The sequence below is a fragment of the Peromyscus maniculatus genome, chromosome 8 (genome assembly GCF_049852395.1).
Source record: "Peromyscus maniculatus bairdii isolate BWxNUB_F1_BW_parent chromosome 8, HU_Pman_BW_mat_3.1, whole genome shotgun sequence".
NCBI classification, from domain to species: Eukaryota; Metazoa; Chordata; class Mammalia; order Rodentia; family Cricetidae; genus Peromyscus; species Peromyscus maniculatus.
The window spans coordinates 16,827,414-16,898,208 of NC_134859.1; the positions used below are offsets into that span (position 1 = coordinate 16,827,414).

General features: G+C 51.0%; 2 protein-coding genes across 2 annotated transcripts; one reads left to right on the forward strand and one right to left on the reverse strand.

Annotated features, from left to right (window-relative positions):
• Nucleotides 1–19,913: 19,913 nt before the first annotated feature.
• On the reverse strand, nucleotides 19,914–36,556 carry Bod1 (biorientation of chromosomes in cell division 1). The gene is made up of 4 exons (XM_076578080.1): nucleotides 36,143–36,556; nucleotides 34,153–34,277; nucleotides 21,437–21,633; nucleotides 19,914–20,602 (listed from the first exon to the last, which is right to left on the reverse strand). The coding sequence occupies exons 1-3, from the start codon at nucleotides 36,539–36,541 to the stop codon at nucleotides 21,438–21,440; spliced, it is 720 nt and encodes a 239-aa protein (XP_076434195.1). The 5' UTR covers nucleotides 36,542–36,556; the 3' UTR covers nucleotides 19,914–20,602; nucleotide 21,437.
• Nucleotides 24,244–32,233, forward strand: LOC143274505 (uncharacterized). The gene is made up of 2 exons (XM_076577787.1): nucleotides 24,244–26,623; nucleotides 30,509–32,233. Exons 1-2 carry the CDS (start codon nucleotides 24,244–24,246, stop codon nucleotides 30,874–30,876), a joined length of 2,748 nt encoding a protein of 915 aa, XP_076433902.1. The 3' UTR covers nucleotides 30,877–32,233.
• Nucleotides 36,557–70,795: the final 34,239 nt, after the last annotated feature.

Here is a 70,795-nt window from a genome sequence, read left to right on the forward strand (position 1 = left end):
CAGCCCTGCTAGTGTCCAACTTTTAGCCACTGGAACAGACAGATTTATCTTTTATAATTTCTGCAGCAGGAACTCGGGAACTGGCAGCCTCCCGCTCCAGGTCTTTCTTGAGGTACATACAGTCAGACCGGAAGCCAGGGCAGCCTCATCCAAAGAATGGGTCGGGATGGAGAGAAGTCAGCGCTTGCTGTGATGAAGCCTTGTCTCTCTCCACGGGAATCTCTGTGTAGGGCTGTTTGAACTTCCTCACAATGTATGAAGAACTGCTGGGAGTCAGGCTGCCCTCCGACTTAGCCCAGGATGCCCCTCACGTTAGGGCAGCCCCATGTCGCACAGTCAGCTCCAACTCTGAGTGAGAGCAGAGTGCACAGAGCATGCGTACCTAGAGGACCTCTGGCCACAGCTGCCTCCTGCAGTTAAATAGAAAAACGGATATACTGTCAAAAGCTGTATAGTAACTACCACTGCTATCTGGATGTCTCCAAAAGGCCCATGTGTCCATGGCATGGTCCCAAGCTTGGGGCATTAGAAACCTTAGAAGGGGAGGTTTACTAGGAGGTTTACGGTAACTGGGGGTCTGTCACATGCCCCCCCCCCAAGATACGCTGCCTCACTCAGGCCCCTAAGCAGAATGGCCAGGCTGGTGAGATGACTCAAGGTGTCTGTTGACAACCCTGATGACCTGAGTTTGAACCCCAGCACTCACATGGAGAGAACTGACTTCTGCAGGTTGACCTCTGACCTCCACATGTGCATAGTTGTAATGTGATCGTGGGTACCCCCTTCAGTAAAGGGGGGCTGGGTAACTGCCACTTTTCAACATCCTAGGGATGCACCTCTAAGAGACCCCACAGTGCCTCGGAAGGTCCCTGGTGAAACAGTCACTGGCTGAAACATCTCACGGCTGTACATGTTAGTACCAGAATAATCCCTGTTAGTTGTAGACATTCAGGAGAAATCTGGGTTAGCACAGAAGAGAGTGGAAACATCCCCCGGTGCCTGCAGGACTCATGAAAATCCACTGTCAAAATTTGGGGGTGTATCTTGTCAGCCTGAACCTATTAAAATTTTTACAAAAACTAAATACTGAGAAAAAAGTCTGCTCACTATTCTTTTTATTTTATTTTATTTTATTTTATTTTATTTTATTTTATTTTATTTTATTTTATTTTATTTTACAATACCATTCAGTTCTACATATCAGCCACGGGTTCCCCTATTCTCACCCCTCCCACCCCCTCCCCTTACCCCCAGCCCACCCCCCATTCCCACCTCCTCCAGGGCAAATCCTCCCCCGAGGACTGCGATCAACCTGGTAGACTCAGTCCAGGCAGGTCCAGTCCCTTCCTCCCAGGCTGAGCCAAGTGTCCCTGCATAAGCTCCAGGTTTCAAACAGCCAACTCATGCAATGCTCACTATTCTTTCACTTAATAGAAGTTATAAAACACACATCTAATTGCACCCTTTTACAGTTTTAAAATTCACACTTATTAATTATTAATTAATTAATTTATTTATGTGTGTGTGTCCACATGAATGTGTGTGTGTGTCCATGTGGATATGGAGGCAATCGTGTGTGTGTGTGTGTGTGTGTGTGTGTGTGCGTGTGCGTGTGTCGTGGATATGGAGGCAATCGTGTGTGTGTGTGTGTGTGTGTGTATGTGTGTGTGTGTATGTGTGTGTATGTGTGTGTGTGCGCGCGCGCGTGCGTGTGCGTGTGTCGTGGATATGGAGGCAATCCTGTGTGTGTGTGTGTGTGTGTGTGTGTGTGTGTGTGTGTGTGTGTGTGTATGTGTGTGTATGTGTGTCCATGCGGGTACCGAGGCTCTCATGTAGAACAACTTGTAGGAGGAGCAGGTTCTCTCCTTCCACTGTTCGGGCTCTGGGAATCGAACTCAAGTGGTCAGGCTTGGTAGCAAGGGCCTTTCCCATTGAGCCACCTTACTGGCCCAGCACATTCCTTTTTAGTGGCAACACTGTTTTCCCATAAGTAAGACGTGACCGACTCAGCCAGCCCCTCATCCTGGGGACTTGCAGATTCTCAGCAGAGCAGGAACAAGCATCCTCTCCTCTCACTTGCCCATATCTGCCCAGGCATGCCCATGTCCACACACATTCTGTAAGATAAGAGCACTGTCTCCTTAGACTGCCCTGGTCACTATCATCAAAGGAATGGAACTGACAAAGGCCTGCTATCCCATAATATTAGAGCACATACAATCAAGATGATAAACACCCTCCTGGGAAAAGAGTACAAAAATAAACAGAGAGTTCACAGAAGTGCAAATGGCCCATAACACACAAAGGGCCGTCTGTGCTCCAAGACTGCAGTATGAAGCCCAGCTGCCTCTCAGGGGGCCGCTGCCATTCCCAGCCAGTGGGCTCCTCGATGCATGCTCTGCAGGGCAGCAGCCACGTTAACACAGAGCTCAGGAGGGAAGCATCTCACTCCCTGACAGCAAAGTGCTGCAGTACTGGTCGGAAGCCAGCCTGCGCCAGGCTGCCTGAGTATCTCCTTCCTTGCCCTTCACAAAGACCTCCATGGACAACGCCCACATCAGCACCAAAAGGAGGTGGCCTATAAATACATAGCGGCTGTTGTTGTGAGAATCATGGTGCAGGAATCACAATGAGGCATCCTTGCCATTTACTTGCTGTGTGAGCTTGGGTAATTCACTTAACATCTCTGTGCTGTGGGCTCTATACCTGAATAATGGACAGAGGATAACAAGAGCTCGTACTCCATGAGGTCACTGTGAAGATGAGGTGAAATCAGCATGGATCATACAACGATCCTCGAATTTTATTCAAATTTGAACAGCAATTTCCAGAAACGTCTATCTATATGGGGCAGGCATTTGGGTAAAGCCCGATCTCCAATACCTCCCCGTCACGCACCCAAAGGTTCTGAGATGATCCACAACACATATTGTTTCCACAGAAAAGACAACTGAAAAGCTGGGGCTGGGGGCTGGGTGGGGATTTCATGTGTAATTCAGAACGGTTGGATTATTTCATTGTTCAATTGAAAAGAAAAGCAAAAAGTCACAACAAATAGTTTAGTCTTTTGTTTTTATGAAGGCACCACATAGGAAAGCTCCTCACAGTGCTAGAATACACATTTGCTGAAAAAAATGAAAAATCTGGTGGTTTCGTTGAAATTCAAGTTCCGGTGTGCATTGTGCTCTGTGGGGACAGGTTCTGGGGTCGGGCTGAGTGAACAGGATCTGGCAAGTGTGGTATGAAGGGGTGGTGGGTCCTGGCCGCAGACCATCCATGGCATGTACTTCCGGAGCAGTGGCAGTCAGACCCTGCCCTGGGACCACGCTCCTCCTGCCTGCCTCCCTGCCCTAGAGGTGTGGGGTGAGGGTAGATTCTAGCAGTTAAAAAGCCCAGACAACACAAATGTGCAGCCACTGTTGAAATCCACTAATCTGGAAAATTCCATTCTGCATGGGTCTGGGAGATGTGCCTGGTACGCCATGCACCTGTGTGTGTCCGTCCCAGGTGTCTTTGACTGGCATGTTCTCAAGTTCACCAGGCTAAACTCCTCCTTCTTAAAGCCTTGTCCAGTGTTTCCCCCAGAATTGTGTGGGACGAGTCATCTTGCTCTGACCTCCTGCTCACACCATGCGCTCCCTCATTCCTGCCCTCCCATGACTGTTTTTTTTCTTTCTGTCCATGTCAACTTAATGATTATCTTTCAGTGACCAGCAGCAACATCTATCAAGTAAGCAGATGTTTCCTGAGGGTCTGCAGTTTCCCAGCAGTGTCTGTGAGAGCCAAAGTTATGTTTTGTTTTAATTACTGTGCCTAAGAGATCCATGAAACAAAACTGCCTCTAACCTTTAAGCCCTTTGCCCAAGGATAGAGATACTTCCTGAAAATGCTGGAGGCTGTTGTTCAAAAAGATATGAGCCACATGTTTTCACACCCCTAAACAGTTTGTTTGACCCAACTGCACTGGGTGTGCTTGATCACATGTGGGCAGGAGACACGTAGGCAGTGAACACGTCAGGATGTATGCTTGTCCCTGATTGGACCTGGTGAAAAACACATAGTCTTATGGGTTTTTATAAGCCTCTGAAAAATGTGACTCCTTGTAGGAGGAGTTTTCTGTCCCACCAGCCGCTTCCCAAATAACCACACAGAGACTTAATATTAATTATAAATGATTGGCTGATAGCTTAAGCTTGTTACTAACTAGCTCTTATGACTTAAATTAACTGCCCTGAGGCTCATTTACCTCATGTATGTACTTCCCATCCTGTTTGCTCTGTATCTCATGGCACCTCCTCCAACTCCCCACTCCTTCCCAGCATTCTCTGCCCCCAAAATCCTGCCTAGCATCAGTCAATCAGCTTTTTATTAACAATGAGAGCAACCTGTCTTCACAGTGTATGAAAGAATTATTCCATAGCAACTCTGCACCATTTTCTGGGGACCTCAGTCAGAATGGACCATCATCCTGGCCAGTATTTAATTAAGGCTTGCTTCAAATTTGCCCAAAATTGTAATAGTGGTCTTATTCACACCTGGTGGAATTAATTGTCTTCCTTGCTGTAAATGATTTCACCCTATAGTTCTAGGGTGGCTGAGGGGTCTTAAGCTAGGAATATCTAGCTGGACCTTTTCCTTTGCCAACTCCTGCTTCGTTTTTTACTTCTCTGGTTCCTCGATCTCACCCCATCCAATCACAAACAATGGAAGAAACAAATCAGGCCTGGAATTGAAGCAATCTCCCTTCATTCCCAAGTCAACATCAGCCTGGAGCCAGATGCTCGTTTTTGGAGGAGAATGGTTCGGTGCCCTCCCCGGATGCTCCTTCAAGCTGCTCAGCTCTTAGTGGCATATGCTCTGCTTCTAAATTAGGGAGTAGTTTTACACTACCGACACACCAACCCCCACAATGCCAATCTGTTAAAAAGAGCATCCTCCTGCCTCCACATGTGCAGACCCCCAGGGCCAAAAGGGCTACCCCGGTAGCCAGAGGGCCTTGCTGACTTCCACACAAGCATCCTGTACAGAAAACCAAGGTCTTCAGAGGGAGTCGGGAGATGGAGGCTCAAGGGATCTTAGTCCCGGAAGGGGGCAGCTGGGTTTGGGCTCATTTGTTCTCTGAGGAGGGGCGGTGCTGGGGGTAGGGTGGAGGGAGGAGGAGCAAAGGAGCCAGAAATGGAAACTCCAGCCCTAGAGATAACCCTGGTGCTCTGGTTCCAAGGACAGAAGAGAATAAAATGAGAGGAGGGGATGTCTTCCTGAAGAAGGACCCGGAAGCAAGTGGAGGGCATAGTCCACTCTCCCTCAACTCCCAGAATCTTTAGGAAGGCAGATCCAGCCAGCTTTGCTGTGTGTGAAATGGAGCCTTGTAGCCAAACTACCTGGGAAGCAGATTTCAAATGTCCAGCTGCACTTTGGTCTTTTACAAGGTGACCTGCGACTGCTGTCTGCCTCTGGATTCTGTAGGGTACCTTCCAGTCCAGAACTCTTGACTACTCAAGTCTTTCCGGCCAGCTGCCCCCTTCCTTCCCTCTTCCTAGGTGACTCTAGGTTGTTTGTGTCGAGTTAACAATAAAAACTATCCAGCAAACAAGGGGTTTTCCCAAGCCCCCAGTGGACAGTGCCAAACCCTGTGCATTTTGTGCTATGCCTCCTGCCCACCGCACACTCAGATTTAACGCTTTCCAAATTAGCAGATGTTTGTCATGTCACTAAGGGAATAGCTGTGATAGTCAGAATTGTAACAGAAAAATTGTCATCTATCGCTTTTTCCTCCATCACAGCAGAAGACTCATTCTTAGCATACATTTTAGCAACCTTGGCATATGAATTTTTCCCTCCCATTTAAGTAAAGAACTTTCACCTTTCAGGTAAAGGAACTCTGTTGCGGCTTCTTTGGGGCATGTGTGAGTCACCAGCATCATTGCCCCTGTGCTTCGAGGCCATTATTAAATAAACTAAGCTTTGAAACATCGTCACAGTCTACTCAGTAACCGAGGTGGCTCCTGGTGACTGCGCAGGGTCGCTCTATGGTGGAGACACTGAACCAAGGAAGAGCCCTGCTCCTCCCACAAGAGCATAAGGATTCATGATCTCGTCGCGTCTCCCAGAACTGTGCATCATTCACAACTGACCAATTGCCCCATCCTGGACTTCAGTTGGGTCCATGTGGAAAGGGAACTTGTGGACTGTCCCCCAACGCCATCATATTGGAAGGTACACCCCAACTGAACACAGTCTTCCAGCCGGCTCCCAGCACCCAAAGTCACCAGACACATACCCTCTAGAGCAGGCCAGCTGCTGCACATTCTCAGCTCATACCACACTGAGAGAAGCCATCTACTAGCCGAGTCCTGCCAAAGCCCTGGCTTTCCAGGCTTCTGGCTGTTTTCTTGTTTCCAAAAGTGATTACAAATAAAAGATGCTCAATCCTGAGATTCTAGGGCATCAGAATGTACAGGGAACCAAACCTCCCGCTGCAGCCTGTGAACAGAGCCGCTTGTCACTCTCCTAGGCCAAGAAAAGGGGGTCCAGGCAATGGCAGTCAGGGTTAAAAGCATCAGGAGTAGATGTACACAGCTCTGGGCTGGAAAGATAGCCCAGCTGTTGAAGGCTATGCCCATAATCAAAATGCCAAAAGTTTGGCTCCCAGCATCCAATTCCAAGCCCATCTCAGTGTAAAGAAGAGCTAAACTGTCTTGAACTTGAAATCCACATTTACTTAGTTCCCACCATATGCAAGTCATAGTGCCCACACTGGGGACAGAGTGAGGCAGGAGGTCACTCACGTGTGTCACGGAACACTGATGGCCTTGGGTAGCACTTGGTAGTACTACCATAACCCGTGCTCAAGTATAACTCACGTGTATACTTGAGATGCTGGTGGCCATTTCCAGGAAGAGCTATTGATGTATTTGCTAACCTTCTCCCCAAACAGCACTCTGAATTGGCCAATAGTTCGTGGCTGTTAAATTAATAGATTATTATTTTTCTAAACTTCCTATATGGGAGAGCCCATTGTCAGCGCGGCCTCTTGCACTGTGGGGTTATTGTTTACCGTGGAAAGAAAGATGGCACTGAGAGCACAGGACTCATTGGGAAACATGCTCACTTAGATCCCTGCTGAGTCATTTGGGATGTTTTACACCAGTATGTGACACGTGAAGAAATGAGGTCCACACAGAACTGAAGTCTAAAGAAGGCTAACAGGGGAGGGGCTGGAGAGACAGCTTGGCAGTTGGGAGCACTGACTATTCTTCCAGAGGACCCAGGTTCAATTCCCAGCACCCACAAGGCAGCTCACTCCTGTCTGTAACTCCAGTTCCAGGGCTTCTGACACCCTCACACAGACATACATGCAGGCAAAACACCAATGAACACAAAATAAAAAATAATTTATATATTTAAAAAAGAAGAAGAAGCTGGGTGGTGGTGATGCACACCTTTAATCCCAGCACTCAGGAGGCAGAGGCAGGCGGATCTCTGTGAGTTCAAGGCCAACCTGGGCTACAGAGTTCTAGGACAGGCTTCAAAGCTACATGGAGAAACTCTGTCTCAAAAAAAAAAACAAAAAAAAAAGAAGAAGGAGGAGAAGAAGAAGGAGGAGGAGGAGGAGAGGAAGAGGAGGAGGAGGAGGAGGAGAGGAAGAGGAAGAGGAAGAGGAAGAGGAAGAGGAAGAGGAAGAGGAAGAGGAAGAAGAAGAAGAAGAAGAAGAAGAAGAAGAAGAAGAAGAAGAAGAAGAAGAAGAAGAAGAAGAAGAAGAAGAAGAAGAAGACTAATGGAGAAAGAGGTTTAAGAATCCACATTGGGCAGGTCAGGTCTCAGCTACCTAGTGAGATATCAAGACCTGCCTGGAGTACACAGGACACACACACACACACACACACACACACACACACACACACACACACACACACACAATGATAAGAACAAGAGAAAAGTTTTACAAAGCCATAACCTGATGAGTCTGGTCTCTAGAATCTAGGGCGGCGGCCGCTGATTTCCGTGCCCCAGGCTGTCTTAACTGAGTCACGAATCCTGATTGAAATGGACCAGAATCTTGAAATAGCATACTGGTGAGTCTCCCAAACAATAACGGAAAAGATTTCACTCTCTCCAAACAGACTGTTAAAAAAAAAAATGTCAGTTACAAAACCAAAAGAAAATAGACTTCCCTGGGAGTGTCCTTACTAGTTCCTTTGAAAGAGTGGCCAGTGATGAGCCATGTGCCTCGGCCCCAGCACCACCTGGTCAGGAGAAACAGGGCCCTTGGGATGTGTGAATGGGTCCCAGCTCTGGGGCAAAGCCACCAGGGATTTTTCCACTGAGTGATGGGAGGAACACTTCTAGGTGGGGCCCCTTAATGAAAGGCAAAGCAATTTGGAAAAAACAAGATCTGGCTACAGAGCACAAAAAGGATTTTTATGGAGAATGCTGGCCATCCACTAAAATGCGGCTGAGGCCAAAGTCTATCTGGACCCTCAAGAAGCCCGACAGGCACTAAAGTGAGAGATCCCCATTACCAAGTGATCCTTGGGTGATGGGGATCTCTCGCTGGGATGTTCGGTGAGAGATGTGCAGGCCTTGCAGTCCCTGCTGATAGAATCGGTGTCCTGTAAGGCGTTGGTTGCCAAGAGGGAGATTGAGGCCTCTGCTTCTTGGAGTCCCATCATCACAGCACATCTGCCCATGACTTTCCTCCTACGCACCAGCACACGAGGCTGCAGGGACATTGCATTCTGGGTTCCTGTGTCCTTAAGCCATTTGATGATGCACAGGACTAAGGGAAAGATGCTTGTTGAGGTCACATGCCCTGTGCACACATTCAAACTAGACAGAAAATGTTCTCTGGTGTCCGAGTGAGATTCCTGCATTTCCAGACCCACACTGAGCACAGATCTCTAGAGAGGTGCTTCTGACAGCTGTTGTCTCCTAAGTGGCCACTATTCGCTGACATGGCATCTTCTTCTTCCTTAGCCGTAGCGGAGGCTCTTCTCAGCATGCTCCATGCAGGCTCCCTCCGCTTCACACACAGACAGACAGACTCAAGAGTGAATGCCACTTCGGGCTTTACAGTCAGCCCCAGCTGCAATTCTAAATCTACCACTGATTTGTATTTGGTTTTGGACGGTTCACTGTAGACTGTGCCCACCAGGCTTCTCTAACTGCAAGCCCAGGTGACATCGTGTGCACAAGATGCTCCCAAAGCAGCTGATTGTGAAATGCATGGAGTCAAGACAAATACGTCTTCTCTTCGGACACAGAGATCACGGGTTTTAAAACGTTAAACTGTTCACATTATTCCTACTGCTTTTTATAACTCCAGTATCTCCAGAGATCACACTGTGGGTAGTGCTCCAATTTCCCATGAATCCAAGCATGGTGATTTACCACCGGGTATCCTTGGGCAGTGAATTTCCCTTGGATTTCACAGTGTAGTGATATGCACCTGTAATCTGAGGGCTCAGGAGACAGAGGCTGGAGGAATGTAAATTCTGCACCAACCTGGACCCTGCCTCAAACAAACAAACAAGAATCAAAAAAAAAAAAAAAAAAAAAAGAAAGAAAGAAAAAGAAACAATTTATTTGGTGAGACAACACTAAAACCTTGTTCATTTCCCATGGAACTCACACCAGTAGCTTGGCATAGGAACCTGGCCATGTCCTCTTCTCCTAACTCATCTCTCAAGTCACCTCTCTCACTCAAACACTGTTATTCTGCTTTTAAATTTCCTAGCCAGCCCAGGAGAGCTTTTGGTAATGTTGTAATTGAGCCATCTGTTTTGTTGCTGTTGCGTCTCTACACGGCCAGGTGGCGATGTTGAACATCAGGTAGCGTACAGCCCTGAAGACATGGTAGCCAGCCACCTTGGCCAGGCTCTCGCTGCCCTGAGCTTGTCCACAGTCTCTTGGAGCCCTGCACTCGAGCTCTGAAGGGCTCCTTTGATTTATGTCCAGTGTCCATAGCTGGCTAGCTTTTAGCCTCAGCTATGTAGCTGAACAGGAATCCTTCATAGATTGACTCCTGTTTGGCTTGGCAAGTGTAATGATTGAAGGTTTGTGTTTCTTTAAAATTCCTATGTTGTGAGCCTAGGCCCCCACATGACCATCTGGAAACAACTTTTATGGAAGGAACTGGAGATGAGGAGGCCACAGGGTAGAGCTTTGATCCATAGGATGAATCATCTGCCAGGAAGACATACCTGTCATCTCCACGGGTACACACTGCTGAGTGTCTGTCTACCTGCCAAGCAGTTTCTCCCCAGAATCTGACCATCTTGGTGTCCTGAACTTGGACTTCTCACGGTTTTCATTTGTCTTAGTTACTTTTCTGTTGCTGAAATAAAAGACCTTGACAAGAGCTTCTTAAGGAAAAAAGGGTTTGGGGACTCACACTTTCAGAGGGACCCCATCTATCACAGCCACGAAGACAGCAGCAGGAAGACAAGGCATGGTGGCTGGAGCCAGAAGCTGGCTGGTCACATTGTATCCACACTCAGGAAGCAGAAAAGCAATGGGGCCCATTATAAAGCCTCAAGACCCTCCCCCAGTGACACCCTTCCTCCATTGAGGCTCCACCTCCTAAAGGTCCCTCAGTTGTCCCAAATAGCACCGTTACCTAGGGCCCAAGAGTTCAAACACATGATATGAGGGCCATGTCATATTAAAACCACATCACAACACTGAAAAATTCAATCATGGTTGTTGAAGCCATGCTGCTTACCGTCACCTGCTATGGCAGCCAGACTAAGTTCTCCGGTGCTCTTGTGTCCAATCCTTCCCTCATTCCTGGACCACCATGGCCCTGCTTGAGCCGGAAATCTGAGGTCCTAAGTGCATCTGAGGAAGGGGCACAGTTGGCTTCATGTGGCCTGACCAGGGTCCTTTTGTCTAGATCTAGTCTGGATTGTCTGAGTTCTGGTTACAGCAAGGCCACCCCCTGTGAGCCCTGAGTGGTGAGTTCATTCTCTCTGTGCCTCTCTGTCCTTCCCTGGAAAATGGGTCTCACCTAGCAGGACTGTTGTGAGCACAGAGTGAATCAAGCCACATAAAGGGCCCAGAATAGTTGGGGATTTAGCTCAGTGGTAGAGCACTTGCCTAGCAAGTGCAAGGCCCTGGATTTGGTCCTCAGCTCTGAAAAAAAAAAAGATTTATTATAGCCTGGCGGTGGTGGCGGCGGCGGCGGCGGCGGCGGCGGCGGCGGCGGCGGCGGCGGCGGCGGCGGCGGCGGCGGCGGCGCACGCCTTTAATCCCAGCATTCAGGAGGCAGAGGCAGGCAGATCTCTGTGAGTTTGAGGCCAGCCTGGGCTACAGAGTGAGTTCTAGGACAGGCTCCAAAGCTACACAGAGAAACCCTGTCTCAAAAAACCAATCAAAGGGCTGGAGAGATGGCTCAGAGGTTAAGAGCACTGGCTGCACTTCCAGAGGTCCTGAGTTCAATTCCCAGCAACCATATGGTGGCTCACAGCCATCTGTAATGAGATCTGGTGCCCTCTTCTGGCCTGGAGGTATACATGCAGGCAGAACACTGTATACATAATAAATAATAAATAATTAAAATCTTTAAAAAAAAAAAAAAAAAAAGGCCAGGCGGCGCATGCCTTTAATCCCAGCACTCGGGAGGCAGTGAGTTCCAGGAAAGGTGCAAAGCTGTAGAGAAACCCTGTCTTGAAAAACCAAAAAAAAAAGTCAGGCATGTGCTCACAATTCAAATGCTGGGGAGGGAGAAGGCAGACGGTCCCTGGAGCTCACTGGCCCATCAAGCTTACTTGTCAAGCTCCAGACCAATGAGAGACACTGTCTTAAAACAAGGTGGTGCCTGAGGAATGACACACAAGGCTGTCATCTGACCTGCCTGTGCACACATGCACACACACACGTATGCACCCCCACATACACACATACACACATACACACACACACATACACATGCACCCCCACACACACATGTATGCACCCCCACATACATACACGTATGCACCCCCACAAACACACATGCACATACACACACATGCATGCACCCCCACATACACCCCCACATACACACATGCACACCAGCATCCCTGTCAGCACTGCCTCTGAAGACTGAGTAGACATATTATTTAACTCCAGTCTCCTTGCCGGCTTTGAGGGTCAAGGGAGCGAACGCTTGAAGAGCGTGTGCTCAGTGTTGCAACCTGCTCCAGCATGGTCTAGGGAACGTCCTGCCTCCAGCTCTCATTTCTACAGCCACAACACCCCAATAAGAACAGCGGACATGTTCTGTTTGGCTCTTTAGACGTGGGTCCTGCATCTTTGGGTTCCACCTACTGTGATAGAAAAGGAAACAGGTGTGCACTGTAGTATGGGCTTCTTCTCACCTCCCTGCCCGCCCGCCCGCGCCCCCCCCCCCCGCCCCCGCCCCCCCCCCCCCGTCCTAAATTTGGCTTGGTAACTGCTCAACAGCCTTTGCTTGGCGTTATCATCAGTTGTATAGACAGAGTTTAAAGTACACTCGAGCTGTAGAGATGGCTCAGAGGTTAAGAGCACTGACTGCTCTTCCAGAGGTCCTGAGTTCAATTCCCAGCAACCACAGCCATCTGTAATGAGATCTGGTGCCCTCTTCTGGCCTGCAGGGACACATGCAAGCAGAACACTGTTTACATAATAAATAAATAAATCTTTAGCCGGGCAGGGTGGCTAATCCCAGAACTCAGAAGGCAGAGCCAAGCAGATCTCTGAGTTTGAGGTCAGCCTGGTCTACAGAGTGAGATCCAGGACAGCCTCCAAAGCTACACAGAGAAACGCTGTCTCAAAGGGGGAAAAAAAGTACACTCGAGGATGAACGTGCCTGGGTTCTCTGCAAAGGCTGCACTGTTTTACAAAGAGACAATTGTCGGTGGGTTTAGTATTGAGGGGGTCCTCACACCTGCGATCCTGATGGATGGCTGTATTTCATGGGGGGGGGGGCTGGAAAGCCAACAAAAGAGTGAGGTAAGCCAGATGTGGTGGCTCAGGCCTGGAATCCCAGGATTCTAAGTTCCTCTGCCTCAAAACCAAAATGAAAACCAAAACCACCACCAAATAACAAAAGTGAGGGTCTCACTGGAGAGATGGGTCAGGGGTCAGAGCACTGGCTGCTCTTCTGGAGGACCCAGGTTCTATTCCCAGCACCCACATGGCTGCTCACAACCATCTGCAATTCCAGTTCTGGGGTATCCAACACTCTTTTCTGGCCTCATCAATTGCCATACACAGGCAGTCAAAACATTCACACACATAAAATAAAAATAAATCTAAAGCATAATAAGCCCACCATGCAGCCCAATGTTACGTGTATTTTTAAAGTGAGGGTAGGTAAGGTGGGGAGGGAGACTCTGGGACTTATTCCAGGCAGTTGGGGTGACTTTCCAGCAGGCTGCAGGAATGAAAGCTGAGGAGACCAGGCTTGGCTTCCAATTCCAGCTGTGCATGCTGCCTCTCTGTGATGGGGACTGACGGTGTCGTCTCTGGAGGGAGGTCTCTTCTCTGGGATACCCCTTGAATTTGCATGGGCATGTGAGATGCCTGGGTATCACAGGGTCAACCCTGCCTGGGGATGAAGTTCTCACCCTGCAGAGGTCAGGGCTACCAGGGAAGAGCTGAGCCCCAGGTAGAATGACAGCTGGCGGGGTCTTGGTAGGAGGCCTGCAAACCCTCTGGCTTCAGTATCCACAGGACTCCCTGCCTGGCTGAGGGTCCTCTGTGGCCACTCTGTCCCTGAGTTCGTTGTTTACTTCAAACCCAATCGGCGCCCTCCGGCTGACCTCTGGCATGGCCATCTCTCCAGGGACCCCAGGGAGTGGCTGATTTTCACTCCCTTGGTCCTGTTTATAGAGGGACGCAGATGACACCGGCTCTCCCCCGGGCCTGGTGGCAGCTCCACAAAGACACCTTTCAAGCCATTCAGCTGGAAAGCTGGGGACACGGTGCAGAATGATGGCAAATGAGGTCAGGGCGAGCCCAGCTCTGCTGAGCACAGGAATAGCCACCCCGTCTCACTGTGGCCCAGACTGTGGGAGCTACGCAGGCATCTGGGTCCCTGCTCCATAAGCAGGAGCAAACAGAGGGGTGCAGACACTCGTCTGAGGCTGCTCGGCTCTGCTAGGGAGCCATGACTTTGAACACTGATCTGAGGTCAAACACTGTGTTCTTGAGTCGGGCTGTCTTGCTTCCCTTAGCAAAATTAACCCCAATAGCTCCTGATTAGTTGGTAACCCTCAAATACACCCACTTTATAGATGAGTTGAAGGTCGGAGAGGACCCATCTTTTCTACGATAGGAATTGGTATACTTGGGACTCATTATCCATTCTTTCAACCTGTGTGTGTGTGTGGGGGGGGGGGTCACGACACGACCTGGCTGTGAGGCTATGAAGCTGCCTGAGGGCACTGGAGCCTCGCTGACAGCTTCTGGCACTGTGTGCTGAGGCCTGGCTCCACCTAGGCTGGGGACTCGGCATTCTCTGCAACTGCCACTGTCTGGATGCTTAGCTGTCATTGAACTGGCATGGCCTCTCCACTTCCTGTAGGCTGAATGTCCACTGTCCATTCCATAAGTCAAGAACAGAGGCTCGGGGAGGAAAAGGGTCACCCGATGGCTGTAAATCCCACCTGGGAGATATGGCGGGAGCGGGGGGTGGGGTGGGGGTGGCAGTCTTCTCCATAGTTCAGTCAGCCTAGCCCTCCTGCGACATTGCCAGTGAAGAGGGCCCCTCATTCCACCGCCTGCATCAGGTAAACCCACCTCTCGGGCAAGCCTGGGTGCTTTGCCCAGCTCTGCTGTCTCTCCTACATCTCCCCTTCCCTTTAGGATTCTGATCTGGCTTCCCGAGGGAGACATGTTTCTTGAGCTAGGCTCCCAGGGCCTCCTGCCACTGTTAGACTGGCTGAGACACTTCGTAAAGTGGGAGCAGTGGCTGTCCTGATCTTTGGGGTGTGGAGATGGTCAGATGAGTCACTGGTGATGCGTGCCCACTGCCCCTCGGTAGCTGTGGGCAACAGTGGAGCTTAAGAAGCTCAATGAAGACCAAACAGCAGTGCGGACCGTGACGGCGGCAGAGGCCTCCTCCTTCAGGGGTGGGAAGTGTCGGTGGTTCTGGGACTCCTGTGGCCTGTGTTCCATCTATGCCTGCTCTGTCCTAGCCCACCCTGTCCCACCCAACCCCATCTGCTGCTGCTGCCTGTGCTCTCTCTGCCTATTCTAGTCTGCTCCACTCAGCCCTGTTCTATCCTAGCCTGCCCACTCACCCCCCAAGCCCACTCAACCCCTGGCCCAGCCCACTCACCCCCCAGCCCACTCACCACCCCGTCCCTTCCCTCCACTAGAGCACCATGCCCCAGTCCATGAGTTCAGGTTGAGTGTTGACTCTGTACCCCATGGCCATGGCTGTCACTACTGCTCACAAGTGGATGGGGCACGAGTCCTGTCAGTGCCCCCAAAACCACCTTCACAACAGCCCGTGGGCATCACAAGCCTCCCCTTCCTAGTTCCGACAGCTCCCTTCAGAAGCTTGGATAGATCTGGTCCTCCCTAGCCGACTCTCCACCTCCTCTGGGTCCCGTCAACACACCCCCACTTTCCTGTAGGAGAGCCCTGGTGGGATGGGTCAGGCCTGGGCTCTAGCCAGGCCCCAAGGCTGGCAATCTCCATTCACAGACCTGGTGCCCTTTCTCTGACACCTCACACGGTTTGAGTGGGGCTAGAGCTGGCTCTGCTGTCAGGGGAGACCCCCCCACACCCACACCCACATTCCCTGCACAGAGAACAGGGTTTGCTCTGCTGCCCTCAGCCTCTATCACATGCCTCCCTCCACTCCTGTGGTGCCCAGCCTGACATGCCACAGCTTAGTGTGGCTGCAGGCTGGGATGGCCATGTGCTCCTCTTCTGCCCGCACTCCCGGGGGGGGGGGGGGGCTTGAGTATCAGTGGAGTGGTGAGTTGGGTTTGGGCACAGAGGAAGCAGACAGCTGGCTTCTGAAGCTGGCTGTGGTTGACGGCCACATGGACCCAGAACTGGCCTGGGCAAACAGCACCCTGTGCGGCACAGCCTGTCTCCTGGAGCTGTCGGGTTCTCTGGATCAAGGGGCATATGACCAGTGTCAACTGTGCACACACCTTCCTGGGGACATGTGGGGAGGCAGGGGCAAAGGACAGAGAAGTGGTTCTGAGTCCTTGGTGTCAAAGAACTCATTTTTACAACAAGCCACGTGTTCCCAGCACAGATTTAACAAGGTGAATCGGGGCGGCATTGCACAATGCTCTCTTCATGGGGATTTCACCCAATAACATTCCCATATTTTTACCGCCCACCCTCACGCATTTATGGAGAGATCTGTGCTTAGAATGGAAAGCAGTAAAACCCTATTAATAACTTACGGGCTATAAATACACTTCTGTTAGCCTCACAGACCATGAGAACAGCTTCATGGACTTTTACCAAGTTTGCTGGGCAAGTTTACAATGGTCTAAGCTGCTGTAGGGAATGAGTCCTGGGCAGGATCAGACATGGGCAGCGGGAAGAAAACACATGGGGTGAGGTAGAGGCTACGAGACAGGACAGGCACATGTAAAACCCGGCAGGCTGGTGTGCCCCCCCCCACCCCCCCCCCCGCTTGCTCTGGCTCGGAGGGAGCTCGGTTCACACCACGTGAGTACCTCAAAGGTTTTCAGCAGATGTTTCACATTGTATATGTGCTGACATGTGTCTTGATTTGTTTTTGTGCTAAAAATTAGCCAGGCTTTTCAAAATGTAATATACACACAGAAGGGAATACTACTCAGCCTTCAAAAAGAAGGGACTATGATAGGAGGGGAAGACAAGCTTCTAGCTTTCAGCCATGCCCTGGTCACCTCTCATGGCAAGCACATGGCCAGTTTACACGTCTTTGTTCCCTTTTGGGCAGATGAGGCCACTGACGTGGTAAATTCAAATCAATTTGATGGGGCCCTGGTTTGGAATGAGTTAACCCCAGAGAACTGACATGCTTGACCGTGCTAACCACGGGTGTAGGGAAGACAAGCTTTGGCTGCACATGCCTGCTCCTCAGTCAGCTGTGAGGAAGGCCCTTTACCTTGTGGGCCTTGACTTCTTCATAGAATGGAGACTATCCTTCTGGAATTGTGAAAATCAAGTGAGGCTGTGCACAAGACAGGGCTGGCTCTTGACTCCTTTATTTCTTCTTGAGGAGACTGGTGAGAAGGTTCTCAGGGAAAAGCCGTGTCTTAGGAAGGAGGGTCAAAGGCACCGTGGTGCCTGGAGGAAGTGCGGTATGAGAAAATAGTTGTGATCACTGGCTATACATAGCCTTGGAGCCCACTCCTGGGGAGACTACCTTAGACAAGGTGACTGACAACTGACAATGTACTGGGTCAACTATCCTAGCCTGTCCTTGGCATCCACAGGGCACAGGGCAGCCAGCCAGCCACAACCTTATCTAAACAGCTTTCAAACCCAAACCCCAGTGCCAGCCTCCAACAAACTCCCTGATCTTTGCTGGGCCCCCAGATTTCTCCAGTGACCTTTCTGGTCCACAAAACCTTTGGTAGTTCCAGGCAATGCTCTGAGCTTCCTTGGCCAACTCAATATCAAAGACCACTTAGGAGCTGAGTTATGGGCAGGCGTGGCTAAGCCAAGAGGTCCAAAGGTGGTCCTTGCAAGGGACTATGGGGGAGGGGGATTCAGACACGTGTTCTCACCGTCCAGGTGGTGTTGGCACAGCCACGTGAACCGTGTGGTTAGTCCCTCAGTAGAAGTCACATCACCAGCCTGGGGAGAGGTCCTGCAGTGGCACTGACTGGTCCACCCGAGGCTCTGGCACTTATACACCTGGGGATGGCAACCTCCGCAGGGCAATGTGATGCTGCCTTTTGGAACCAGCGTCCACGTGCACCTGCTGGGGTGCACCTGGCGTTTCTCAGCTCACAGGCTGGTAACGCGGCACATAGAACTTGCCGAGTTTTAAGTTAGCAGAAGACAAGACACAGTGGCAAAAGCCAAGCTAAAGCCCTGTATAGAAGCCAAAGTCACACTGAGCATCTGGAGTTCAAACAATTGGCTCTAGGAGATGGTAGGCAGGGTCAGTGCCAAGCTGGTAACTAGAAATATGCCAGGAATGAAGGCCTCCAGCAGCAACCACAGACACTGGTTCTTGCCAAAAAGAAATGCAGGAGTTGGGGGTGAATATGATCAAACCACATTGAGGGAAATGCTGAAAGGAATAATGAAAATACTTAAAAAAGAACGAATATGCCAAGTGTGTTTAATAGGTGAAGCAGTTTTGGAGGACTAACCTTCCTTGGGGAAGAATTCTTACTTTTTGGACCATGATTTCCTCTAAGGTCCTGTGTGATGAACCCAATACCTAAAGCTTAAGGATTCAGGGGTCTACACAGATCTGGGGGGCAACCTGTCTGAGCCTCACAGGGCTGTCTTGACTACACCTCCAGCCGTTCGAAGACATCCACCTTGGGAACACGGGCACATCTTCCCTCTTGACTCAGCTAAGAGCCCAATGTCCACCTTCTAAGAGCACAAGTCTCTCTCAAAGCCCTGCTTTTCTCAACTCAGCCTCACTGGGTCTAAGTGGAAAATGTAAGGCCAGAACTGTGGAGACCAAGCTCTTAGGAGGCAACTGTGGAAGTCTGCACTTCTGGGCAGGTCTTCTTCAGTAATGGGGAAAACTAAGTAAGAACACAGATCAAACCCTGCCTGCTTAAAAGCACACAAAATTGGGTCAACAGAGCCTCTCGGAGTAGGAATTTCCTGAGCTGGTCTATCCGCCATCTTTTCTTAGGTGAGGTCCGTGTGGGACAGCTGTACAGTCTCAGGAAGGAGGTCCCAAGGTCTGTGTTCTTGCAGGAAAGACCCTCTGAGGAGAGACACACTTCCCTGATATGCAGGACAGTACGGGAGAGGACTGTGTTCTGATCCCAGCTGCTGACAGACAAGGCCAGCAACCTGTTCCATGGAGATGGTACTGTATCCAGAAGGGGGAAATAGATCACGCCTCTGAGGTCACTTCCACCTGTGCTGAGGACGGGGCCAGCTTCTTTGGACACAAGGGCAGGTGCTACAAAATCTTGCCCAGTTCTTGGCAGGCAACGTAGTTATCACCGAGGGATTTGGGGTAAAGGTGGAAGGGGAACATTTTGTTAAATCTGGGTTGAGCACGTAGCTCAGACATAGAGCATGTGCTTAGCAGGTGCAAGACACTGGGGTTCTACCCCAGTACCTAAAACCTCCAAACCCAACAAGTTAGATCAACAGTATCAGCAGGGCACTCAACTAAGAACAAGGATTCTTAGTTTGAAGTAATCTTTGCCACATCCAAGGCCCAGTATTACATGTGTGAGAAAGGCCCAGCATCACCTGGGGGCTTGCGAGATACAAAGTTCCGGGCCAGTGAGTAAAGGTGTTTGCCACCAAGCCTGATGACCCAAATTCAATCAACAGTAGGAGAGAACCAATAGCCATAGGTTGTCTTCTGACCTCCACACATGCAACCTGTCCCCTTCTCACCCCACCCCACCCCACCCCAGGCCAATAATTAATGTATTAAAAAGAGAAAAGGAAAAGAAATACAAACCATGAGCGCCCTAGACCTTCCGAACCATAACACCCAGCTCCCCGGCTCTGCCCTGAGATACTCAGGGGCACTGGTACTCATCCAAACTTGAGATGAGCTGAACATTCAGCAAGACACTGCCTGCCCCTGATCAGCTGCATCATCCAGCCTGAGCCAGGGTGCCTTCAGATTCCAGCCGCCAATCCTTCATTCCCATCAAGTCAGGTGTGGTAAAGAGACGGCAGGCAGGTAGACGAAAGGGAGTCACCTCCACAGACAGAGAGAGGTTCTAAGATTCTGTTGAGGCTTTAGGAAAACATTATCAAATGACTTTATTGTAAAACATCCACTATTTATTAACGGTTGTTCTTCTAAAAACATAAACATGAGAACTGAGCACCACATCCACAGTGACTCACCCCTACAGCTAGGGAGACGCCAGGACAGAGGCGGTAGGGCTTTCCTTGCACCCCAAGTCTCAGCTTCCCCACTCACTCCAGGGCTCCAACTACCTCTGACAAGAGAAAGGAAACCACTGAAACCCCCAAGCACAGGAAGGTCACAATAACCTCAGGGCTGCTGATGTTACTGCTGCACACTCCAGCCTGTAACTCTAGCAACATCATCAAAAGCCACCATCAAAGAGCTGCTCCCAGGGGCTGTCCTGAGCCTGGCTTCTACATACTGCAGAGCACAAGCGTTAACATCGACATGCAGTGTCCGTGTTCAAGTATAAAGGTCTGTTCAGGACAGCCCAAGTCATGTAGTGCTTCACCCTCTGTAGTGTCTACTATGGTCAGACCCTTGGACAAGCTGGTCAGAGATGGCACGATGCACGAGCAAGTATGGACGACTGTCCCACCACCAAACCTGCTCTCCATCCAATATGGACACCACCCTAGTCAAGGCCAAAATCCTGACATCAGTAGTGACGTAGTTGAATAAAGTTATATTCGTATGAAACAGGAATCCATTTCATTTCTTCATTAAATGGAGTTTTCCAACGGTATCAGACATATCCTAAAAAAAAAAAAGAAAAAAAAAAAAGAATAAAGATAATCATGTCAAAATGGTACTTTTGGTAAGAGCCTATATTCATTAATTATGTTCCTAAAAGAATTTACAATGAAATGGAAAAGACTTAAAATAAATGTTTTCATTTACTTCATGATGGATCAAGGATCTCTCCCAAGAGGCACAAGACAGCCTTTCAATTGCCCACGTTCAAAAACCTAGGTCAACTGCCTCCTTACCCAATTTTACCTTCATGGCTCACTAACAGCAGAACAAGGGGCCAGAACACGACCCCAGGGGTGTGATGATGGCAGGTGAGAGGTCTACTGCTCATACAGTGGCTCCCCAAACCCAGTCTAGCATTCACCTCTGTATCTCCAGCTAATTTTCAAAGTGGAGATTAAATCCTAAACCTGAGACAATGAGAACAGAACTGCACGGTAATCCCGTGCAACATGGAAACTCAGAGCTCATGGTGAATGTCTCACTTAGGAATGCTGCTGGATTTCATATGCAAATCACAAATGTTAACTGGTGGTGGAGAGTCTGGTGTAAGCATTTCAGAGAAGACCTCCACACGAGTGCCCTGGGTAAACCAGCTGCCACCATGGTTCCTGATGGTTTCCTGTGGTGACTGGGATGCTAAGCCCTGCTGGCACAGAGCACACTTGCCAATATGGGGTGTGTTAGCGCTGAGTTCCCTGAGATGGCTCACTGGGGGGAAATCCCCTCAGTGCTCTTTTCTGACCTGTGTGAAACATGTCCAATTACAGCTGACCCTGTTTCTGACCATCTCACACAATGACTAGCCAGAGAGGAAAGATGGCGTGGGTACCAAACCTTAGGAAGCGTCTTGGGATGGCGCTGGAGGATCCTGGCTTTCAGGTTCTGGAGGTGGGGCTGGCAGAGTTTCTTTTTTCTGGGCTGCCAAGAACTCGTGAATTGCTCGTTCTATCTGTGGCCTGAAGATGTGGTTTAGTTTGGGGTCCACCACCTGAGAAATGATCCTGTCCACTCCTGCTTCCAACATGCCTGACCTGTGGAGAGAAACAGTCTTATTTAGCTCCCAAGTTCTCCTCTGCACCAGAAAGCCCTGAGTGCCACTCAAGAGGCCAGCCAACACCCACTGTCCCAGGATTTAGACCACGGTCTTTCACGGGAGGGATTCCCAGCGGCCTGCCGCCCACCGTTCCTAATGCAGTCTCCACTTCATACAAAGGAACCAAACAGAGCTAAGCAGACTGCTCCAAAGGCCTGCACACATGACAAACCATGAGAGCGAGCCTGGCCACGGAGTAGGGTGAAACTGCGGTCAGTGTCAAAGGCAGCAGCAAGCCTTGTATGCCTTGTTCTCAGCATTCATTCTCAGCAGCCGGACCAGAGGTGGCTTCCCACAGCTCAGTTACTCCATCAGCACAAACCAGTGAGACACAGAAAGACGGGACATGCTACGAGCAGCTGCTCAACCCAGGGCGGCTACTGACCCCTTCTTTTTGAGACCTCTGCACCAACAGAAGAACTCACCTTGAGAAAGGGAGCAGGACTGGGCAGACTAAGAGACAGCAGGGGCAGCTTTAGATGCCACACTCCCCTAGTGCTCAGAGCTCAGATTTACGTGGGTGTTAATCTTGTTCATTTGTAAGACTCTGAGTTCAGTGGTCATAACCCACACAGTGAGTGCAACAGTGCTTGGCAGCAAAATTTTCTATTTTTTAAAACTTTTAAATTTCACAATCACTGTATAGTCCCAAGAAGTTGCAAGGAAATATATAAGCAGGCTCATACATCTTTAGCCAGCACCCAGTGTTAGCGCCTTGCCTAACACTACACTACCAAACTAGAACTTGGCACCAGGACAATCCAGACTGTGTTAGACGACCTGCACTCAAATGTGTGTGTGTGTGTGTGTGTGTGTGTGTGTGTGTATTTACCCGGCCTACTTTGTGTTGCTGTAACAAAATCACTGAGGCGGGGAACTCATGTATAAAGAGGTATACTTGGCTCATGGTGAAAGATCCCAGCATACTAGCTTAGCCTAACGCCATTTCAAGTAAGGTCTGAAAAGCGCAGGGTGTCTACAGCCGGCCTCCTGGCCCCAGAAAAGGGTACTAAAGGTCAGAAAAACAACTTGGAGCCAGGCAGCAGGCGTGTCAAGCTCGGGGAAAAACCACGAGCTGCCCTGAGTTTGAACCCGGCCTCATTTGAATCGTCCAATCAGAGCCCTGTAAACCATGAGTTGCCCTGAGTTTGAACCCGCCCTCCTCGTGCTCCTGCTGCCCGACCCTATAAAAACCCTCCGCTCCAGCCCGGGGGCGCGCCAGTCTCTTGAGCTTCTTGAGGGACTGTGTTGCCCCGGGTACCCGTGTTCCTGAATAAAGCCTCTTGCTGTTTGCATCTGACTTGTGGTCTCGTGTGATCTCTGGGCGAGGGTCTCTCCAGAGGGAAGACTGCCTTCGGGGGTCTTTCATTTGGGGGCTCGTTCCGGGATCTGAGACCCCCACCTCGGGACCACCGACCCACTGTCAGGAGGTAAGCCGGCCTTGGTGTATGTCGTTTCTGTCCTGTCAGAGTGTTGTCTGTTTGCGCGCCTGAATCGGTCTGGAGTCAGTGGGGCTGAAGGAGCTGACGAGCTCGGACTTCGCCACTGCGACCCTGGAAGACGTTCCACGGGTCTCTGAAGTCCCCTTCTGGGGCACGGGAAGTCCCCTTCGGGGGCACGGTTTGTCTGAGTGTTGAATGTTGTCTGTTTGCGCGCCGGAATCGGTCTGGAGTCAGTGGGGCTGAAGGAGCTGACGAGCTCGGACTTCGCCACTGCGACCCTGGAAGACGTTCCACGGGTCTCTGAAGTCCCCTTCGGGGGCACGGGAAGTCCCCTTCTGGGGCACGGGAAGTCCCCTTCTGGGGCACGGGAAGTCCCCTCTGGGGCACGGTCTGAAGTCCCCTCTGGGGCACGGTTTTTCGGGGCCACCCCCGTATCAGAAGGATACGTGGTGCTGGCAGGGGACGGAGAATTCAAACACTCCGTGTCCCCATCTGAGTTTTTGCTTTCGGTTTTACACCGGAGCCGCGCAGCGAAACTGTTTCTTGTTTGTGGTGTCGGTTTGTTTTGCGTTCTTTGTATAATCCTTCTCCATCCAGGCGCGGCGCCTCCTGTCACGGCGCCAGCCGCGATCCCGGCGGCTGCGCTCGCGGCGCCTCCTGTCATGGCGCCAGCCGCGACCACCTCAGCGGCTGCGCTCGCGGCGCCTCCTGTCATGGCGCCAGCCGCGATCCCGGCGGCTGCGCTCGCGGCGCCTCCTGTCAAAGCGCCAGCCGCGACCACCTCAGCGGCTGCGCTCGCGGCGCCTCCTGTCATGGTGCCGGCCGCGACCCCGGCGGCTGCGCTCTCGGCGCCTCCTGTCATGGCGCCAGCCGCGATCCCGGCGGCTGCGCTCGTGGCGCCTCCTGTCAAAGCGCCAGCCGCGACCACCTCAGCGGCTGCGCTCACGGCGCCTCCTGTCATGGCGCCGGCCGCGGCCCTTCCAACGGCTGCGTTCACGGCGCCTCCTGTCACGGCGCCGGCCGCAACCCCGGCGGCTGCGCTCTCGGCGCCTCCTGTCAAGGCGCCGGCCGCGATCCCGGCGGCTGCGCTCTCGGCGCCTCCTGTCATGGCGCCAGCCGCGATCCCGGCGGCTGCGCTCGTGGCGCCTCCTGTCAAGGCGCCGGCCGCGATCCCGGCGGCTGCGCTCGTGGCGCCTCCTGTCATGGCGCCGGCCGCGATCCCGGCGGCTGCGCTCGCGGCGCCTCCTGTCAAGGCGCCGGCCGCGATCCCGGCGGCTGCGCTCGCGGCGCCTCCTGTCAAGGCGCCGGCCGCGACCACCTCAGCGGCCGCGCTCGCGGCGCCTCCTGTCACGGCGCCGGCCGCGATCCCGGCGGCTGCGCTCGCGGCGCCTCCTGTCATGGCGCCGGCCGCGACCACCTCAGCGGCTGCGCTCCCGGCGCCTCCTGTCATGGCGCCGGCCGCGGCCCTTCCAACGGCTGCGTTCACGGCGCCTCCTGTCACGGCGCCGGCCGCAACCCCGGCGGCTGCGCTCGCGGCGCCTCCTGTCATGGCGCCGGCCGCGACCACCTCAGCGGCTGCGCTCGCGGCGCCTCCTGTCATAGCGCCGGCCGCGACCACCTCAGCGGCTGCGCTCGCGGCGCCTCCTGTCATGGCGCCGGCCGCGGCCCTTCCAACGGCTGCGTTCACGGCGCCTCCTGTCACGGCGCCGGCCGCAACCCCGGCGGCTGCGCTCTCGGCGCCTCCTGTCAAGGCGCCGGCCGCGATCCCGGCGGCTGCGCTCTCGGCGCCTCCTGTCATGGCGCCGGCCGCGATCCCGGCGGCTGCGCTCGTGGCGCCTCCTGTCAAGGCGCCGGCCGCGATCCCGGCGGCTGCGCTCGTGGCGCCTCCTGTCATGGCGCCGGCCGCGATCCCGGCGGCTGCGCTCGCGGCGCCTCCTGTCAAGGCGCCGGCCGCGATCCCGGCGGCTGCGCTCGCGGCGCCTCCTGTCAAGGCGCCGGCCGCGACCACCTCAGCGGCCGCGCTCGCGGCGCCTCCTGTCACGGCGCCGGCCGCGATCCCGGCGGCTGCGCTCGCGGCGCCTCCTGTCATGGCGCCGGCCGCGACCACCTCAGCGGCTGCGCTCCCGGCGCCTCCTGTCATGGCGCCGGCCGCGGCCCTTCCAACGGCTGCGTTCACGGCGCCTCCTGTCACGGCGCCGGCCGCAACCCCGGCGGCTGCGCTCGCGGCGCCTCCTGTCATGGCGCCGGCCGCGACCACCTCAGCGGCTGCGCTCGCGGCGCCTCCTGTCATAGCGCCGGCCGCGACCACCTCAGCGGCTGCGCTCGCGGCGCCTCCTGTCATGGCGCCGGCCGCGGCCCTTCCAACGGCTGCGTTCACGGCGCCTCCTGTCACGGCGCCGGCCGCAACCCCGGCGGCTGCGCTCTCGGCGCCTCCTGTCAAGGCGCCGGCCGCGATCCCGGCGGCTGCGCTCGTGGCGCCTCCTGTCAAGGCGCCGGCCGCGATCCCGGCGGCTGCGCTCGTGGCGCCTCCTGTCAAGGCGCCGGCCGCGATCCCGGCGGCTGCGCTCGTGGCGCCTCCTGTCATGGCGCCGGCCGCGATCCCGGCGGCTGCGCTCGCGGCGCCTCCTGTCAAGGCGCCGGCCGCGATCCCGGCGGCTGCGCTCGCGGCGCCTCCTGTCAAGGCGCCGGCCGCGACCACCTCAGCGGCCGCGCTCGCGGCGCCTCCTGTCACGGCGCCGGCCGCGATCCCGGCGGCTGCGCTCGCGGCGCCTCCTGTCATGGCGCCGGCCGCGACCACCTCAGCGGCTGCGCTCCCGGCGCCTCCTGTCAAGGCGCCGGCCGCGACCACCTCAGCGGCTGCGCTCGCGGCGCCTCCTGTCACGGCGCCAGCCGCGACCACCTCAGCGGCTGCGCTCGCGGCGCCTCCTGTCAAGGCGCCGGCCGCGATCCCGGCGGCTGCGCTCTCGGCGCCTCCTGTCATGGCGCCAGCCGCGATCCCGGCAGCTGCGCTCGTGGCGCCTCCTGTCATGGCGCCAGCCGCGATCCCGGCGGCTGCGCTCGCGGCGCCTCCTGTCACGGCGCCGGCCGCGATCCCGGCGGCTGCGCTCGCGGCGCCTCCTGTCATGGCGCCGGCCGCGATCCCGGCGGCTGCGCTCGCGGCGCCTCCTGTCACGGCGCCGGCCGCGACCACCCCAGCGGTTGCGCTCGCGCTCGCAGCGGCTCCTGTCACTGCGCTCGCGGCGGCTCCTGTCAAGGCTGCGCTCACGGCGGCTCCTGTCACGGCGCCGGCTGCGACCTTCCCGGCGGCCGCCCCCCCCATGATGACCCCGCTCGCTGGGGACTCGGAGGAAGAAGAAAAGCAGAGAGTTTTCCTGGAGGCCTGGAAGCAGGTTCCGGGCGATGACGGGAGGCCAACCCAACTCCCAAATATCATCAATGCCGCCTTTCCCTTGACCCGCCCAGACTGGAACTTCAATACACCTGAAGGTAGGGAGCATCTACGTCTCTATCGCCAGTTGCTCTTAGCGGGTCTCCGAGCGGCCGCCAGAAGGCCTACCAATTTGGCTCAGGAAAGGAAAAAGAAAAAGGAAAGGAAAGGAAAGGAAAGGAAAGGAAAGGAAAGGAAAAAGAAAAAGGAAAGGAAAGGAAAGGAAAGGAAAGGAAAGGAAAGGAAAGGAAGAATCACCCGCTGCATTTTAGAGAAGCTGAAGGAGGCTTATAAGATGTACACTCCGTACCAGTCTAGCTCAGATATCCGAACCAAATTGCAGCGGTTGGAAAGTTTGCAAGCGCTAGGTTTGCCAGATTTATTGAAGGAAGCAGAGAAAGTGTTTAATAAGAGAGAAACTCCTGAGGAGCGTGAGGAAAGGAGATGGCAGAAACGTGAGGAAAGGGACAAGAAACAACATAGGGAGATGAAAAAGGTTTTGGCCGCCGTTGTGTCTCAGGGACAGCGGAGAGAGGGAGATAGGTCGGGAGAGCGAAGGAGGTCACCCCTTGACAAAGATCAATGTGCTTACTGTAAGAAGAAGGGACACTGGGCCCGAGACTGCCCCAAGAAGCCACAAGGACCCCACCGACCCAAGCCCAAAACCGTGGACCTCCTTAATCTAGAGGACTAGGGGAGTCGAGGCCAGGAGCCCCCCCCTGAGCCTAGGATAACCCTCAAGATCGGGGGGCAGCCTGTGACCTTCCTGGTTGATACTGGTGCCGAACATTCAGTCCTAACCCACGCCGGAGTGCCTCTTAGCCGGCATTCTGCACTGGTGCAGGGGGCAACTGGAAACAAGAGGTATCACTGGACTGCCGAGAGAAAGGTCCAACTGGCATCAGGGCAAGTAACTCACTCCTTCCTGCATATACCTGAATGCCCCCATCCGCTGTTAGGACGGGACCTATTAACCAAATTGAAGGCACAAATCTATTTTGATGAGAAGGGACCAAGAGTCACAGGCCCTAAAGGAGAACCCCTACAAATCCTTGCCCTCAGTTTAGAGGAAGAATACCGTTTGTTTGAGGCAGAACCCACGGAGAAGTCACCTGAGGAGCTACAGACTTGGCTGAGAGAGTTTCCTCAGGCCTGGGCAGAGACCGGGGGCTTGGGGTTGGCACGCGACCAGCCACCGCTGATGATCCCACTAAAGGCCTCCGCGACTCCCGTTTCAATCAGACAATACCCAATGTCACGGGAAGCTCATGAGGGGATCAAGCCCCATATTCGGAGGCTCCTGGACCAAGGGGTGTTAAAGCCCTGCCAGTCACCTTGGAACACCCCTCTCTTGCCTGTTAAGAAACCGGGGACAGGAGACTACAGGCCGGTCCAGGACTTGAGAGAGGTCAATAAGCGGGTGGAGGACATACACCCCACGGTGCCTAACCCCTATAACCTTCTGAGCACCCTACCACCGACCCACGTCTGGTACACTGTGCTAGACCTGAAGGATGCCTTCTTTTGTTTAAAACTGCACCCCCAGAGCCAACTACTATTCGCTTTTGAATGGAGAGACCCAGAAAAAGGGCTCTCGGGACAATTAACCTGGACCAGGCTCCCGCAGGGCTTCAAAAATAGCCCAACCCTCTTTGATGAGGCCCTACATGCAGATCTGGCCGGATTCCGGGTTGAACACCCAACCCTGACTCTGCTCCAGTATGTGGATGATCTACTCCTGGCGGCCAGGAGTCGAACCGAGTGCATGGAGGGCACTCGAGCTTTACTGGCCAGACTTGGGCAGAAGGGCTATAGAGCCTCAGCCAAAAAGGCCCAAATATGCCGAGACAAGGTCACTTACCTAGGCTACACCCTGAGCGGGGGGCAAAGATGGTTAACAGAAGCAAGGAAGGAGACGATAATCTCCATCCCCCCTCCTCGGAACCCCCGCCAAGTTCGAGAATTCCTGGGTACGGCTGGGTATTGCCGCCTTTGGATTCCTGGCTTTGCTGAACTGGCAGCCCCATTATACCCCCTCACTAAACCAGGGACCATGTTCCAATGGGAGGAGAAACATCAGAAAGCGTTTCAACAGATCAAGAAGGCCTTACTCGAGGCCCCGGCTCTGGGTCTGCCAGATCTAACCAAGCCCTTTGAGCTGTTTGTGGATGAGAACTCAGGTGTTGCCAAGGGGGTACTGGTGCAAAGACTGGGACCTTGGAGGAGACCTGTAGCGTACTTATCCAAGAAATTGGACCCGGTGGCTACAGGATGGCCTCCATGCCTCCGCATGGTGGCAGCCATTGCCGTATTACTCAAAGATGCGGGAAAACTGACTCTGGGACAACCATTGACTGTGCTGGCCTCTCATGCAGTGGAGGCCTTGGTCCGACAACCACCGGACAGATGGCTTTCTAACGCCAGAATGACTTATTATCAGGCCTTACTACTGGACTCAGACCGGGTAAATTTCGGGCCGACAGTTTCCCTTAACCCTGCCACTTTGCTGCCACTGCCTAGCCCCTCCGAGGAGCATGACTGCCTCCAGATTCTAGCCGAAGCACATGGCACCCGTCCTGATCTGACAGATCAGCCGCTCAAGGATCCAGACGCTGTCTGGTACACCGACGGGAGCAGTTTCCTGGAAGAGGGGGAGCGCAGAGCCGGAGCAGCTATAACCACCGAATCGGAAGTGGTATGGGCATCGCCGCTCCCGCCCGGGACATCGGCCCAGCGCGCAGAACTGATTGCGCTCACCCAAGCCCTCCGGATGGCAGAAGGTAAGAAGCTCACAGTTTATACTGACAGCAGATATGCCTTCGCCACTGCGCATGTCCACGGGGAAATTTACAGACGGAGAGGCCTGCTGACGTCCGCGGGTAAGGAAATCAAAAACAAAAAAGAGATCCTAGACCTCCTAAAGGCCCTGTTCCTCCCGCTCCAACTCAGTATTGTCCACTGCCCAGGGCATCAAAAGGATGACTCTGCGGTAGCCAGAGGGAATCGGCTGGCAGATCTGACTGCCCGAACAGTGGCTTCCCAGCCAGCAGGAAACAGCCAGTTGATGGCTATACAAGAACCACAGCCTGAGGGAGACCCCGTGCCCTATAGCCCAGAAGACCATGAGCTAGCAAAGAAAATGGGGGCGGACTGGGAACAAAGAAGACAGGCATATATACTAGGGGACCGGATGGTCGTGCCAACTTCCCATACCCGATATATGCTGAGATTACTCCATGCATTGACCCATTTGAGCAAAAACAAGATGAAGACCTTATTAGACAGAGAAAACACCTGGGCAGTGCTGCTGAACCAGGATCAGGTACTCCAGCAGGTAACTTCTACCTGCCCAGCCTGTGCTCAAGTCAATGCAGGAAAGGTGCGTCTAAACAAGGGGGCCCGACAAAGAGGCCATCGTCCTGGTGTTCATTGGGAAATAGACTTTACAGAAGTAAAACCTGGACTTTACGGGTACCGGTATCTCCTGGTCTTCGTGGACACCTTTTCTGGATGGATCGAAGCATTTCCAACCAAGAATGAGACGGCTAACGTGGTAACAAAGAAACTGTTGGAAGAAATCTTCCCCAGGTATGGGATGCCTCAAATATTGGGGTCGGATAACGGGCCTGCCTTCGTCTCCCAGGTAAGTCAGAAGGTGGCCAAACTATTGGGGGTTGATTGGAAACTCCATTGTGCATACCGCCCCCAGAGCTCAGGACAGGTAGAACGAGCTAATAGAACAATTAAGGAGACTCTAACCAAATTAACGCTTGCAACTGGCACTAGAGATTGGGTGCTCCTACTTCCCTTAGCTCTCTATCGAGCCCGAAATACCCCCGGCCCACACGGCCTAACCCCTTTTGAGATCATATATGGGGCCCCACCTCCTGTTGTAGACTTTCTCCATCCTGATATTTCCTCTCTTGCCACCACCCCTACTTTAGAAGCACATCTTCAAGCCCTCCAGTTGGTGCAGAGGGAGGTCTGGAAGCCCCTGGCCAAGGCTTATCAGGAGCAGCTAGACAAGCCGGTGGTGCCCCACCCCTTCCAGATCGGGGACTCCGTTTGGGTCCGACGACACCAGACCAAGAGCCTGGAATCACGGTGGAAGGGGCCCTACACTGTCTTGCTGACCACCCCCACTGCACTCAAGGTCGACGGGATTGCTGCATGGATCCACGCCTCTCACGTGAAGGCTGCCAGGGAACCCGACCCAGCAGGATCCAGAAAGTCAACATGGACAGTGCGCCATACACGAAACCCCTTAAAAATAAGGTTGACCCGCGGCTCCTCTTCCTCCCCCTCCTCTTAATCTCTACCTACCCCCAGGGGACTAGGGCGGCAGAGAGCCCGCACCTAGCTAAGAGGCTCACTTGGCAGGTCATCTCACAAACTGGGGAGACGGTCTGGCAAACGACCGCCTTTCACACCCCCTTTACATGGTGGCCTAACTTACATCCAGATCTCTGCCAATTAGCAGCAGGGTCAGAGGACTGGGACATCCCTACCACTGACCCCATGAACCCCAGAGCACCAGACGTCTGTCAGGATGGTAAGGGAACTTGCAAATGTAGTGACGGGAGATACGGATGTGGCCACCCCGAAGCCAGGAAAGCCCTGTCACAACTATCCTTCTACGTCTGCCCCCGGGATGGTAGGGACAGAAAGCTGATTAGCCAATGTGGGGGTTATGAAAGTTACTTCTGTAAAGCATGGGGATGTGAAACAACTGGCAATACCTATTGGAAGCCTTCGTCCACTTGGGACCTCATTAGGGTAAAAAGGACTACCCAAGGGGAAAGCCGCACATGGCGCCCACTCACCCGAGCATATTGTTGGGGTTTCCCAGGCGAGCTTAGTACATACTGGGAGGGGGAGGGCCCCTGTATAAACTTCACCTGCAACCCCCTAAACATATCCTTTACTCAGAAAGGAAGGGGGACGGCACAAGATTGGATTAAAGGAAAAACATGGGGACTTAGATTTTTCATGACAGGACAGGACCAGGGATTTACCTTTATGATTAAACTTAAAATTGAGGAGCCCTCCGCCTCTATAGGCCCCAACCAGGTTCTCGCTGACCAAAAGCGCCCCTCTTTACCTGCTCCAGCACCCCCGAGGGCTACCACCCGACCCAATTCGGTCATTCGCCCAAGCACGGCTCCGAATGCCGCTGTAACCCCTGTCACCCTCCAACCACCCAGACCCGGTACGGGAGACCGGCTATTGAATCTTATAGAGGGCGCTTACTCAGCCCTCAATGTTACCAGCCCAAATCGGACTCAGGAGTGCTGGTTATGCCTAGTTTCCACACCTCCCTATTATGAGGGGGTGGCCGTAGTCGGAAGTTTCACCAATTCCTCTTCACCCCCATCAGGATGTGCCTCAACACCTCAGCATAAGCTTACAATCTCCGAGGTGTCAGGACAAGGACCAATTTATCAGGGAACGTGTTTCTATTGTTCAGACCTTGGTATTGACCCAACAATACCAACGACTCAACCAGGTGGAAATGGAGCCACATCCCTATTCTTCCCCATGAATGGAGGATTCCATTCCCTGAGATAAGAAAATGGGGGAATGAAAGATCCCAGCATACTAGCTTAGCCTAACGCCATTTCAAGTAAGGTCTGAAAAGCGCAGGGTGTCTACAGCCGGCCTCCTGGCCCCAGAAAAGGGTACTAAAGGTCAGAAAAACAACTTGGAGCCAGGCAGCAGGCGTGTCAAGCTCGGGGAAAAACCACGAGCTGCCCTGAGTTTGAACCCGGCCTCATTTGAATCGTCCAATCAGAGCCCTGTAAACCATGAGTTGCCCTGAGTTTGAACCCGCCCTCCTCGTGCTCCTGCTGCCCGACCCTATAAAAACCCTCCGCTCCAGCCCGGGGGCGCGCCAGTCTCTTGAGCTTCTTGAGGGACTGTGTTGCCCCGGGTACCCGTGTTCCTGAATAAAGCCTCTTGCTGTTTGCATCTGACTTGTGGTCTCGTGTGATCTCTGGGCGAGGGTCTCTCCAGAGGGAAGACTGCCTTCGGGGGTCTTTCAATGGATTCTAGTGGCTCCAAGTCCAAATAGCACAGTGCCAGCAGCGTCTGCTAAAGGTTTCTATCTGTATTACAACGTCACGATGAGCATGCACATGCCAAGACTAGGCCACCTGGAGAAACGCAGCTGAACTCACCCATTTTTTTCTTTCTTTCTCTGAGAGGTCTCACTGGGTAGCTGAGGCTGGTCTGGAACTGACTGGTTCTCCTGATCTTCCCGCCTCAGCCTCCTTGAGTGCTGGGATGACAGGAGTGTGACAGGCCTGACATTTGGCCCAACTCAACAACTGATTCTCAAAGAACTTATTCAGTGCCACAGAGGTGAAGGCCCCATGACCTCAACACCTCCTACCAGCTCCTGCTACCAACACCAACTCACCGGGGATCAACTTCTACCGTAGGAGCCTCTGGGCATGCAGCTCAGCTTCACTGCCCGAGCCGCTCAGGGTATGCACCAGCACAGCTAAATGCCAACAGCACCAACAGAGCCCCGGCGCTCCAGCTTTCTCAATCAACTCCCATCATGCCCTTGGTAGCTGCCACTGGCCACACATCTCTGCACTGGCAGCAAATGCAGTCATTTCTCAGCCTTCCGAGACTTGCTTTTCTCACCACAGTTCCCTGATGCTTCTGTTTTCAGAGTCCTGCTTCATAAGCTAAGCTTTTAGTCAACAACTTAGTGGATTAAGAAGGGCCAAATATAAGTCCTGGTGTTAAAAGCCAAAATGGATTCTGAACAGATCAGAAAAAAATTTACTTTGATGTGGGAGCCCACAAAGGTTTCCTAGTGAGATCTGAGCTTGCTTTACACAGCAGGGCTGCATTAGGGGATGGCTGGACCACATGCATAAAGTCACCAGATGTTTGGGATGGTCTGCACTTGGCTGTGCGGGGGAGGTCTTTTGCTTCACCCCTTGGCATTCCTTTATAAAGCCCTTTAGTTGAGACAGAAGGGGCTGGTGGGTTGAGACCCAAGCACTCCCGAGGCTATGCTGTGTTTTCCGTCTGTCTGTCTGTCTCTGTCTCCTTCTATCCACAAACACCTCATCTCTTCCTCACCTTGGAATCCATGACCCATCCCCAGTGTGCCAGTGACAATGAGGCCACTCATGTGATTCACTATAGCACCTTTTCTAGCAAAGGCTCAGTTTGTTTCTGTAAAGGACAAAGTCTTACAGGACATCTCTCTGCAAACTGTCACCACACTTTAGCAGCCATGGTCACGGAACACACAGAACTCACGTGCCTGTGAGAACAAAGGTGAAGCCCTGCTGGCCCACACCCAAACATTGGCATCTTGGCCTAAAACTCACTCTCACGTTCAGATTACACTGAAAGCTTCCAAGAACCAAGTCTCACACTCTGGAAGATCTTCCAGAGTCACCACTGAATGTGCACACCCAGGAGGCCCCCAGAGCTCTGCTCATCTTCCCCTTGACGCATCGGACAGTAGATGGCTACCAGGCCCCATTGACCAGGAGGCCCGTGAGAGGTCAGCCTGTGCAGCAGCATGCTGGGACAGTCACCATTTCCTCACGGCTTTACTTACTGAACCACGCTCTGCCTCAGCCCATTCCGCAACTGGTTCTTGTTCATTGCAGGATTCCATTCCTGTTTGTCCAGATGTGTTGACACAAAATTATCCACTTTCTGCCTCAGGTTCTGGTAAGCTGGCTAAGACATTCAGAAGAGACCATGTTATCTTTTTTTATTTAATGCTGATTGTTGTTTATTAAAGGAGGTAAGAGGTCTTAAATACAGCACAGTGGGAAAACCCCGGAGGGCAGAAGTTCGCTACAGATGTTTTATAATCTTGCATCTAAGCTGCTAACGCCTATTATGCAGGATACACAGACAAGAAACTTCCCTTAAGCATTTAGGAGGGCGGAACCTGGCAGGGAATTAGCATAGGGAGGATATCAAGGTCAAGAGACCATGTTATTGTATGTGAGTTACGTCAGTGTATCAAAGTTGTGGAATGGAGCTATTCAGAACACTGCTCTTCATAGAAACACAATTCTCATTTAAACACACTTCCACCTGACCTCAGTACCCACACTGCAGTACAGGCGCTAGGAATCCACAGCCAGCAGGGTGCCTGCCTTGCAGTGGTCTAACACAGTGCAGGACATTACCTATATAAACCAATCTACTCTTAAAGAAACTCCAGACGGGGAGAGCTTATTAGTATTATTCTGCCCTCATTTACACATTAGGCTTTCAGGCTTTCAAGAGTAAACACAGGTGCCCTCCAGTGCAATGCGGCCAAGGGCAGATGCAGGCTGTTTCTGGGAAGGAACTGGTTCTAGATCAAGCTGACTTTCCAGGAGTCACCTGACTTCTGAATTTCAGGAACTTCCATCCATAAAATGCAAACATTCCTGCTTGCTTGACTCACAGTGGGTGTTCTCAGCAGTACACCAAGGAAAGGCCCCTCCAAATGAAAGGGCCACCCAAACCTCAGCAAGAGTCACAATTAATGCCTTAATGCCAAGGGAGTTCTGTGATGAGTTTCCAGGCAAAGCTGTGACCCTCAAAGGAGCCTGGGGTACTTACTCTAATTGCTCCTACAAGCTTGAAACAGGACTAGGAGTACAAGGAACATATGGTTCTGAGAGCCCAACCTCCTCCCTCTCTCCCACTGAAGGCAGATATACCTCCTCACCCCATCCATGCTGAGTGCTGTGTCCCCAGAACTGAACTGAAGCTGTGCTGTCAGGCATGGCTCTGGGCCCTGTATGAGAGCATGTAGTGGGAAGGAGGGCCTGCCTGTGCCACAGCACAAGCCGGGTAGCCTGCAGCTGACAGCCAAGCCACCAGTTGAGGCCTATCTAGACCAGCTGGCGTTGGTGACATGCAGCCCTAACAGCTGTGGAGCAACCACTACCCTGAGGAGCCCTCTCAGTCAGTAAAGGGACCCCCTAACTCCTCCACCTTAATCTTGGCAAGCTCCATTTGTAAAGGGAAAAGGACTGTTCTCACCCTTAACACACATTCCAAACTACTTTTCCAAGTAAGGCGAATTAGTATTTTTACCGGATAGACTGGCTTTTGCACTGGGGTCTAACATAGGCGTCAGCTCCCTTTAAATTAAAGGATACAAAAGAAGGGAGCTGACTCTAGAGCTCATCCCAGTTTGGAGGAATACAAGTCTGCAAACCATTCCGCTGGGGAAAGGGAATAATAATTATTGCCGAGTCGTCCGACCCATTCCGTGCTTAAAATCACCTCCCTACTGGCGAATAGAAAATGGGTACCGCTTCTTAAAGCACTGCCTTTCCCGACTGTTCTGAGACACGAGTTTCTTTGGTAAGGTGGAGGTTTATATGTGTGCAACCGTAAAGGAATCTCCAAGTTCAGAAAGGCGACTGGTCTAAAAATCACGGCTGGTAAGTGAAGGGCGTGAGTAGTGCTCAGGTGTGCACCACTCAGAGGGCGCCCCGCGTCCCGGAGGCTCCCGAGCTGCCTTTTGTTTTACTCCCGGCTCCCGCACGTCAAAACAGCGGGGGGCACCGCCTCGCCCCCCACGGCCCGGGTACCTTGGTGTCCACGTCGGCCAGGCAGTCCCGGCGGAAGCTGTCGAAGAGGCCGCGACTCTTGAGCTGCTCCACTATGAGAGCGATGAGCTGCGGGTCTCCCGGAGGCAGCGACGCGGGGTTGACCGGGCCCCCTGCACCACTAGAGCCCGCAGCCGGTCCCGAGGCCTGGCCCGCCGCGCCTGCTCCCGCACCGTCCGCCATGGCCGCGCCCCGCGCCCGCGCCGGGCCCCGCGCTCGGATGCTCCTCCGGGAGCCGCGGGCCGCGCTGCGCAGACACGGAGGGCCCCACGGAGGCGGCGGCGACGGAGGCGGCAGGGTGGGAGGCGGCGGGGCCCACGACGCTACCCGCTCGCAGCCCTGCTGGCGCACGTCTAATGGCGTCACCGGTGGCCTTTGCATTGTGGGACGGTTGGTTTCCTGGAGCCATCGCTCGAGTTCTTATAGGCTGGGTCTGGCCGTTGAAAACTACAACTCCCGGCAGAAGATTGGCTCGCTCGCGCTAGTTCGTGGGGCAGCATGGGAATTGTAGGCTCAAGCCTTAGTAATGGCTTGAACGCAATCGGACCCGCATCCTTCCCAAATCAGACCCCTCCACAGAGCAGTGAACAATCACGGTAAAGCTGATCGGAAGATTACGAGTCTATACTTCAAAGACTGTGATTCAATAGCTCTGTTTCCATGTCTGGCAGCCTGTGCTTTTGACGTGCACTCAACTCCCATGACCTCCTTGAACAATATGATCTGGAAAATTTGGTTAACAATGGATTGATTGATCGATCTTATTTGTTTTTCCAACAAAAATAATTTTACGTATTTTGTACTGTTGCCACTGTTAGAAATAAGTTTGGGATTGCAAGGAGAGACCATCACTCCAACTGAAGTGCCTGTACAAGGAAAGTTACTATGTATCCAGAGGGTGTGCTGGGGTGGACTGGTCAGGGGAGCAGCCACACCTAGACCGGAGATGCATTTGGTTTTTATTCTAAGGAAGGTGGTGGCTGTGTCTTTTCCCCATTGGCTAGGGCCCCACCTCACAAACTTATTCAGGTGGCTAGTCTGAAAATAATTTGTGCATAGGAAATAGAGGAGGAAGAGGAGAGGGGTCACTGCTCCAAGGAGAAAAGGATCACTGCCCCCAGGCTATCAAATTCCGGGACCTTTGTGTAAATAAAGGTTTTCCTGGGTGGAGAGGATTCAAATATTTGCAAGTCTTACAAGGTGGGGGAGACAAAAGGCTCTTGATTCCTAGTTCTAAACACAAGATTGTGTGTGTGTGTGTGTGTGTGTGTGTACATCTATCTATCTATCTATCTATCTATCTATCTATCTATCTATCTATCTATCTATCATCTGTATATGTATACATATATGCATGTGTATGTGTGTGTGTATATGTATTTGATTTTTCGAGACAAGGTTTCTCTGTGTAGCCCTGGCTGTCTTGGAACTCACTCTGTAGACCAGGCTGGCCGCAAACTCAGAGATCCACCTGCCTTTGTCTACAGAATGCTGGGATTAAGGGCATGAGCCTCCACGCCTGGCTCAAGTTTCCTGTATTTTAGAGGAATGATCATATTTGTTATTTCTTACATGCCACTGTCCCCCTTTCCTTTCCTTCCTTGGCTGATCATTGACTCAACTTCCCCAACTCTCAGAACTCATCTCCAGCAGTTACTCCTCCTCTCTCATGAGCACTGGAAGGAATGTGAGTGAGTTTTACAATACCCTTGGCTCCTGGGAAAATGCAGACTAGGCAGAGATCCAAGGTGCTCTCACCCCACGTTTACTACCCAAGAGAGCTTAAATTAGACCACAAAACAAGTAGCCACTTTTAGTTCATACTCCTTTCACATCAGCCCAGCCAGTCTCAGAGGTTAAACTAATCACATTCTTTCATAATAGATTGCAACCCTTTGGGATATCTCAAGTCTATACTACTGATCCAGGCTGACCTCTCATATTTAAGTTCCAAGGAAGTCCCATTAGGGATAGCTCAGCCCCACTCTCCCAGGGGTGAGTGTCACTCTTCTTTTAGCCCGCCTTGTCTCAATTTTAGTCACACCACATCTTATTCTCTTTCTTCACAAAAACTTTTCTGGCCCCAGGCCTGATGTACTTACTCTATTGTTGAGCCAGATTCTTATAGCAGTTGTAATTGGAAGTGAAAAATGTGTAGGCTCTTGGCCACCTGCACTCTCTGGATGATGCTCAGATCGCAGGACCCCCAAAAAACCACCATGGAGACCAAATCCCAAATGTAAAAGCAAAGAGCCTTTATTTTCTTCAAGCTCCGAACTTGGTCTCTCTGTCTGTCTGACCCAGCAGTGATAACAGAGAGCCCTGAACCCAGGCAGGGTAGAGCTTTTAATCATAGCTGGGGTTAGGGTGAAGGGGTTCAGGGTTCAGGACCCTGATTGGCTGACAATTGTCTAGGGGTATCTATAAAACAAAAAGAGGGGGCTGGAGAGATGGCTCAGAGGTTAAGAGCACTGACTGCTCTTCCAGAGGTGCTGAGTTCAATTCCCAGCAACCACATGGTGGCTCACAACCATCTGTAACGAGATCTGGTGCCCTCTTCTGGCCTGCAGTCATACATGCTGTATACATAATAAATAAATAAATCTCAAAAAAATAAAATAAAGTGTTAGAAACAAAAAACAAAACAAAACAAAAAGAGGTATGTGCTAGACTCAAGGACATCTGGCCACCTTATCTAATGGTTGGAATGTTTGGGATGTTAGGTATTTCCCCATCCCTGGGTGGATCCCTGGGTGGTGTCAGCCTATGGCTTTTCCCGGATCTGGGTGTTGCCTGCCAGTAAGCCTGTCACAGAAGCTGTGCCTAGGCCCCTAAGCCTGTCATGGCAGCTGTGTGGTCAAGCTGTTCTGGGGCCCTCCACACTCTCTGCTTCCCCAACCCTACCCAGAGTGTAAGCTTCGGTGGAAACCATGGCAGTTTTGTCCCTGGTGTTCCACACATTTGGCCGAAAGTTCCTGTCTGTTTCCTAGCTGTAGAATAGTGTGACCATCCTGGCAGGAATGAAGGTAGACTAACGAGCTTGTGCCCTGCCCTTTGACTATCAGAATATTGAACCAATTGTCCCCAATAAATTTAGTAGTCTCTTTCTTGAAGACTCTCATGCTGACAGAGGGAATATATTGAAGTCTGGTGTCCGCCAGAGGGAAAGCTGTTGATTCCACTGGGCAAGATTAAGACCACTACCACAATTTTTGTGCCAAATTTGAAGCAAGCGTTATTAAGTACAGGCCAGGATGATGGACACTGGCCAGGTCCATACCTGGGATTCCCAGAGAATGGCTATGAATGACATCAGTCAGGTACTTATAAAGACAAGACCCACAAGGCTGTCACCTGCTGCCATATCCAGTTGGGGGCAAGCATATATCCTGATGTACTTCCTGATGTTAGGTCTCAAACCTGGTCTCAAAGAATGGCTGAGGTGCCTGTTTAACATATCAAAGCAGATGCTGGCCACCAGGTTATCTCTGCATCCCTCAGTCTCCATCTGTTACAGGGCCCTCCTGGCTGATATATCCCGCCTCCTGCCCTAAACTTCTCCAGCCCAGGGCCTGGGCGGCCCTTCCTCCAGCTACCCTTCTGTCTTAGTTAGGGTCTTATTGCTTTGAAGAGAAACCATGACCACTGCAACTCTTATAAAGGAAAATCTTTAATTGAGGCTGGCTGACAGTTTCAGAGGCTTAGTCCATTATCACCATGGCAGGAAGCATGGTGGCATGCAGGCAGATGTGGAGCTGGGGAGGTAGCTGAGATTCTACATCTGGATCCAAAGGTGGCAGGAAGTGACTGAGACACACTTCTTCCAACAAGGCCACGCCTCCTAATAGTGCCACTCCCTATGAGCCTATAAGGACCATTTTCTTTCAAACTACCACACCTTCCCTGTATAATCCAGCCATTTTGGTTACCTGATCTCTTCATCTATTCTTTTGGTCAGTCTCTTGGCCCAGGCTGTCCCTCTTGGTTGGCAGTTCCCCTCCCTGCTGTCCTCACATGGTGCTATCTTACACGAACAACAGGTCCCAGCATTCCAGGAAGTTATCTGTCCTTGGGCAAGAGGGGCTTACAGGTTAGAGGCAGTTTTGTTTTATAAATGTCTTGTCTGCTAGGGTGGGATTCTACACTATTCTGACCACCTTGCAGGAGAGACTATGTGCCACTTGACCAGCTTATACCTCAGCCCTCTATAAACCTGTACCTTACGTCAGGACTCTGGAAGATGGTCTTGGTTTGGTACAATCACTAGGCCTATGATCATGTTAGCTGAATCTACTTTCTCTGTTTTCCAACATGTCTCCTTGGTTAGCCTTTCACAGATGGGTGGGTGGGCAACCCTTGCTTGTTAGGGTTACCAGGGCCCAGGCTTTGGCCCTAACAACTCCACTATTTGGTCAGAGAGTATGTGGGTAGGGACAGGTTTTAGACACCATCTTGAAGAAGTCCTAGTGTAGTAAGAATCACTGGGATAGTCTGCCATGACCTAATGGGAAAGTGATGCTCACAGTGCAGTATCTATCTCACCATCACCGGGCCCTGTGTGTGGCTGTTGGAATGCTGGACTATGAAGAGGTGCTGCTCCGGATGCCCTGTACACTTGCTTTTGTTACCACTGTAACTGATGTGTTGAGGGCTGAGACTAAGGATGAAGGTGATCGAGATTATAGGAGGTCTATTATTAATCAAAGCCTTGCTAAGGGGAATCCAAAAATGCACTCCTCTGCCACCACCAGGCATGTAGTGTACAATAATGGTCACCAGGGGGCGCCATTGCTGTATTTATAGCACAAGGCATTTGAATCAGAGCAGTGCTGTTTGGTCTCAGAAAACAGTGGTCTAGATTTCAGTCCTTTCAATAACTGCTGTCAAGTCTCAGTATTAAAACTGTTCAGAACTAGGGATGTAGCTTAGGTAGACGCTGACCTATTCTTGGACAAGGTCCTGGGTTTGATCTGGATTTGATGTCCGGCACTGAAACAAACAAAAGATGTTTTCTGTGATAATTTGCCTCAAACTCAGTCAATTTTTTTTTTCAAATTGGTTTTTCAAGACAGGGTTTCTCTGTGTAGCCTTGGCTGTCCTGGAACTCACTCTGTAACCCAGGCTGGCCCCAAACTCACTTCCTACTTTCTCCAAAGCTTCCCAGATGTTCGCCTACTAATTGGCAACTTTTCTTTTCGACAGAGATCTGCCTGGCTCTGCCTCCTGAGTGCTGGGATAAAGGCGTGCGCCACCACCGCCCAAATAAATTCAGGGAATTTACACATATTAGATATTGGGATATTTACATCAAAGCCCTCGATGAGGTGGAACCCTCACAAGCCGAAACCTAGACCTTGCAGAAACTGGAAATGAGATCAGTGGTTTTTCCCAGGCTTGTGTGACAGAAGGGAGAAGCCACAGGCTTTTCACATCAGAGGGCACTAGACTGGCTGCCGGCATCTTCGTGTGGGTGACAGGTCTTTGGGAGAGTGGCAGGGCCAATTCCTCATGACAGTCAGAGGCTTAGCAGTCCTAGCAATTCCTGTTAGCAATCTTCCAATCCTTAGCAAAGGTCTAAGAACATGTTGCTGTTGTGGACTTACACTTGGGTTAGGGCTGCTCTCTGATTGGCTCTCACCTTCCCAGCTAGCCTAAAATTCCACTAAGCAGGCTGGGAAATGTAGTCTTTAAACCTTTTTATCTAGAAGACTGTTACAAATTGAGTTCATATTATTTAGGATTCATTAACAAGTGCACAGTGAGAGGACATGAATGGACTCTCCTGTGGGCTTCCTTTATCTCCAGGGTTACAAGGGACCTTTCTGGATTGGGTATTGATGGAAACTTTGGCTGTTGGTCCTTTGGTCATTTAAGAAGTTTCAACATTAAAATTTGAGGGAAAGGTGCGGGACCAGGAGGGCCCTTTGGGTGTGAGGTTCCTCAAAAGGCCAACAGACCCTTACTCAGAGTGCCTTACCCCTCATTCCCCCACCCCCACTGTTCAGCGTCCCTTGAGTCCTAACCTGTTATTTCTCACTATAACAAAATCCCTGAGACCAGGGAAGTTATAGCGTGGCTTACATCACGGTTCTGCCTCAGAGGCCTACAGATCCTCCACCTTCCAGACCCACTGCTCCTCAAGCAGCTGCAAGCAGAGGGGCTTTTGCAGAAGGAACCCAGGGCCCCTGAGTAAAATGTTTGTGTAGGAGACCGTGTGTGGTGAGGGCGCCTATGGAAGGGCAAGGCTGCCTGAGTGGGCTCTGGAGGCTGGGCTCAGTTCTGGCAAGGATTGCTCCTGGCCCCACGAGAAGTTCTTGCTGGGACCTACATTGGACAGCTGTTTCTGCCACGTGGAGTTTGAGCTCAGGACTGTCTCGATGCAGGTGTTTTCTTGGCTTCCAGGTGGGATTCGAAGAGGGAACAGGTCCCAGTGCCTCGGCAGAAATAAAACCCAGCTCTTCTCTCCATTCCCATGTCTTCCTGCTAGCTACCCTTTGCCAGGGGGCCTTAGACAGCAGGTTCCAGGAGGTAGGTACACATGCCATCCCCGTCAGCTCGTCCCAGCTTGCTGGTGGACCCAAAGCAGCGTGCACTTGCTCACCCCAAGGCAAGCCTGCACAGCTGTTTCTGGCCCCGTGATGTGTGGTACTTCTAGGCAAGAACCTTTGATGGCTGGCCAGATTCTGTGCAGATTGGCAGTTCTCCCCCCAACCTCCCCGCCTCCCTGCAACCTCACAGCAACTTCTAATTAGACATGTCTATGCAGTGCTCTTCATCACAAGTGATGGTGCACAATGGTTAATCAGCCTGAGCCTCTTCATTAAGGGCAACCTTGAACGGAGCCCTTGGCTGTCCTCGACACGCTGCAGGAACAAGACAGAACTTCAGGGTGTGTTTAAGCCACTGAGCTTCTGTCTGTCTGGTTGGTTGGTTGGTTTTGTCATAGCTGCATTACCTGACCCAACCTTATTGCCATTTGTCATCAACTTAGTTGCCTGGTCTTTGGACATTCTTCCAATTTTGGAGCAATTCCCCACTCCTGGAGAGAGGCAGAGCCTTCCTAGAGATGGTGGAAATGCCAAACACCCACTTTCCTGACCTCCTTTGTGCTTCCCATGTGTGGCAGGGACCAGTACTGTGGCTGCAGTGGATGTGTGGTAGGGGCCAGTGCGGTAGCTGCAGTGGGTGTGTGGCAGAACCAGCGCCGTGGCTGCAGTGGGTGTGTGGCAGGGGCCAGTGTGGTGGCTGCAGTGGATGTGTGGCAGGGGCCAGCGCCGTGGCTGCAGTGGGTGTGTGGCAGGGACCAGTGCCGTGGCTGCAGTGGGTGTGTGGCAGGGACCAGTGCCGTGGCTGCAGTGGCATGGCAGTGCAGACATTGCTGGCGTGGGTCTATAAAGAGCTCCCACCATGGTCCTGCTTCCTTGCTCTTCCTAGTTAGCCATTCTGTCCATCAGTTCTGTGAACCACTCACTGTGTGCTCTCAGTAAGCTCCCTCTCACCTGGACTTGCCTGGAGTCCATTTGCATCCATGTGGCCATGAGCCTTAGCTAGCTGCCTTTAACTGGAGGCTGACAGGAGACCGCGATGAAGCAGGAGTGGAAGAAAGGAACTGTCGCTCTGTGATGACTCCCCTGCCCCTCAGGGACCCTTCTCCAGGAGCAAAACCCCAGGTCTGCCTGGCCTTTGCACATGTGGACTTCAGGCATTTGTTTTGTTTTGTTTTTTGTAAAATTGGCAAATAATAGGAACCATAAAACAAAGCCACATCACCAATCTACCACGTTATTATTACCCCAGCCCCCATTATCCAAGACCCCTAGAGAATACTGGAAGTCACAGCTAGTCCTGGGCCCTATATATGCCTGGGCTGTCTTGTTCTTACAGAGCTCGGCATCCTTACAAGGCAGCCTCTTTCCTTGTTAAGTGCTTTACGGCTTCTCTTTGGCACATCTGAATTGCCAGATCCTTACCCTTAAGCCTTGGTTAGGTGAAGGTCCCTGGAACACAGACACTGATATCCCATACTGGCTCTGATAACTGGGATAGCTGATAAGTAGGTAGGTAGCGCATACTACGTGGATACGTTGGACTGAGGGAAGAATCTTTTTCCAGCTGAGTTAGAATGGCCATTGCAGGGTTTCATCACACTGCTCAGAACATGAGTCATTTATTTTCTGCAATTTTGCATTTAAGTTTTTGGGACTGTAACTGATTGATGTCCACTAAAATTGTGTGTAAAGGGGACCGTGGTACAAGTGTTAACTTGTGGGAGTATGGCCAACTGGAAAAATCATGGTTGACGTGACAACCCCATGATGAACGACACCTAATGTTTTCCTGTCCTTTGCCTCCTTGAGGGCCACAGAGAAGTCCTCATAGTTCTGATTCATCTGTGGTTCTGCTCAAGGCCAGAGGCCCCACACACAGTCATGAAGACTCTGAGGAGCAAGGGAGAAGCTGAGAAGTGTCGGAGTGGGAAAGACACTGTTTTCATTTGGGTCTGAAACCCTAAATCTCCAAGTGTGCAGAAGGGGGCTGCTCACCTGCAGTCACACAGGAGTCTGTGCCCCGGGGACTTTTCCCACTGCAGTCAGGTGACATCCTGGTGGCGGAGCTATGCCGCAGTCCAAGTTTGCAAAACTGAACTGAAAAAGGGGACAACTGCCCTAAACAATGACATCACCCCCCAATACACACACACTCCACATGACCAATGGATCCTCATTCCCTCCTGAAGAAAGACACCCACCCCACCCCCAAGGCTCCCTTCTCTTTTGCTTTTTCGGGCATCTAAAACACTTGACTGAGGAACAGGGAAGATGCTGAATTGATCTTTTAAATTAACACAATCCCAACCAAAGAAATCTGGAAGCCCAGAACTTTCTCATCCAAGTGGCTGCCAATGCCCCGCCCCCGCTGGGGCCCTCCCTTGTTCTCGTCTGCTCTGCCCTAGATTCATGGGCTGTTTTCAGAATCGTTGGCAATTTTCTCTGCACTGTCCTGACAACCCTTGGCAATGAAATTAAAAAGCTACTTACTGAATCTTGTGACAGAGAAATCTGCAAGAGGGGGCTGCTTCTTGAGGGCTGGAATACCACCGGCATGACAATGGGGTCCACAGTGGGAAGAGGAGGGAAGGAGGAAGGAGAGAGAGTGGGCTCTGGACTGAAAACTAAAAACTTCCTGTGTCCTCCAAGCCTGACTTCAAAATGCTGAGTGGGCACATGGTCGGTCCTACAGCAGTGCCCTGGCCCCTCAGCCGGGTCTGGTGCGCTGGCCCACAGGGCTGGAGAGTTGGAACTGGGGAGAGGAAGTCGCTCCAAACTGGGCAGACCCTAGGAGGTATCCCACTGTCTGGCCTTATGTCTACCCCAAATGCATACACCAGGATTAATGCCACCAGCACTTCAATACCCCAGCGACTTTAAGAAAGCTCTACATTGAAGAATTTTAATGACTCTTAAGAAGAAACTTTCTGGGAAAAAGTTGTGGTGTAAGCAATATCAAATATGATCTTTCCTATCGAATACTATAAAATTTGAGTTTAGGACAAGAAATCAAGATCCTTTTGTCTCCCCCACCTTGTAAGACTCGCAAATATTTAAACCCTCACCACCCAGGAAAACCTTTGTTTACACAAAGGCCCATGGCTGTAGTCCAGGAATTTGATGGTCTGGAGCAGTGACCCTTTTCTCCTTGGAGCCCTGACACACACACACACACACACACACACACACACACACACACACACACACACACACCCGGCCTTCCTCCTCTATTTCCTGGTTGCTACTTCTTTATAGACTAGCCAATAGAATAAGACTGTGAGGTCAGACTCACAATCCCTCCCTCTCCCCGTCCACCTCTGTTTCTCTCTCTCTCTCACTCCCTCCTCCCCAACACACACACACACACACTAGCACGACCCTCTCAATCAAGAGTAAAGTTTACATCAGCCTGGTAGCCCATACCTTTAATTCTAGCACTCGGGAGACAGAGTCAGGTTGATCTCTGTAAGTGTGAGGCCAGCCTGGTGTACATAGTAAGTTCCAGGGTAGCCAGAGATACACATTAAGACCCTGTCTTGAAAAACAAAAAACCAAACAAACAAACTGAGTAAAGCTTACCTTGCCTGGACAAGGTGTCCTTCTTCTTTGTGACCCTGCACTTATTTTAACTGTGGGGCACATGGTATTGTGGGTGTCTCCCATCCAAGTACTAATCAGACCTGACCCTGCTTAGCTTCCAAGATCAGACAAGATCAGACACATTCAGGATGGTATGGCCGTAGACGTGGGTGTCTCTTGAGAAGTAGCATTGGAGCTGGGACCTAAATAACAAGCTACTGGTCACACTCTGCCCTGAGGGAAGGGTCCCCAGGGAAGTAGCCAGAGGACCTTCTATCCTAGGGGACCCACCTTTATGACTTGATCACCTCCTAAAGGCCCCTGTGACTGATTGTTCAGATGTCAACTTGACACAAACCTAGACATACTTGGGGAGGACTCTCAACCGAGGAACTGCCTGTCTCAGATGGCCCTGTGGGTGGACCCATAGGAAATTTTCTTGATTGCTAACTGATGTAGGAGGACCCAGCCCAATGTGGGGGATGCCACCTCTTGGCAGGTCAACCCGGATTGTCCAGAAAGGGTAGATGAGGGAGCATGCTGGCTACTTTTATGTCAACTTGACACAAGCTAGAGCCGACTTAGAAAAGAATTGAGAAATTTCAATAGAGAAAATGCCCCCGCCCAGTTGGCTTATGGGCAAGCCTGTGGTACATTTTCTTGACTAATGATTGATGTGGGGGAGTCCAACTCACTGTGGGTGGTGCCACCCATGGGCTGGTGATCCTGGGTGCTGTAAGAAAGCAGGTTGATCAAGCCACAAGGAACAGGTCAGTCAACAGCCCTCCTCCGTGGCCTCTGCATCAGCTCCAGCCTCCAGGTTCCTGCCCTGTTTGAGTTCCTGCCCTGACTTCCTTCAGCAATGGAGTGTGATCTGAGAGTTGTAAGCTGAAATAAGTCCTTTCCTCCCCATGTTGTTTAGGGTCCTGGTGTCTTAGCACAGCGATAGGAAGCCTAGGGAGCCTGCCAGTAAGCAGTGTTCCCATAGTGATTTCTGCTTCAAGCTCCTGCCGTTAGTTCTTACCTTGGCTTGCCTTGATGAGAGACTCTAACCTGTGAGCTAAAATAAATCCACTCCTCCCCAAGTTGGTTTTGGTCATTGTTTTATCATAGCACCAGGAGAAACCAAACCAGGAAAGCCCCACTTCTAAAACCATGAACAGAGGAGCTTGGAGATTGTTTCCAACAGGTGGACTCTGGGCTCACATCCAAACCATACAGGGGGTGGCTCCCGACTTAGGGCCACACCTGCATGGGGCCTAATCTCTCTCGCTGCCTCTGTGAATGAGCTCATTTTGCCTCTGCCCTTTCCAAGCTGAGTCTGGCTAAGCAGTGGTCTGAAGTGTTTGCCTATATTATCCTATTATTAATAAAAACTCAGGAGTCGGGGTTGGGGATTTAGCTCAGGGTAGAGAGCTTGCCTAGCAAGCACAAGGCCCTGGGTTCAATCCTCAGCTCCAGAAAAAAACAAAAAACAAAAAAAATCTCAGGAGTCAGATATTGGGGTAAAAACTGATAGAGCCTAAGAGCAGCAGAGAAACGATCAACTGACCCTAACTCTCCACACTTCCCAGATAGAAAGAGCCAAGAATCTCTCTAAGACTCTCCCTATATCTTCCTGTGCCCCCTTATCTGGGTCCTCCGAAACTTCTATGACTAATTCCGGTTTGCCAATCACTGATTCCGCCCTCTGATTCAAGGTAAACTTTATTAGCAGTCTTGGAGTGTCAGTGTGAACAAATATCCTGTAACAGTAGTCAGATGACTTCTGTAGTACTCCATTCTCTGGACCCCTAGGGAGAGCTCACCTACATGGCCAAGACTTCCCTGGTCAAGTGATGACCCTCAGAGCCCTGCAGCTGTCCTAGTTGTCCAATCCAGCAGCATTCCATAACCATATTGGCAAGACTCATGGGATTTAGCAGCCAGGACCATTTTATTAGAAATATGAAGTATGAGACTCTATCTATGGAAAGGGAGCTAAGAACTTAAAAGGCACTGAATACAGTCTCATTTACTCATTCATTGCTTGTCAAGCTCTTCCGATGTGCCCTGCATTATATTAGTGCTAATTTGCTGAACAGAGGAAACTATGGTGATCAAATAAAAATGACTCTGGCCCTCAGGGATATCCGTGTTTTAAGGGAGGTGTTCATAGTCACAGAATAAATATGTAAAGTTGAATCCCAGAGAGAAGTGTAGAATGAATTGTTAGAAGGTCTTATGAATAAAAACAAACCTGAAGCTGGATATTGGGGGTGAATGCTGGAAGATCAGAGAAGCAGAACAAGCCATGGCCACCTCACCTCACTAATTCCTCAGCTGATCCTGTTTCCTCAGGAAAGCTTCTGTGTCCTCATCCGAAAGGGTCTCAGCTGAACTGCCACTCAAAAGTCTGAAAGCTTAACCCGCTCTAGGTCCTGGTCTCACGCCTTATACACCTTTCTGCCATCACTTCCTGGGACTAAAGGCCTGAGTTACCACACCTGGCTGTTTCCAGTGTGGCCTTGAACTCACAGCGATCCAGAAGGATCTCTGCCTCTGGAATGCTAGGATTACAGGTATGTGTGCCACCATTTTCTGGCCTCTATATCTAGTGGCTGTTCTGTTCTCTGATCCCAGATAAGTTTATTAGGGTGCACAATATTTTGGGGAACACGATACCACCACAGAGAAGACCAGAACATATGCTACAGGTGTGGATATGGCCAGATGTAGTTTGTTGAGACCGGTCTGACAATTATAAACACACAGAGCACTTGTGAAACACATGAGTTTCATTATTAATTCTTGCCACATTATTACTTATGGAGGCTGGTCCAAGCAAGTCTGAAATCAGTCTAGTTCTAAGATGAGCTGAAGAGTCTTGACAGTAACAAAGATGGTCGACTGTTTCTTGTTTGTAAACATGAAAAGGACGGATGACATTGCTATCTGTGTGGCATCTCCTAGGCCAGGCAAGGTGGTGGGTGGGCACTAAGAGTCGGTGGGATGAGCATCCTGCATACTGTCATCTGAAGATGCAGCTCTCTGTCCTGCTGCTGGTGACTGTCACATAGCGACCCTCTACACACACTGCACTGAGTATTCTTGGCCTGTCTAGTTTGTTTTTATTCATGGTTTGACTCTGTCACCAGATTTCTGTGGAGATTAACCTGCCAGAGTTTGGAATGGGGGCCGCTCATTTTCCAGGGCCAAGCTTTTCCATCTGATGAAACCAATTGTGCCTGTGTCTTGAGTGAGGTAGGCGTAGAGAGGACGTCTGCACGGCAGATCTCTTATTAGAGTAGAAAAATGGAGAATCTGTGTTTGAGAAAAGAACGCTATTTCTGTCTTCCATCCGATGTCACACTCTTTTCATTTTAAGCCACCTCCCCTTCCAGAACACAATCCACCTCCCCTCTCCTCATCTCTCCCCCACCACCTCTGCCACCATTCCTCTTTCCCTCTCTCCCTCCCTCCCCCTTCCCCCTCCCCCTCCCTCTCTCCCCCTCTCCCTCTTTTCCTCTCTCCCTCTCTCCCTCTCTCCCTCCCTCCCTCCCCTTCCTCTCTCCCTCTCTCCCTCCCTCCCACACCCACAGGTGTGGTGTCCCCACTGCTTACTTTTCTCTAGAAATGGGAGTAATTCAGCGTCATACACATTTACCAGAGCATGCGTTTATTTTCCTCAGCCCTCCGGGTTCCAAGGAGAAGGAAGGAGAAAGGAGTGAAGCACAACCCCCTTTGGCAGCTCCCTTCCTAATGAAAGCTTCTTCTCAGAGCGACTGTCCCTCCCCAGCTCTGCAGGTAGAGCTCGGTGAGTTGCTGGGTGCAGCTAAGGGCATGGCCTGAGTCCTGACCAAGGCTGGGCTCTGCATGGGTAGAGGAAGCCTCTTTAGACACGGGGATTGAGTGCAGTGTGTGGAGCGGATGAAGTTCTGAGTGAAGGTGTGTTATTGACATGAGCATGGCCTTGTCAAGAACCATGGGAATGGCAAGGCCTTCCCCTGGCTAGGCTCAGAGGCATGGCACATTCTTCTCCTGTCCAAGTAGAACATTGACAAATGGTTGACCTTTAACTATCAGTGTGTGCAAAAACTATCAGCGCCAGCCTCCTCCCTGCAGGTGACGACATCCTGAGACTGCTCCCCTACAGAGACCTTCTACACAGATTAGCTAACCTGCCTCTTCTTTGTTCTTGCTGTATGTGATCAGTGAGCTGAGTTTGTGGGCTGTCCTGGGTGTGTCTCCATCAGCGCTCACAGCCCACCTGATCCCAGCCTTTATGTACGTGTGTCTGTCTTCACTCTCCATTGCCCGGGTTAGATCTGTGTAGCAGTACAGCATCCACATTTGAAAGATTTGGAAATGGGGGGGCTAAGATCTTCTGATTCTGTTGGAGGACAGGCAAGGTCTCTCTGAGGCCCTCTGCTCCCACCCAGGAAGGGCCATTCTTGTTCCCTGCTCATTTTCCAGATGATTTTGAGGTCCTCTGCCCCTCACCCACCTCCTCCTCTATGCTCAAGGATGCAAACATTTCTCTGAGAACAAACAGTCCTAGATCTGGCCAGCCATAAGCATGGTGGGAGAGGACTCCGCAATCAGCTGGTCGGTGTCTGAGCCTGGCTCTGCTCAAAGGGTGTGGACATGGGCAAATCGGCTCGGAAGCTGAGGGTCCAGATGTTCTGTGAGCCAGGAACAAACATTGTATTCTTTCTCACGTACAACTCCTGGGTCATGGGGACCTGTAGTTATGTACATGAAGCTAGAAGCAAACATGTCTAAGGGGATTAGTGAGACCAATGAGGTGGAGAAAGGGCAGAGCAGACAGGAATAGGCCCAACCTTAGAACTGTGTGAGGTGTCCTGATGGAACACAGTACCACTGTATACACTGTATACACAGTACCAATGAGTATACACGATGAAAATTTGAAATAAAAACCGAGATGGCCACATTGTCTCACGGGATTTGATAAGACGAGGCATAAAGAAATGTCTGATGTAGAGTGGCTCTGAAAAAACAGGTTCCAGTTCTCCCCTAGTTTGTTTCTGATAAACACGTTGGCAAAGAAATCCACCCAAGAGCTGACGTGTCAGGCACCTGTGTTCTGGATCTGCTCACGCTGGACTTGGTCTCTAGTTCCTGCTTCTAGGACAGGTTTTCTCTGGATAGGATCCTGCCTAAACTTTAGCCTCCCCTCTAAGGCAGATATCCAGCCCCCACCCCAAGCCCTAGAGAGCTGTGTTCTGGATGATACTGGGCAACGGAAGCCTAGGATTGAATCTCATGCTCGCATAGTTGTCATGGTAACACTTCTTGGGAGTAGTCCAGCAAGACCTTTGCACAACCTGAAAAAAAATCCTGAAACACTAAGAGATGAGGAACTGCCTCTTGATGTCCTCATGGGGAGTCTGCCGTGGATAGCAAGGGTGTGTGCAGGCAAGAAGAATGCTTGGAAACAGTATCTCAGGGTCCCAATGTTACCAGCTTTCTCAAGGTGCCTTTTGGAATTTCCACATTGCACCCTGTCCTCTGGGGGTTCACCTGATGCAAAGAGCTTATCTTGAATGAAGAACAGAGTCAGTAACCTTGGCAGCTATAATTTGGAGGCATTTTTTTTTTCTCTAGGCTCAGAAACCATCACCCTGGCAACAAACAGCCCACCATTGGTTTTATGGAGGTCAGAGCTGGAGCCCAGGGCATAAACAATGTTTTCTGTCCTGCCCATCAATTCCCAAATAACCACTCAGAGGCTTATATTTCTTATAAAAGTTCAGTCAACAGCTCAGGCTTATTACTAGCTAGTTCTTATATTTAATCCATTTCTATCAATCTATATTCTGCCATGTGCCTCGTGGCTTGTTACTCCATTTTTTTTACATGTCCTGCTTGCTTAGCAGCTGGCTGGTGTCTCTCTAATTCTGTCTTTCTTCCCCCCAGCATTTTCAGTTTGGCTTTCTGGCCTAGTCTTATTCTGCCTTGCTATAGGCCAATCAGCTTTTTTATTAACCAATGAGAGCAATACATATTCACAGCATACAGAGGGTCATCCCACAGCACCAAGGTGCTTTCCTTGATAGAGTGGCCATAGCAGGGATGAACTTTTTGTTTGTTTTGTTTCTAATTTTATTTTTTTAGATAAGGCTGGCCTCAAACTCTTTATGTAGCCAAGGAGAATGTCCTTGAACTCCCAACCCTCCTGCCTCTGCTTCTAGAGTGCTGAGATGACAGAAATAGTCCAACATGCCCAGCTTTGTTTGTTTGTTTGAGAGACTCTCTTTAGTACAGGCTGGCCTGGAACTCATGGCAATCCTCTTGCCTCAGCCTCTAGGAGAGACTGGTCTACCTGATCGAGGAATCCTGCTAGGAGTGCTGTGTAAAATCAGAAAGGGATGTCAGGGTGGCCTGCTAATGTGTTCCATCAGACTCTGCAAGCCAAGCTGGGCTTTGGAGTCAGGTTCCTGGACTGTCACATTTCTTGGATCCAAGGAGCTTTCATAGGCACAGGGCATCGACAGAGTCCCCAGTGGGAGTGAGTATCCCGGAATAGCCCTACCTGTAGGAAAACCAAAGAGGTGCATATATAGGCACTGTTTCAAGCTATTTGATGGGTTTAAAGTGACCAGAGTGGCAGGAGCTATGCACATTGACTTGGTGCCTCCTGGGGCCTGGCCATTGCTAAGTATCACCTTAATGTTGAGATGGGGTGCTCGTGTCCCCATTTTACAGAGAAGAAAAGTAAAGCTCCAAAGAGCAAAAGCAGGAACCAAGGCTCCAGACATGAGCGCCCGCAGCCTGAGGATGGATCAGGAGGTTTCGGAGGTATGTCTAAATGGATTAACACATAGGCAGACCACAGAGGAGAGAGGTGGGGAGGGGTCTAGAGAGGAGGTCCGCCTGATCTCAGCAGGATTAGCTGGTTTCTTGGTGGATCAGAGCTGACTAGACTCCTGACAGAGGTCACCACCCAGGCACAACCACAGAAGCAGGTCTGGCTGAGAGGGAGGAATCCCAGAATTGCTGGGCTGGGCCTGTGGTGGGTGGAAGTGTGTCTCACAGCAGAGGTGGAGCTGTGGAAGACTGCTTGATGGAAGGAATGGAGCTTTATTAGCTGTCTCCTGGGCAATAACTGAGGTCTGAGCGGAGGTGCCAGGGTGTTCCTTTCCCCTGGCTTACGGAAGGAAGGAAGAAAAACAATGTGGTCTCAGCCATCAGACAAGTCTGGCTTTAACATTGATTTTCCCTGTGGATTTGTTCTGTGTCCTTGAGGAAGTTTCTAAACTTCTCAGAACAAATGGCCTGTATTTCACAGGTGTTTGGAGACAATGAGATATGATATTGTAAGTGAACTCAGCTTCAGATTTATACAATATGAATACTCAATGATATGGCTGATGTTATTGTCAATACAAACACCCAAGTTTATTGTCTTTTATGTAAGTCTCCAAAAGCCTTGGTTCCTTAGGACCACCGATCCTCGTGCAACTCAAAATATAAGGTCCATCTTCTCTTCCTGGATGAGTTCCTGCTGGTTGATCAAGACCTATTTCAAAGGATTCCGATATCATGAAGGCCTTGTCGTTGTTTGCAACGTGAAGCATGTCAGTGATCGCCACCATGCGTGTACCTTAGCCCGCATCACACCATGAGTGGTTATGCTTGCCCAGTCTATCTTCTCAGCCAGACTTCAGGAGGTTCAGAAACTGGCCCATCCCCCTTGCTTGACGGTTCCCTCGTCATGGTCTGCATATCCCAGGGGAACCCCCAGACCACTTCAAGTGTCCTAGAAGTCCTCACCATGTTTCTGGGACACCATTTTCATCTTGTTTTGTTTGCTCTGCCAGTGAATAAAACTGCCAGCATTTTAGTAGAACCAGGAGATGACTCGACACTGTCACACAGTCACTGAGGTCTCCACTGGCACGCACTTGAATGCACACACATGCCAGGGGTGGTTAAGAATGTCCTCAATGAGGGCTGAGATGCAGCATGTGCCAGGCCCTGGGTTCCATTTCCAACAACTCCCCAAAGTCCTTATGGGAGCAGGAAAATGTTTAAGTTCTGAAACTTACCTTGAATACATGTCTTTTTAGCAACCTATGAGGCAAAACAAGCCAGGATAAAGCCCTAGGCTCTGTGCCAAAGCTCTGTACTGTTTGCCCCTGAGCTGAAGAAGCCATTCTTCACTGAACAGCATTTCTAGCTGGAAGACCCGGGCAGAAACCATTATTCACAGTAACTGGCCCGTGTTTTCTCAAAAGTTAGCAAAGCGAGTCTGTCTTTGCAACAAAAGCAATGGATGGTGTTTATGGCCAAGGATAAACTTCGAGTACAACTTTATCTGTTAAGCTACTGGGAGCTCAGTGGTCCCCCAACCCCTCAGCCTGATGGGAGATCTACTGCCAAGCATGCTTTCACAGCATCACAAAACACATTGCTGTGTAGAAGGTCCGCGTGAGCCGGTGAAGCATTTGGGTTCAAGATAGACACTGCATGTTGGACCTCGTGTGAGAGAGCAGGAAAACGTGGAAATATGGTTTTGGATCTGATGTCACAACCACCTTTAACCCTTCATCAAGGGCTTAGTGTAATGCTGACACATACCCACAATTAAGAAGGCTGTTGCCGGGCGGTGGTGGCGCACCCCTTTAATCCCAGCACTTGGGAGGCAGAGGCAGGCGGATCTCTATGAGTTCGAGGCCAGCCTGGGCTACCAAGTGAGTTCCAGGAAAGGCGCAAAGCTACACAAGAGAAACCCTGTCTCGAAAAACCAAAAAAAAAAAAAAAAAGAAGGCTGCTAAAATTCCTCCCATTTCCAAGTACCTGCTTGTGGGACACCAGGTTAGCCCAATTCATGGCTGTTGGTTGAATGCAGGAGCAGATGTGGGGATCCAGGTGTCTTTGAATAAACACAATATCAAAAGAGTTTGAAAATATGTATCAGTGTACCAGGCTTTTTCTTTTGGGCCACCAACCAGCTCCCAAATCATGACACAGAGACTTAAAATTATTAGTTTTGAATGCTTGGCCTAGCTCAGGCACATTTCTGGCTAGCTCTTGTAACTTAAACTTAAATCAACCTGTTTCTCTTTACCTATCTTTTGCATGAAGGCTTATTACCTTTCTTACTTCTGTATATCTTACTTTAACTTTTTCTCTGTGTCTGGCTGGCGTCTGCCTGGGACGTGTCCCTCGTCCTCTCCTCCTCCTCTTGTTCTTCCTTTTTTCTCTCCAGCCTCCTATTTCCTTCTATTTATTCTCTCTGCCTGCCAGCCCTGCCTATCTTTTCTCCCGTCTAGCTATTGGCCATTCAGCTCTTTATTAGACCAATCAGGTGCTTTAAGCAGACAAGGTGAAACAAATGTAACACATTTGTTACACATATGTATCTTTGCACAATTAAACTAATGCATCATAAACAAAAGTAACACACCTTTACACAGTCAAGTAATATTCTGCAGCATAATTGTAATAAATGTAACACATCTTTGTCTAGTTAAAATAATATTCTACAACATACCAGGATGCCATGAAGCTTCTTATTCCACATCTTTGCCCTTGAAAATGTAGTTTATTTTTGTGAAACTATGTTGCACATGAACATGTACTGGATTTGTTACTACTTTTTAAATAATGAATGAATGAGTATTTGTGTGATTCTTCAGTTTTAATTCTTATAAATAGATCCAGATGTTATCAATAATGTTTGTTGTTTTAGTTTTGTGGGACAGGGTCTCACTGTGTAGCTTAGGTTGGAATAGAACTCACTAAGTAGCCCAGGCTGGCCTTGAACTTGTGACCTTCCTGCCTCATTCTCCCACATGGTGGGATTTTAGGCATGTGCCACCTTGCCTGACTTGGGCTCCTCAATTATTTTTAAGAGTGTACAAGGTCCTGAGACCAAAAACGTTGAGAGTTGCTGGAGTAGCACATGTGAGATGCTCACTAAAGAGGTGTGGTGTCCCAGTCTTTTGGAGTGGTGATGGTAATCTTGGAGTGGAGTGGTAATCTTGGAGTCTCTCTGGGCGGGCCTCAAAACAGCTTGACCATACAGCTGCCATGACAGGCTTAGAGACCCAGCCCCAGCTTCTGTGACAGGCTTACTGGCAGTCAATACCCGGACCCAAGAAAAGCAATAAACTGACCTCACCCAGGGAGGGCCTACATCTATGTATCTGACATCCCAAACATTCCAACCATTAGACAAGGTAGCCAGATGTCCCTGAGTCTAGCACACACCTATTTTTGTTTTACAGCTCCCCCTAGACAAATGTCAGCCAATCAGGGTCCTGAACCCTGGAAATCCCCTCACCCCAACCTTTAATATGATAAAAAACTCTGCCCCACCTGAGCTCAGGGCTCTGCTCTCACCACTGTGTCGAACAGACAGAGGGACCAAGCTCTAAGCTTGAAGATAAAGGCGCTTTGCTTTTACATACAGGATTTGGTCTCCCTGGTGGTCTTTTGGGGGTCTCTGAGACGTGGGCATAACAGGTGTTGGTGCATGTGTTGATGATACTCTGAACAAATACCTGATGTAGGTTAAATTCATACAGAGAAGAGTTTATTCTGATCACAGTGTTAGAGACCAAAAGTTTAAATAGCATAGAGCAACCTTCGATGAGGGAGGCTGCTGGTGTCTGGAAGGGGCTGCTGGGAGTCAGAGCTAGTGTTCAGAGAGGACTCCTCAAATAGCAAGAGCATGTGAGGACAGAAAAGGTCTCATCTCCAGAACAGGGCATCTGGGGTCCCCCAGTCCCCTCCCTCCGAAGGCACGCTCACAGGGCATCTGGGGTCCCCCAGTCCCCTCCCTCGGAAGGCACGCTCACAGGGCATCTGGGGTCCCCCAGTCCCCTCCCTCCGAAGGCACGCTCACAGGCATCTGGGGTCCCCCAGTCCCCTCCCTCCGAAGGCACGCTCACAGGCATCTGGGGTCCCCCAGTCCCCTCCCTCCAAAGGCACGCTCACAGGCATCTGGGGTCCCCCAGTCCCCTCCCTCCGAAGGCACGCTCACAGGGCATCTGGGGTCCCCCAGTCCCCTCCCTCGGAAGGCACGCTCACAGGGCATCTGGGGTCCCCCAGTCCCCTCCCTCCGAAGGCACGCTCACAGGCATCTGGGGTCCCCCAGTCCCCTCCCTCCGAAGGCACGCTCACAGGCATCTGGGGTCCCCCAGTCCCCTCCCTCCGAAGGCACGCTCACAGGCATCTGGGGTCCCCCAGTCCCCTCCCTCCGAAGGTACGCTCACAGGGCATCTGGGGTCCCCCAGTCCCCTCCCTCGGAAGGCACGCCCCTAAGAATCACCCACTAGGCTCCACTTCCTGAAGGTCCCACTGCTCCCCAGCACCCCACGCTTCCAGCACATGAGCCTTGGATGGACAAGGCTTGCAAACATCACACCCTGTCTGCTCCTCACTGTCAGTCTTGGGACAGCCTGGTCAGCTCCTCTAGTGGCTGTAACCGGCTGTAACCGGAGCTGGACGGTGGGTGACCTTGGAGCTCCTTCAAGCCCAGTTCTGCAGCCTGATTTATGCTAAGTAGGATTACCCAGGAGCCCTCACAACCACATCCCAAATTGCTTCCTCAGACTGCAGCCTCCGATTCCATTTGTTTCCTGCTTTTATCGCTGGGTTTAGGCCAGATTGGGCAGCATATGAAATCGCTGAGACCATCGTTTGAAATTAAATTTCAGAGATGTTAGGGGTCAAGTCTGGGGCAGCTTGTGGGCTATTTTTGAAGTCGGACCATTTCAGAGGAGAGCAAAGGTGGACCGCTTCCCATTCCTGCCTCCCTCTGCCTGGCTGGGCATGACACATCCTGCTTCAGAACTGCTGATTGCGCTCTCCTTACTGATGGGCAGACCTGAGTGGGGGAGCAGTGACCTTTCCCTACCACTCACTCATGTAATCCAATCTCCCCTTTCGGCCTGGAGGAGAACCACTTCCCTGTGTGTGCCAAGTGGCTGCCTGTCGCCATTAGAGCCCAGGCCACTCGGCACTTGAGGAACCGGTAATGGGCCTGGAGAGATGCTCATTAGCTAATGTAGCAAAACACATAAAGAAGAAATGCAATGACCTCCAAGGCTTTCAGGGCTTGTGGAACCTGAGGACACCCTGGGGCTTCTAGGACCACGGTGAGGGATGCCTCGTTTGCTGGGCCTCTGGAAGGGACTGCTAGGAGCCAGAGCTGGGCAGAGGGAGGCGGTGGCCTGAGGTGCAGCTGTGACTGGGGACTGTGTACTTGTCTCGAATGAAGGAGCCGCAGTTTTTCCTCCCCGACAGTTCCTCTTCCATCAGTTATTACCCTGCTCCTCCCCACCAACCCCCACTCCAGGAAGGGCCAGAGCCCAAGGTGGTACAGTTCTTGGCAAGATCCATCAACAGCCAACTCCTCTTGCAAGCCAAAGAAACGGCTGCCTGGATCCATACAGGAGTCTAGATTATGTACCATTCTCTCAGACCACAGAGAGTCACAGGAAGCCATCTGGGGATCTATGGAGCAGAATAATCTAGTCCAAGCATACAGGAAGCTGGAACTAGAAGAAATTTCAAGTTTCATTCTAAAAAGAGGTTGTGTTTTAAGTGAAACCAAAGAAAACATAGGAAGTACTAACTGTCTATATACTGAACGAGTGTTTTGATGGATGAATGAAGAAGTGAAGTTATATATGGAAATATATATATACCTGGCTTAGGTAGGCATTTGACCATTCTAGGCCCCAGTATTGAGGGTATAAACTAGGAAAGAAAACAGAGCTGTTTCCATAGGAATCTCTAAGGTTTACACAGTTGCTCCAGGTAAATGCTGAGAACAGTGCCTGACATGTGAGTGTCTCCTGTAAATGTGAGCGAGTTATCACGTTCTTGTGGCTATTATGCAAAGTACAACCCCCCGACTCCCCCCCCCCCCGCATCCTACAGATCGAGCCTCAGAAGAGCAGGCTCTGAAGAGAGCAGTAGTGGCCAGAGAACCACACAGCCACAGAAGCCGCTGACCTTTGGCCTTAGGTTTTAGTTAGCTGGGACTCGGCTTCCTCAAAGGCTATTAGTTTACTGTTTCTTTAGTGCTCATGGGAGAGACACAGACAAAGCAATATAGGAATTGATTCTGTTAGTCACCAATCAACTTTTCTGCTTGCATTGGGTGAGCTCGGGATGGTGATGGGGGTGTCTGATGCCTAGCCCTCCCCATTTCTGTCCCTGAGGAGAACAGGCCTCAGCCCAGCACCTCCCAGAGCCCAGCTGGGCTACATTTCGTTAGCATTATTTCTCTCTCTTTGTTCTTATTTTTACCATGGCCACTTTTTTAAAACAGCAAGTGCAGATCCTTGCCCCATAAATGTGACAGGAGACACATTCTTCTTCATACAATATCTTCAGAATAAAATTAGTGAAAACGATGGAAAGAAATGTGGAAAAATGAAGCACATGACGGTGTACTTGAACATGGCAGATGCCGGAAGGGGTTTGGTTAATGTCTGCGCCGAGGGTCGTGTGAGAAGTGTCTGGAAGTCAGTTGGCAGGACTGGAGTCTGCTCCAGATCTGTGTCACAGTAGAGGTCACAGAGCGCTCCTCATTGTTCCTGGACAACTCATTTGCATGTGGCTCCGCCCAGACTCTTTCAAAGCTCAGTTCAAGGGCATCTCCTCAGAGAATTTCCCCACAATTCTCCCTGAGGGAAAGTCACCTTTCTGTGTACAGTCTGTTTTCTGTTTCTGTGAGAATGCACCTGAGACAATCAATTTCAAAGGAGAACAGAGTTCCTTTGGCTCAGGGCAGGAAGATTGCAGTCTCTGGTAGCCTGTCTACTGCTTTTGGGTCCCTGTGGTGAGAGAGGCCAGCTCCCTTCATAGCAGCAGGGTACAAAGAGAGGGCAGAAGCTGGATCCCACTGTCCTCTACAAGGACACACCCCACACCCCAGGATCTGAAGACCTCTCACTAGCCCCCACCTCTGAACACTTCTGTCACTTCTGAATACTGTTACAGGTGAGAAGAAAGCCTTTGGAGGACAGTCAAGATTCCCAGACATTTGGGAGGACAGGGTATGGTCTATTGGAGCAAGTCACAAAGCATGGCAGCCATTGGTGCCTAGCATGGGGAAGAACCCACAGTGGGCGGTCCATTCTGAATCTGCAAATGCTTAACCATGACTAGACATTAGATTGCATCGGTGAAGCTAAATATAGCCAGAGAGAGAGAGAGCAAGAGAGAAAACCACAGCAGAGTATGATGATACCCTGACTACTGATGTCGATTTCCTGTCATTTAAGACTATATTCGGAATAATTCCCGTTAAATTTGATAACAGCTGAGCGGGGGACCTGGAGGCAGGTGACAGTGCTGCACAGACGCCATCGGTGTTTCTGTGAGGTGCCACAGGCTCCTAGGGAATGAATGGCGAGTCCATTGGGAAAAGCTCATCCTGTTCCCAGGATCTAGCCACTCTCTCCAAAGCCACCCTCGGCTTCTCAGGTAGCCAGCCCCCCACCCCCACGCCAGCCTCCGCTCCCGCACCCAGCTTAAGGGTAACCCTGATTTAGGGAGAAAAGAGGAATGCTGGCCAATGCTTCTCTCAGCACCGTGACTGTCTTTCTACTCAGTGCATTTGGGGGTGAGCTTGGCTCGGAGTAGAAGCCCCCTGGAGCCTCTGGTGGGGCTTCTGACCTCTAGCGCTTTGGCCAGGTCACCTGTTCCCTCAGAGTTCCGGGTTTCTCACCTGGGACGCAGGGATGGTAGTTCCTGCTCTCGAGTTTGGTAGTCACACGGGCACAGTGATGGGCAGGTGGCGGTCCCCTCTGCCACACAGAGTTATGGTTCCTTCTCTTGCTCTACTCTGAGGTGCACCCCACTTCTGACATGGGCTGAGGAGTGGCGTGGTGGGGGTAGAAAGCTTCTGAGAAGGGTGCCCAGCCCCACTGTCATGGGTGCAAGTGAGGGTGTGAATGAGTGAAAATGGGAAATCTGGAAGGTCATTTCCAAGTTGTAAGCACCCTCAGGGTGGCTGCTAAACTGAAATGGCCTTCGAGATTCTCGGTGCCAGAGAACCTGCATTTTAACACCCACCCTAGGCTGTTCCACTGCAGAACTTTGCAGCAACACCTTGAAAGGTCCCCATAGAACTGCAGGACAGGCTGCCCGACGCTGGAGATGACAGATGTGGGACCACCACTCCAGATCTAGAGATGTCCTCATAAACCTGCAGGTTCCCATTCTCGGGAGCATCCAGGCACAGGCAGCGCCGTGCCCATTTGTCTGCTTGGCAGCAGACAGAGCTCTGCCATGCACCTGCTGTCTTCAGCCAAGGCTGCGGCTGCTGCCTCTGCAGTCCTGGCCCAAATTATGACGTCATTTCATTTGTGATCTCCCTCACCCCACACATCTGAAACAAACCAGAGGCCCAGGGGCCCAGGCTTGCGGAGCCAGCTGTGGACAGCTGCCACATATGTGCTGAGACCCAGAGTCTCAGGGCTGAGAATGGCAGCAGGACAGCCACTGGGCCCTGATGTGATCAATTGCCAGAGGAGGCTGTGAGGGGACAGCCGATTGCAGGGTGGTAGGCAAGGTCCTTGAGGCGGGGACATTCAACATGACGTAAGATGGGCTGTGGGGAGAGCAGCTGCTAGCTATTTTTGCCTCTGATGGAGTGAGCCTCCCTAGAGCTACCGAAAGCAAAGCGCGTGGGGGCGGGCACTCACGACGTGAGCTCGGGGAGCCGGCTCGTTTTCTAGTATCTGCCCCGCCTAGGGCTGCCAGAGAAAATAGAAGTTATCCAGTTAAATCTGGATTTCTGACAATGGAATTTTTTTTTTCCAGTGTAAGTATGCCATATGTAACACTAGGGGCATACCTAGAATAATAATTTTAAAAAGCTTTAATCTGAAATTCAGTTTTACTTGACATCTTGTATTTCTGTTTGCTAAATCTGACCACTTTTGCCTCCCCTCCACTGGGATTAGGCCAGCTGAGTGAGGTTTCAAAGTCTTTCAACCAATGGAATCATCAGAGGTGAATGGTTGGGTAACTGGGGCTCAGAGAGCATTCATCAGGCCCGGGGTTAGAAGGCCTCCAGCGAGTCACAGTGGTTGGAAAAGAAGTCAAGTTCATGACTCAGGATGCCGTCCGTGATCTGTTATCTGGACTCACAGGAGTGCTGGGCCACGGCAGAAGAGGAACAGAATGTGGAGCAGTGAGCATAGATGGACGTCAGGGGGTACAGCTGTGTTCACTGAGAGGTGACATCTCGTTTCAGATTTTATCCAGGGGCTGGAGAGATGGCTCAATGGTTAAGAACACTGGCTGCTCTTCCAGAGGATGTGGGTTCGGTTCACAGCACCCACACGGCAGTTCACAACCTTCTGTAACTCCTGTTCCAGGGGGAGCTGATGCCCTCTTCTGTTCTCTGTGGGAACTGCAGGCATGTGATACACGTACATGTAATACACATACACTCAGGCACACACACAAACACTTAAAAAATTACCTGTTAATGCACTACTCAGATTTAGTGTTTTCAGTGCCAAGGGTGGAACCCAGAGCCTTATGCATGTGAGTCATTGCTCTACCACCAAGAGCTCAGTTTGCATTCTCTGAGTGTTTGTGGAATAGCTGTTAGAATAAGGCACAGGCCTTATTTCTTTGGCATCTGGGGTAGATTGTAGCATCATTATGTACCCTTTCCATTTACAGAATGAGGGGATGAGGCCCAAAGAGCCCACTGGTCCACAGGTTTGGGAGCCACAGGAACTTAGGAGACACACACACACACACACACACACACACACTGTGTATTCTCTAGAGCTTCCTGCAGGACCCCAGGGAGGCCTTTCTGCCCACATTTGCTGCATATTCAAATCTGGTGCTCCTCCCCAGTTTGAGCAAAGCAATGCAAATTGAGATCCTCGGGATGGTCAGTTTGGGGCAGTTCTGTTTTTGCAGATGCCATGCTTAATCCTGTCACCTTGAGCCCTGCGTCTCAGTCACAGCCCTCCTTGCAGGGCCCTAGCTATGGCCCCTATGAGTAGATCTCCAGCCATGGTCTCCTTTCTATCTTGTGGAATGAAGGATGCTAGGGAGGGAGTGGATGACAGCAGCTCGGGGTCTTAGCAGAGCTGGAAGTTGGATCCAGGCCTCTGGTGCTATGGTGACAGTTACTATAGAAACTCGCCAGCTGCACTCAGCAAGCCTATGGGGATTTGTGGGGGTTTGTCATGAGCTGGAGCCAATAGAGAAGGGGACTCTGAAGTGGGTAGAGTCTGAAGCAAGAGCCAAGTCTCATTTTGGAGCCCCCCCCCCCGCCCCGTTTCTCCATCTTCATCACTTACCACTTCTCCTCCCCAGCCCCCTTTTATGTACTGTGCAGTCTTGGGTGTCGTAGCTGCTGGATGCCCTTGTGCCTTCTTTACTGGGCCAGGGCTGCCTACTTCCAGCTCTTACCTTTTTATCTCAGCACATCTTTCCTCCAAGTACAGGACGCTGATCACCGGCACACAGACAAACAAGATCTCTGGCGTCATGAAACTCCCCATCTAGGTTGGAAGGACACAAGTGTTTACAGAAGCACCCAAATCAATGCATGAAAAGCAACGGAGCCAAGGAAAGGCAGAAGAAGGCGGCAAGGCAGACTTGATTATGGGGTCCTAGGGATGGGGTGATCAGGAGAGCAGTGTTCAAAAAGTGGAGCCTATTTCCCTGTGTCCATTGCCCTCCTCACCCTCACCTTACATTTCATGTATTTGCATGCTTAGTGGACAGCTGATCCACTGCTTGGAAGGATTAAGAGGCGTGGCCTTGCTGGAGTAGGTGTGGCCTTAATGGAGGAGATATGTCACTGGGGTTGGTTTTGAGGCTTCAAAAACCCATGCCTGTGCCCTGCTTCGCATGCCTGCTGCTTACAGATTGAGATACAAAGCTACTTCTTCCAGCACCATGCCTGTCTGAGTGCTGCCATGCTGCCTGTCATGATGATAATTGACTAAGCCTCTGAAACTGTAACCCAGCCCCCATTTAAATGCTTTCCTTTATAAGAATTGCCTTGGACTTGATGTCTCTTCACAGATAGAACAGTGGCTAAGGCAGGTAGCACAGTGATATTGTCTATCTCTCACCCCAGTCTGCTTCTTCCATGCAGCCAAGAAGGAAGTTTGATGCATCTCTGTATCCTGGGTGTCTAGAAAGCCACAGGGACTTCATACAGCACAGACACTCCCTAGGAGTATCCCATGGGTCAGGCACTGTCGCAGGCATGTTCTCACGGCCCCTGCATATAGGTTCCATGACAGAACTGCCATCTGGTCACACAGAGGAGCCAAGTCTCAAGCAGGGTTCTTCCAAGTTCCACATCTGGCTTGTGGAAGAATCAAGTTTCAAGCTCAACTCCAACTCTTGGAGTCCTTTGTAGGCAACAGGGCCACAGCTTGACTGAAATATCATCCATGTCCCCACCCAGCCCCCCTTTAAATGTGTATCCATAGGTAGCTTTGACTTTCTTCACCGAGTTATGCAAACAGCAGAACGATCCATCCGTTTCCAAATGCTTTCACATGAAACAGGGAAACAACTCCATTTCCAGCCGTGCCCCAACTTTAGCCTTGTAGGAGAATGAAAAGTCCTCAGGTTGACTGTGGCTGTAAACTCACACCTGAAGGTGTGTCCATGGGGGACTGGCCTTCCAACAGCGCACTTTGTGCTTCTCGGTGTGTGCAATGCGCCTGCAGCTTCTTTCTGTTAGGATCTCACTTCTCCACGGAAAGATCTCAAAACAACCTACAGACAAATAAGTGAAATTCCAGGAGAGCCAGGGGACTTCTCTTGAGTGAACGGGGTTGGGGTGGTGGGGTGGGTGGTGGTGGTGCAGACCGTGTAGCCACTCAGAATGTCTAGAATTCACCAGCGCCTACGACATCAGGAACTCCTGACACCCTAGGGCCACTCTGCCCTGCCCTCTAGAAAGAGCCTTTGTCCCTTTACCCAGATGCCAGTTCACAGAACCTTGGGACCAGACTAGTGGGTAGATGAGATGACTCATTTGCCATCTTAGTGTTAGAGGCTCCACTCACTGCTCCAAGTCCTCATACTCCCTTTCTGTGACTCTGTTGATAATTGTTCCTACCAAAGCACTGAAGAGGAGCAGGCAGAACGGTCCTTCTAGCTCCTTACCATATCTCCTTATTCACCTCAGTTTGGCAACGTCCACCTGGAGAGACTCTAGGGTCTCACCAGTGGTTGGCACAGGTCCCCATTCTGAAGCCAATGACATTCTCCAGGCTCTTTTACCCATGATTCCACAGGCCTGGCTACAGATCAGAGAGGTTAGCATTCTCTCTCCAGGTGGATTAATTTGCTACAGTGGCTCACAGAACTGGAAGGAAATGTCTACTTATGTTTACTGGCTTATTTTAAAGGATATGACAAAGGACACTGATGAAAACTGTTAGGGTCCTTGAGAAGTCCCACAAAAGACCACCATCCGCGTATGTAATCAGCAAGGGCGGCGTTTATTATCTCAAGAGTAAAAATGCCAGCATGCTGGGGCCCGCACATCCAACAAAAGGGTGAAATGGCGACCCCTAAGAAAAGCTTGCAGCCTCTTTTCTACACAACTAAAGGAATTCTAAAAGCAGTGTGATCATTCTACCTAGGATTGGCTTACATGAGTGGCAATCATACTAATAACATTTCTAATTGGGTAGGGCTGGGGGTGCGGGGCTAAGTCCATTCTTGGGCAAATCTGGACAAGACCCAGGTTATATCTGTATTTGGATATTACCTGCGGTGGGGGGAGGTGTTTATCCCAGGCCTAGTACCGCTCTTCCCCTCCTTTCAAGAGGCAGGAACTGAGGCCTAGTTCTGAACTAGGAGCTTGTCATGGTATTTTCCTGGCCTTCTCAAAGCCAGCTGAGAAGATATCCAGGGCATTAAGTATGGATGAGTGAAAAGCTTCCGCGCCTTCCCTAGAGATCTTCCAAGGTTGCCGTCTGGAAGATATGTACACTGTCCTTTCTGGGTGCTTATAGGCATGGCTGACTAAATCACTGGGTGATGGCATCAGCTTAGCCTTCAAACCCATTTGCCTCCCTGGAGGTTGAGGGGTGGGGATGAAAGCCCCAAATCCTCCAACCTAGGAGCTGCCGAGGGCTGCCAGCTACCGGCCATCTCACCAGCATACAAAATCCACTCAACCGAAGATGCCACTGATGTCAGGAGTCGTGTGCCAGAAACTGGGAAGGACTAAGGAGTTGGCCTTGACAACATTGCACACCATCTCTCAGCCAGTGCCTGGACTTGCCTTAGGATTTTCTTACAGCCCCGTGGAACCCCACATCTTATTTAGCCAGCTCATCATAAATAGATATTCAGTCTTCTCTATCCTTCTAAATATCAGTGTAATGCAAGTGTAGCCTTTGATACTAGTATTTTTGTTTTTGATATGGATAGGCTTGAGTCACAAAGGTGGGACCTCGGAGTTAAACATCATGTGCATCTTAAATGTAAACAGATATCATCAAATTGCCTTCTGCAAAGCTGCCTCATGACTTCCACACCTAAAGCAAAGAGCATCTTTTTTTTTTTTTGTTTTTTGTTTTTTGTTTTTCAAGACAGGGTTTCTCTGTGTAGCTTTGTGCCTTTCCTGGAACTCACTTGGTAGTCCAGGCTGGCCTCGAACTCACAGAGATCCGCCTGCCTTTGCCTCCCGAGTGCTGGGATTAAAGGTGTGCGCCACCACCGCCCAGCCCAAGGAGCATCTTTTCTACGTTCTTTCCAGTTCTTAAGCTTTTCTTTGTGCTCTGTTTGTGTCCCCCAACAACAGCATCTCTGTACATCCCTGTATGTTATCCTGAATATCCAACCCAGGTGTCCTTTTTCTTCTCCTGTATCTGGTGAGCTTCTGTGTGGCTTTCAGGACCCAGTTAGAACACCCCCAGCTTTCAGAGGGTTCCTTAATCCCCCCAGAGAATCAGCTTGCCTCCATCTTCCCTTCTTTTAGACTCTTATGGTCCTCTCTGCCAGACTTGTCATGAGACACATTACATTTGGATGCTGGGAAGTCCCCCACCAGCCCCTAAGCTAGCAGCGAGGAAGAGATATGTCATCATATGTCATAATCTTCTCCAGGCTTTCTGTGCCAGGAAATATTCGTTTATTTGGTGTCATCTTTTCCACAAGTGTTGTTGAATGAGTGAAGTGAGTATTTTTTTTTTAAGCAAAAGAGACTAATAGCTTGTTTGCTATTCAGACAGGGTGAGGCTGAGAGAATGTGAATCACAGAATATGTGGGCAGAACAATTCAGGCTAGAGGGCTTCCTGAGGGTCCTCTGCAGAGACCTCGATCACTTTGCAGTTTCTACCACTGTGGCGTCTTCTCTCAGGTCTCTCAGGTCTCAGGCATTCAAGGTGACCTTATCACATTTCTCTCTGAAGGCGGCTCTGCAAAGTGGCTACCGATTTGAGACATCTGATCAGCTTTCAAAGTCAGATCCACTACCTCGGAAAAGCCAATAAAAGTCAAAGATGTGTCAGGCCCATTAACCTCTGGAGGTCTATTGAAGGAATGGCTAAGGAGATTGTGGATGCCAGGACAGTCGGTTCTCTTGAACTTAAGTCATTAGGAAATAGGTAAGATTTAAAATCGACTGGATTTGTTGACAGACTTGACCCTTTCTTCTGCTGACAGAATCTCTACTAACAGAGTCTGTTAGTAGGACCACTTGACTGATCAGTGATCACAGGAAACTGCAGAATTTCATCTGCCTCCCAGACATTTAACCCCACCCCTCCCTCCCAGTATTCCTCGAATACCTTTTTTCTAATAATCCCTTAGAGCAAACATAAGAATCTGCTTGTATGTGGGTTCCTACCATTATACCTCGTGATGGTTAATCAAGATTGTTAATGTGGCAGATTCAAGAATCACCTGGAAGACAAACTCTGGGCATGTCTGTGTAGAAGTTTCTAGACTGAGTTAGCTGAGGTTTGAAGATCCACCCGTGGGTGGCGCAGTTCGAGGGCTGGGGTTCAGACTGAACAGGAAGGAGAGAGGGAGGAGAACACCAGCACTCATCTCAGGGTTTCCTGACTGAATCCGCAGCCTGACGAGCTGCTTCTCACTTCTGCTGTCCGCCTTCCCCACCATGGCGGACTGTACTCACGGTTTCCGAGCCAAGCAAACAAACCCACAGTCAGCCCTCCTTCCTTCAAGCTGCTTCTTGGCCACCTCTCCCACCTAGCCCCTCAGATGACCACGCTCTTATCACACAAACTTTGAGAGAAACACAAGCCATGGCATTTTTCTATGTTCATTCCAGGAGGCGGAGTCTATTTGCTACCTTCTTACATCCTTGGGGTGGCACACACACACCTGTTGTGACCAACAGAATGTCCTGGAAGTCACGTTCTTTGGGGCTAGGCCTTTAAAGCCATCCAGCTTCTGTTTCCCTCGCCTTGACTGCCTCTTGTCATGCTCTTAGAGAGTCACGTGAAAGGTCATGGGCCTCCCAGCTAACAACTTCAGATAAACAGATGGCAGCCAGTGCCAACTGTTAGCCTTTTAGGCAAGGACGTTTGGACCTCCGAGCTTGCTCAGAGTGTCCCTGACATTATGTGGTAGAAACCCAGTCAACCTACAAGGTCACAAAACCACAACCAACAATCAGGACACTAGGAATAAAATTCTACCTTGTATTAGTGATGGGTGATATCGTTCTGTATGCTGTGAATATGTGTTGCTCCGATTGGTTGATAAATAAAGCTGTATTGCCAATGGTGAGGCAGAATAAGGTTAGGCGGGACATTCTAACTAGAGAAAAAGGAAGGAGAAAGACAGAGCAGGGAGATGTGGCCAGCTGCCACCGGGAGAAGCAAGATATAAAGGCACCAGTAAGCCACAAGCCATGTGGCAAAGTATAGATTTATAGAAATGGGTTCATTTAAGATGTAAAAGCTAGCCAGTGAGAAGCCTGAGCCATTAGGCCATGCAGTTTGTAATTAATATAAGCCTCTGTGTGCTCATTTGGGTCTGTGTGGCTGCAGGACTGTGGGGCCACGGGAGCCGGGTGGGACCAGAAAAACTTCCAGCTACATATTAGTCCTTTGGAAACAGGGCTCAGGGACCACAGCAGCTTTCCTTAGGTCACCAAGTCTTGAAGTAGGAGGGCTTTGTATCAGCGCCAGCCTGACCTTGGGGAGACTGATTTACCAATAGTTAAAGATGGAAGGCAGAGGCAGGAGGGTGGACTGTTTGGCAATGTCACAGAGGCATTTCAGAGTCCAGCTCTGAATTTGTACAGACTCCTTCTGAGAACTTTCACATGACAGCAGAGCAAAGGATCTAAGGAAGGGGCTAGAACAGCTGCTTGAGACTGGGTGGGGCAGTAGAGGGTGATGAGGACTGTGGCACACAGTAGAGACTTTGTGCCACCAAGAAGACTCGGCTACCCTCAAGGGTGTGATGTTTCCCCCAAGATAGCCTGATTCTTTGATAACCCCAAAGTACTAAGTCTTCAAAGTCCCTGGTTTGAGTGGAAGCAAGCAGGGTGGAGACAATATCTGCGCTGGAGGCATAGTCCCCAGAATGCCATTTGGGGATTTTCTTGCAAGAGAACCATCCACTTTAGGAGCTCCAATAGGAGGAATGCAGTTACTGTCTTTGTTCTGATAGAAATATTCCCAAATGTTCCACTCCCCATCCCCACCATAGTTAAGGTGATCTGCAGGGGATCCTTGTCTGTCATCCTGTGGAATGACTAGTCAGGACTATTCTTGATCCTAGTGGATTGAGTCTAGGAATGCAGAGCCTATGGGTACAGAGATCTCACTGTATTTTAAGTTTGGATTGTGCATCATTTACTTTTCCTGTTGCTGTGACTGACAACCTGACGGACACTGACTTAGGGGAGGAGGGGCTTGATCTGGCTCACAGTCTGAAGGGAGACAGTTGCGCTCGCAGTTGGGGAAGACATGTCTGCATAGAGCTGCTCACTCGCATCTCAATGGAACAGGAAGTAGAGGGGAGACAGGAAGTGGGGCTGGCTGTAATTAAGGCTTGCTGAATTGAAAAGCCTCACTCAACTTCCCAGAACACAGGAAGAAGGCAGCTAGACTCTGCCAGAATATAAGATGAATGGCCCCCGGCCCAGCTTCCAGTAGAGTCCTTGGTTCCCTCTGCAACCTCATGAGCTGGGCCTCCCTCCCTCCACTGTCTGTATCTATCTGTGTTTTGGTCTCCCAAACTCCCACCAGAATGGCCCATTGAGCTCGGCTTAATGACATTCTACAGCTGCTGTAACCCGAAGTCCAAACATGGCCTAAGCTGCACATGCCGTGGTGTATTAGAGCAACAGCCCACGTGCGTGGTGCCTGTTCTCTGTATTCATTACTTTTCTCATCACTGTGACCAGATCCCCAACAAGAAGTAACTGAGGAGAAGAGGAGTTTATCGGGGCTCACATTTTGAAAGGATTTAGTCCAATATGGGAGGAAAGAAAAGTTGCCACGTCCATTGTGGCTTGGCACTGGACACTTGGCAGGGTAG

Coding starts and splice junctions, on each gene's coding strand:
- LOC143274505 (XM_076577787.1), top strand. CDS start 24,244: ATGGCGCCAGCCGCGATCCCGGCGGCTGCGCTCGTGGCGCCTCCTGTC. Junction 26,624..30,508: donor GAACTTCAATACACCTGAAG/GTAGGGAGCATC, acceptor CCCCTACTTTAG/AAGCACATCTTCAAGCCCTC.
- Bod1 (XM_076578080.1), bottom strand. CDS start 36,541: ATGCAAAGGCCACCGGTGACGCCATTAGACGTGCGCCAGCAGGGCTGC. Junction 34,278..36,142: donor TGGCCGACGTGGACACCAAG/GTACCCGGGCCG, acceptor TGAATGTCTTAG/CCAGCTTACCAGAACCTGAG. Junction 21,634..34,152: donor CTGAGGCAGAGCGTGGTTCA/GTAAGTAAAGCC, acceptor TTCTCTCCACAG/GTCAGGCATGTTGGAAGCAG.